This window comes from Papaver somniferum, chromosome 8, assembly GCF_003573695.1.
Source record: "Papaver somniferum cultivar HN1 chromosome 8, ASM357369v1, whole genome shotgun sequence".
NCBI lineage: Eukaryota > Viridiplantae > Streptophyta > Magnoliopsida > Ranunculales > Papaveraceae > Papaver > Papaver somniferum.
In genome coordinates, this window is record NC_039365.1 from 126535353 (window position 1) to 126598574 (window position 63222).

A 63222-nucleotide genomic window follows, 5' to 3' on the forward strand; every position below is an offset into this window, starting at 1 on the left:
GTTACACCGTCTACTGTAACTAATGGAGGATTATATCCATTAACAATACAAACCCATGATTGAAAATCTCGCGCTTGTATAAAAGCACCATAGCAGTTTTTCACCATAAATAGTTCGTGCCATCGAAGACTGACGGTACGTTTATAGAGATAGCACTTTTGTCCATAGAATCATACTGCTACAAACACAGACTTATGAAGTTTTAGCGTGTTTTCCTGCTCTGATACCAATTGAAAAAGCGGGGGTCTAACAACCACAACCAATATTTCGTTTGCTAATCTGAGAGGACTTATTCGAATATACTTTCATGAGAATCAACTAGACTGTCAGACTCAATCTTATAGGAAAGTATATCAAGGAGCTATATCTCTATTTCAACACAATCAGAGTTAAACAGAAACAAGTCCGTAAACCTGATTTTAGTGTGAAACTCATGAACCAAAATCTTTTCTGTTAATCACAACCTATTCAGTATCCACCGTGTATAAACCTCTTTAAGAAACAATCACTAAAGGAATATTTCAACACAGTGTCCACTTGAAATAGGGTTAGTCCAGACTGGTCTAACAATGTGAAAATAACAAAATCAATTGTTCAAGATCAATCAAGTCTTATCCAACAAACAAGGTCGGATTTAACACTATGATTGATTAACGTACAACCTTTATTATTTCAGTTATATAAATAAAATATAATGCGGAAAAGAAATAACACAGACACCAGAAATTTTTTTAACGAGGAAACTGCAAATGCAGAAAAACCCAGGGACCTAATCCAGAATAAACACTCACTGATTATAAGCTGTTACACCAATTTCCTACTACCTATTCGGACTAGATGTAATATCTGCTTCAGCACTAATAAAAATCCTAACAGAACACCATTTCTCTTTAGGAATTCTTCTCGTATAACTTCTAGAAGAACCGAAATTCTCTTTAGAAGTTATTCCCGAAAATCTTCTGGCAGAACAAAGTTCTCTTCAAAAGATACAACAACACGGTTGATATTTTTCGGTCTTTTGTTTTCACAAAACACCAAATCGATTTCCCTTTAGATGTAAATCAAGGTTTTGTAAATCTTGTGTTTGTTTCGGACAACTACCAAGTAAAAGTAGAGATACCGAAACAAACTTGTATATCAGGGTTTTAACCTAAAATCAGTATGGGTACACACAAGGAGTCTGTAAATCTGATTTTCGTAAGTGAACTTGGGTGATTCCAAAGATCAATTTCCAAGTTAAGAAAATCCTAATAATTCTACAACAAGAACAACTAGAATAAATCTAGAGATATCTTGTTTAAAACTTCATAAGGATTTTTACGAGATACCTTAATCGAAGTTTTCTTTCTAGCTTTCGATTTCGACTAACAAGTGTTGGTATACGATCGGAAACTGAAATCTATCAAAACCTAGGGTTTATGATCAACAACTCTTGAATGGTTTAATATCATAAGAGAAAACCTTAGAATAGACAGGAGGTGAAAAACCTAGATCACAAGTTGTATAATCAATCACGAAGATTAAACCCAACTCGGCTTTGTGATCCCCAAAATAAAGACTTTTATCTCAGTTTTGTTCATGAAGAACATAAGACATGGAAAACAACCTTATGAAGCTTACACCAATTTTCCAAAGGGGATGAAAAACTGGTAGCACTCATGAACCTTTTATTTATAGTGAAAGGTAACTTGGAAGCTACGCAAAGCTATTTTTCTTTTTCAAGACTCTCCTAATTTTGGGAGTCTTTCCTAAGTTACAAATCTTGCCAAAATAATTAAATAAATAATTAATTAGCAAATATCGTATTTATGTGAATAAATCACATTTTAACTTAGGAAGAAATCACAAACACTTTAATATGGTAATCAAATATGTTTGGATTAATAGCCAACTTGCCTAGATTAGGAAACATCATCAACTTGACCAAAAAAGACTTCTAGTCACGTAATTGGTCTCAAGTCCGTGAACCGTCACAAACAGTACATGGATTGTTCCCTACTAACGAACTGTAACAGTTTCAGCAACACTTAAAATTGTTACTTTAATAAATCAACTCATAACTTCATCGTTATAACTCGGAATTGCGTGATTCTTGGATCGTTGAATTCGTAAGCTCATTCACTATATCATGAGAACCTTTTCAGGGATAAAGGTTATTGTCAAAAAAGTCGTGTCTCAAATAACCTCAAGTATATATACGCTAGAAATAACTTGTGCCATAACGACACAATTTTAACCTGATATACGACTGATATAAGATTATTTTTCTCGACCTTTTAATCGTTTAATTCCGGGATAGTTCATTCTTATGTTTCAAGACAACATAATGCCCATGCATACATAATAAAATTAGTCATATAAAATTTGGAAAAGCCAATAACCGAATCATTCAAGTGATAGTGTGTATATATACGTCTCACTTTCCATCTGATTCACCTTATCACTGAAATCATACATCTACTCATTCTTCCATGATAGTTCATTGTACCAGTTAATGCTATAAAAATTTATTGTAATGTTTTTCACTTGCCACTGAATCATACATTTACTCATTCGTTCGTGATAGTGCATTATTCCAATTAATGCTCTAAAAAATTATTGTACTGTTTTTCTCTTTGAAATGTTGAATACAATGAGTAGATGTATGGTTAGGTATTCTAACCCCTCGTATAATTTTAGCATTTAATATTTGTCTTGATATCCGTTAGGGCACAAATTATAAAATATTTTTATGATTGTATCATCAATTCATCTAACAAATTTTTGCATTTTAATACTAATTCATTGTACTGATCTAACATTTTTCCTCTTCTTTTCTCCTCTCCCCTCTAAGAAAAAAAATAGAAAAAAAACTCTAGAACTTCTTCTTCTTCTTGCTCAGATTTAGTCCTTTTGGGCTAGATCTGAGCAAGGATTTTCTGTTTTTTATGAATAAAAGTAGTGTAATTTGTAGTTTCAGGTTTTGTTTTTGTTGTTTATGGTGTCTATGGACACATTTCTTCGCTATTTGGGCGATATTCTCTTCGTCTTTAGGACGATTTTATCTTCGCTCTAATAGCGATTCTCAAATCTCCATGGTGTTTCTTGGCTTGCTATTCTCGATTCATCAAGAACATCAATGATTCTGCTCGGATTCACTTTGGATTCATCTTCAACAAGAGGGATTTAGGGCAACCAGATTCGTTTGGATCTACAAGATTGATTTTGGGCAAATTACTCCATTTTATTTGGAGCATCTCTTATTGAAGAAGATAATTATTTCAAATGGTCGGAATTGATTCCGGTTCACACCATCATTCGTCAATACTACTGGTACAAAATTGGATATCTTTGCGGTGCATGGCTCTTTCTCTTCGCGATGTATTTGCAATTGGTGTCATCATTTGTATTTGGGTTTTGATTATCTTGTATTTTGGTGTTTTTGATAATCTTATAAGCAATCATGTAATCACTATTTTGGTTTGAATGAATTGAAATGTGATTTCCAAAAATAAAATAAAATACTAATTCATTGTACCAAATAAAAGAAACTATACAAATTGTTTTTATTGGGTTTACTTGATAAAGAATTCTTATGTGTATTTGATTTTATCTTCAAAAATAATTTTTTGATCCACCTCTGGTTTCTTGTTACTGACATATAAAATGAAGTAGGCTTGACATGATCAATAAAAAAAATTCTACAAACATACAAAAATATTTTTTTTTCCTCAATTCTTCTTGATTGATGAAGTTGTTAGTTTTTATAATATCTATACAAACATTGTAAAATTATCCATATACACCATCCAAAAACTATCATAATCATTTAAGTACTAATATGTGTATATACCTCACTTTTGAATCAAAAAAAAAGAATCCTCACTTCCCATTAGATTCACCTTGCCACCACTAAATGCAATTAATGCATACATGATATATTATGATTTCATTTAATATTTCTTTGAATATCTTGAGTTAAGAGGTGCTCCACTAATTAAAGATTAATAAATTTGGATTCATAATCAAAAGCGTTACAAAAACGATATTCGTTGGATGTCTTTGGCTGGGATGAGACTGAGATGGTCGGATGCAACGTATGTCTCTGAAAATGTTATCCGACCGTCCAAGGCTCAAAAACCTCTTCTGTTTTGTATTATAGATGGATGTACATTTACCGTCATAGGAATTGTTCCATAGAGTGAGCATTTGTTTCGATAAATTAGAAAGGTAGAATTTAACAAGAATCAAAATGAAATCAATTACCGTATACCTTTGTTGATGAAGTTCTTGTTGATGTCTTCTTGTAGTCTTCGAACTTCATCCTTCAAGGATAGCTTCGATTCTACTTCTTAGACTTAATCTAGTCTGAAACTATCTATAGTATACTAAATTAAGAATGCATTTTGGCAACTAAAATTGACAACTAACTTGAAATACCAACGCTAGTGGGTTCACGTACAAGTACAATTTACTTTAATTATTCTGAAATAATTATAATGCGGAATAATAAAGTAACAAGATTTTGTTAACGATGAACCTGCAAATGCAGAAAAAACCTGGGACCTGGTCCATTTTTTAATACTCTCAGAATTAAGCTGTTATACAAAATCTAATACCAACTTCGTATAGTTGAGACCAAGTAGACTATCCCTAGCTACTTAGTTTCCCCAGTATCCCTGCGCCTTCGACTTCTAGAGTCACGCACGTGAATCACCAATCCTTTAGATTGTATCCCAAACAGTAAAAGATAAATCTATTTGGTAACCGCTCTATTCAATCTTGGTAATAATATATTATGAGTCTTTGACAAAGGCTATTATAGTTAATTTAATAAACTCCTTTGTCTGGTTAGGTCAATCTATCTTTTGATTACCGAAATAATCGAAATCTAGATTTGCAATCAACCAATATAGATCTCAAAGAAAAACTATAAGGTAATGCCGATATCATGCAACTAATCAATCAAGTCTATCAAAAGATAAACACGATTCTAGTAGGATCCCAACTGATCAAGGTTTGTGCACACAATTCACAAGATAGCAAACTAATAAGAAAAACTTCATCGTCTTCAAATCCTCGTTTGTCTTCAATAACCTATAGAACACCACTTGAAACCTCTTGTGATCAATCAACACAGAGGGAGTCTGTTAATAATGGATTATCACAAAATATCATTCGATCCGAAAGATCCCGTCAATATCATTTGATCTAGTTTGAGTGAGCCTTGTTAGGGGAAAGCTCGGTTGAACTCACCAAGTGTTGGTATGTCAAGTTTGCTGGTCATGTTCTAGTATCAAAACTTATCTAGAGTCGCTTGATTAAATACTAGAGTCAACTTCCGTTAGGTTATACTAGAAAGTCTTGGAATGATAAAAATCCATATAAACCAGACTTCATTCCAGAAAATGAACTCCTGATAAAAAAACATATAAACCAGAATTCATTCCAGAAATGAACTCCTGATAAAAACCTATACAAACCAGAGTTCATTCCAGAAATGAACTCCTGATAAAAACCTACATAAACCAGAGTTCATTCCAGAAATGAACTCCTGATAAAAATAGAGTTCATTCGTAAAAATGAACTGCAACGTCATCAACTTCATCTTCTTCTTCGTCTTCAGCAGCAGCAGCAAAACATCATCGTCTTCAACAACAACAGAAATTCATCTTTAACACGAGCAGCAAACATCAGTAACAAAGATCTGCAACAACAAAATCAAGATCTTTAACATCAAAATCAAAATCATCGTCATCTTTATCATCGTCAATAACAAGATCTTTATCATCAAAATTAAGATCTCCATCATCTTCATTTGTTTGCATCATCATCTTCTAAAGAAAACCGAGTTCATATCAAGAATGAAGTTCATCAAATTCATCATCTTCAACAGTTTCAGCAGCAGTGACGAAGAAGAACATAAATCTTCGTCGTTTTCATCATCTTCATCGTGTTCATCATCATCTTCAACCACAACAGCATAAAAACTGGGAGAAAAACAGAGTTCATTTCAAGAATGAACTTCATCAAATTCATCATCTTCAACAGTAGCAGCAGCAGTGACGAAGAAGAACATAAATCTTCATCGTTTTCATCATCTTCAACCACAAACAACATCAAAACAGGGAGAAAACACAAAATCTTTGTCAAAAAATCGTCGTCTTGTTCATCATCTTGATATACTCATGACGTTTATCATCTCTGCAAATCGTATTCATCATCTCTGCAAAATCAAAACCCTATAACTCACACAATCTTCATTGCTTATGCAGCAATAGGAGAAGAAAAAAGAGGAGAGAGAAAGTAGATCTGAAAATATGGAAGTGAGAAAAAATAAATCTGAAAATAATATCTTCTCTCTTGATAATTGACTATGTATATCATATGTTGACGTCATGGATGATGTAATGGTCCCAAAAGGGTATTTCTGCCACTACAAGATGACATTTACATCATCCATGACATCACCCTAGGACCAAACTATAATTTTTAGGACCAAACTATAATTTATATTACCAAATAGGATCAAACAGAAAATTGACTAGGCCAATTAAATTAGACTCTTTCTAATTGGGGCTGTTTGGTAACCATTATTTTAATGGATTATCATCCCATAATCCATTATGCAGATTATAATGGATTCTATATGCGTTTGGTAATCATTATAATAATTGCTTATTTTAATCATAACTGAAAAAATCCATTATTTCCATAAACAGAAAAAAGTTGTTTAAAAATTATTATAATCAATTATTTTTTCTTAATAAAATTGAGTTGTGTTTATTCCTCTTATTTTCTATAAACTATCAAGAGAGGGTTAAAAAAACACTAGGGAACTTAAAAAAAAGTTCTAGATCATTATTTTTTCCACTACTTTTAGGGAGCATTTTTTAAAGATAATCAATTATTTGATAAACATGTTTGTGAAAATTTATTATAAAAATGATTATACTAAAATCATTTATCTATTTTTGATTATCTATAATCATATATTATTCTTAGGACCAATTGGTATTTCCTTCTTCTGTATCTCCATCCATATCCATTAAACCGCCAATTGATGACACTCTTAATTGATGACACTATTCCTTAACGCCTCAGAAACCATTGGATGCCTTTCCATTCCCTCTTCAACAACAAAAGGTATTCCCAATCCAAATTGAATTTTTGGAGACTTTACAGAAGTAAAACGCTCAGTCCAATCGAGAACAACATCCGTTCAACTTGAACATGCAAGTTTTATCTCTTTCCATTACATTTTTCGTCCATTGTGCTTTACTTTTCATTCATGGATTTTATTAATTTACATTTTCAATTGCTATGATAATGTTGTGCTCTGGGTTTTGATTTTCCCTTCATGATATCACTTTAGCCATCAATTGCTATAGATCAGATACTGTGATCCCATGGTTGTCCCCTTAATAAGTCCTTTTAACTCTCAGAATCTCAAACCCTACCGATAGAATCGTTCATCTTCTATTCATTAAACTTTTAGAAAATCAACTATATTCTCTTATTCCACCTTTATTCGTTTCATAATGATCGGACATGATTCTCTGAATTATTCAGCACATTGGAAAATCTCTGCAGCTAATTCATGGGATTTTGAGAGAATAGACAGTGTTAAATAAGGTATATCTCTCTACCCTGTTTCTTGGTGTTGAATGGTTAAATTAGGAAGTCTATTTTTTTAATGGGTTTGTTTCTCTAATTGTGGATTTGTTTCGATTTTTTATTTGGTGTTTCATATTTGTAGGAATTTCATCAACAGATTGTATGTGAAGCTCAAAACTCAAGTATATCTTGAAAGGCTTCCAACACTGTAAGGGACCTCTTTGATTCAAGGCATGAGTCTCTATCTCAATTAAAGGGTATCTTTTATCTTTTTGGTTCGACTCTGGCTCTGTGAATCTACAGATGTAAACCATTTAAACGTTTTGTGCCATTTATTCCCTTACGTCAGTGATTTATTTATTTTGTTTTGTTTTTTTGGAGTGTGGAGATTATCCTTGATTTGTTCCCCCACTTTCTGCATTTGGATTAATCAGGGGCAGCTAATTGGCAAGTGAATGCATTTATTTTTTACTCTTTTACTTATATTTTGATAAGAAATTATGGAGTCTGTCATCATCACTCCAATTCGATTTGACAGGTATGTTCGCCGTCTGCAAATTTTTATTTTTTTTTAAAAATTGCATGCTGACTCATTGATTTGTGCATTCAACATGAATCAGAAAGTAGCTACCAGCTACACCATCACCCAATTTGATCTCCATTCTGCCTATGTCTTACTCCAGCATCCACCAAATGTAAGGTTTGGGTGCGCAAGAAGAGTAGTCATTTTACCGTGGATGTACATTTCACTATTCTTAGTCTGTTTTCTTGGTGTTGATTCTTGGTGTTCAAGGAATTTTTAACTTTGCCTTTGATCATGACTTTCATATGTTTTTCATTCATCTTAAAGTAAATAGTGGTAGAAAACCAGCATGCATGATGAATCGTATCTTAGTTTCACTTCATATAGTATACGATGAACTGTATATTACTCTTTTTTGGTGTTGAAACCATGATTTTGTGTTGCAAGAGGATGCCAAATACACAATTTAGTTTTTGTACATTCATCCAGTCTCAATGAAACTATGATTTTTCCTAATCTTAGAATCTTACTTCAGGTATAATTAAGTTAACATTCACTTCGATGATACGTATTTCATTTTCCTTGCTAACGAAATTAACTAACCACTGATTTTGGCAAATTAGTTCACTCCCGTTGATCATGTTTTACACTTTGCTTAAACATTCCAAATGCAGGAAAAGAAGATGGAAACACAGATTACTGTCTCCTCAAAGAAGGAAAAAAAACATGATACAAGTCATCATCTACAGGCCTTTCAATGAAATTCGTGATAGGGAGGATATAACTCCGTGGACTACTGAGATGCAATTCTCCCAAGAGTGGGAAGAAGTAGACTTTGTGGTGAGAAATGAAGTCACAAGCCTGGAACACAACCTGGACGATTGCAGGAAGAAGGTATTCCTACCTTGCAAGTGATTCATTTCTCCTCCAAATTGTTAATGTAAATTTTGTAGGCTCTTCATGTTGTTTATGCATCGCCGCCTATTATTATACATACATAGAAACCACTACTTGATTTGGTAACTTTTTGTGATTTTTGAGTAACGATTTCTATAAAAATTTGAATGAGACCATGGCCATTTTTGCTTATACTCGAATCCAAAAAAAATTCAAACCTGTTAATTATTTTTTTTTGTTCTAATTTTATTGATATGAATTTTGTAGGATGACACTGCTTTTAGGGGCTGGGACCACCAACTTCTGGAAATCCTATAACATTCGGCGGAAAGCTTGATAAAGAACCTAAAGGTAATTAAATTGAAATTTTATAAGTGTATGTATTTACGTGAAGAATTCTCCAGAATCAAATACTAAAGTGTGTTTTCCTTTTTCTTTTTTTAAACTTTGGTAGTTTACCGTTTGTCAATCTGTATATGCGAGCAGATTGGTGCCATCTCCCATGTATTATTCGAGCTTAATGCATCAATATTACTCAACGATTAACAGGGCAAGTGGGCAGTCAAATAACTATATAACACATGATACTTTACACTCTATAAGTCAATATTGTTACAAGGGTACCAATTTTCATAGGGGTGTGTCTATTATAAAATTATTGTTGGTAAGTTATGTCAGTGATCCGTTTGTTATTTTCTGTTAATCGTAAATTGTCATCGTCGTTTTGTATCTTTTTCTTTTTACTTTATGCGTATAGTCCCCATATAGCACAGTAACTATATGTACACAACTAGAAGAAGAGAAAATGGATTATTTCACAAAATGAAGGATTCAAAACAATGTACACATGGACCTTACATGCGGTGTATTTGAGTTGTCGTAGAGGTAGATCATAAAACGTATTGTTTGACGCCATGTCATTAACATGATGTTCAACCAGGAACGGCATCGCAACTTGCAAGGTTTTCCTTCAAGATATTGATAACAAAGTTATTAGTATAGTTTTTTAGTAATTTTGCTTATGAAAATTCAGCTCAATTCAACGCTTACAATACTTTCGAGTTTCGAGATAGTTGTAACCTTAAATTTGGTCCAACTTACTTTGACTGAGTTCATATTTCTGGCTAAAAATTGGGTGATAAAGATGTGGGAGTCCCATGAAACCAGTGAATACATATTGCAATGCATGGTGTACAACATCCCAAGCTTATTAGCCTGGGAGCGGCACGGGTCATTCTCTAGTTTATTAATAAATAAGTTATTAAAAACTATATATATTGTCGATCAAGAATTTGGTGCTAACGAGTTTCGAACTCAGATAACTGGTATCATCACCCAATGACTTTATCACTGTACTACAGTGATCCCGGTTAAAAATTATATTAATAATTTTTAATGGTGGTAGTGAAAGAAGCAGCGGGTGGTGGAAACAATGGCGGGTATTTGTGAGTGGTGGACTTGGTAACATTACGGGTGGTGGAAAAAATATTGGGCGTGGCTGGTTTTTACGTACGGTGGTGGATGTTAGTGAGTAGTAGTGGACAATAATAGTTTTGTGTTTTTACAAAATGCGCAACATTTTATTGTGATAGATGTAGTTGGTTGTTTTTAGCACAACTGGTAAGGACAAAACACAAATATTTTGAGGAGGATACTAAATCATATAAGACAATATGATCATGACCGTTGGATCACCCAAATGGGATCCCGGCTATTTATAGTACCCGATCGAATAAATCACGGTTTTTAATATTAAAATAAAATTAATTACATTTCCAAAATACAAAATAAAATTTGGACAAGTTAGGTTAGATAAAGAACGATTAAATTTATACTTGCAGAACAAAAATCTACCGTTATAAATGATCACGTTTAATTAAAATTTAACAATAAATTTTCAATTGATCTTTCATAATAAATGTTTCTTTAACTAATCAAATGAATATATTTTTGTTGATACATAATAAATTTATTTAATATTATCCATTTCAGTAAGCATTAATAGTGGTTGTGATGGTGGGCAATGGTGGGGATAATGGTGATGGGTAATGGTGAGACTGGTGGAGTGGTGACGATAATGTGGTGATGGAAGAAGTAGTCGTAGTAGGGTGAGAAAAGGGGTCCTAAGATAGGTAAATTAAGCAGGTGGTATTGATGGTGGGTGGTAGTGGTGGATCGACGGTGGGGATAATGGTGGTGGATATTGGTTAGACTGATGGAGTGGTGATGATAATGTGGTGGTGGAAGAAGTAGTGGTAGTAGGGTGAGAAAAGGTGTCCTAAGATAGGTAAATTATTTAGTCACCCTTTGGTTAATTTTTCTTTGTTTTGTTTTAATTTGACAATTTTTAAAGGCCAGATTTTCCAAAAAAGATGTTGTGATTTTAAGATTTGTCGGGTAGGGGGCAGGAAGAAAAATGAAACCTATAAAAAATTGACCAAATAAAAGGCTGCACGCGAATTAATTGTAATCGGTTCAGTTTCTCACATCTCTCTTTATTCCCTTTTTTTGTCATGGTTTTTGTTTTTGTCATTATTTCTCCCGTACTTCATGGGATTATGCAAGGCTGCGTGGATTAATTGTGATCGATTCAGTTTCTCACATCTCACTTTATTTCCTTTTTTTTGTCATGACTTCTGTTTTTGTCATTTCTTCCCAACTTCGTGTAATTATGCATGCTTGAGAAATAGTTCATGATAATAGGTAAAGAGACAAGAATCAAATATTATTATAAATTTTAAGAGAACGAATAAACACAAATCTATGTAAATTGGGAACCCAACAATTTATATCAAAGAGAAAAATTAAATTCTAATGCTAACATATTTTGCAAGATTAATCTAATTGATTTTAAAGCAATTTTAGGTGTTTTTAGTTTTGTTACAAGTTTGGTGAATGACCTTTGATGATATTTTTTTGAAGTAGTGAACGAAGTAATGTTTTACTGCCCATAGGATTTGTTCTAACAATTAACTATGTTTGTCCCAAAGGGTTGTATGACTTAGATACACAATATTAAAAGATTCGAGGATGAGGACATGTTTATTAACCAACTCCTCAAAACATTTAGACCTGGATCGATTGGTTCGATTCTTCTCAGACAATTACGACATGTATGAATCTATGAATACATTTATAACACATATCCTTACATGACACGGTTTGAGACCTAGTTAGAATACAAAACAAAGTTTGGCTAGATAAAGAGCGGCCGCGATTTGTCTAGGAGGGATAAACCTACGGTCGTGGTTTTTTCAACTAACCATTATAAATACTTTATTAATTAGTATCCTATAAATTGATCATGATGAATGATTAATTAATTTTTCATGATAAATGTTCATTTAATGAATCTAATAAACACATATTTTTATTTCATGATAAATGTTCATTTAATGAATCTAATAAATACATATATTTATTAATAAATAAGTTTATTAAAAACTATATATATATATTGATCGGTAAAGGATTTGGTGCATGCGAGTTTCGAACTCGGATAACTGGTATCATCACCCAATGACTTTATCACTGTACTACAGTGACCCCTGTTAAAAATTATATTTATAATTTTTAATGGTGGTAGTGAAAGAAGCAGTGAGTGGTGGAAACTGTGGAGGGGATTTGTGAGCGGTGGAGGTGGTAACATTACTGGTGGTGGAAAAAATAGTGGGCGTGGATGGTTTTTACGTACGGTGGTGGATGTTAGTGAATAATAGTGGACAATAATAGTTTTATGTCTTTACAAAATGGGAAACACTTTATTATGATAGATGTAGTTGGTTGTTTTTAGCACAATTGGTAAGGACAAAACACAAATATTTTGAACATGATACTATATCATATAAGACAATATGATCATGACCGCTGGATCACCAAAATCAGATCCCGACTATTTATGGTACCCGAGCGAATAAATTACGGTTCTTAGTATTAAAATAAAATTGATTACATTTTTAAAATACAAAATAAAGTCCGGACAAGTTAGGCTAGATAAAGAACAATCAAATTTATACTTGCAGAACGTAAATCTACCGCTATAAATGATCACGTTTAATTAAAACTTAATAATAAATGTTCAATTGATATTTCATAATAAATGTTTCTTTAATTAATCAAATGAATATATTTTTGTTGATACATAATAAATTTATTTGACATTAACCATATCAGTAAGCATTAATGGTGGTTGTGATGGTGGACAGTGGTGGGGATAATGGTTGTGGGTATTAGTGAGACTGGTGGAGTGGTGACGATAATGTGGTGGTTGAAGAAGTAGTGGTAGTAGGGTGAGAAAATGGATCCTAAGATATGTAAATTAAGCACTAATGGTGGTTTTGACGGTGGGTGGTGGTGGTGGATCGGTGGTGGGGATAATGGTGGTGGGTATTGGTGAGACTGGTGGAGTGGTGATGATAATGTGGTGGTGGAAGAAGTAGTGGTAGTAGCGTGAGAAAGGTGTCCTAAGATATAACCATTGGTTAATTTTTCTTTGTTTTGTTTTAATTTAATTTTAGTTTTCAATTTACTTTTTTTTTTTTTGGTTTTCAATTTACTTTTTTTTTTTTTGAATTAGAACAATTTTTAAAGGACAATTTTTTTCAAAAAAGAAGATGTTGTGATTTTAAGATTTGTCGAGTAGGGGGCAGGAAGAAAAATGAAACCTATAAAAAGATTGACCAAACACAAGACTACACGCGAATTAATTGTAATTGGTTCAGTTTCTCACATCTCTCTTTATTCCCCTTTTTTGTCATGATTTCTGTTTTTGTCATTTCTCCCCAACTTCGTGTAATTATGCATGCTTGAGAAATAGTTCATGATAATAGGTAAAGAGAGAAGAAAAGAGATGGATCAAGAATTAAATATTATTATAAGTTATAGGAAAATGAATAAACACAAATCTATGTAAATTTGGAACCCAACAATTTATATCAAAGAGAAAAATTAAATTCTAATGCTAACATATTTTGCAAGATCAATCTAATTGATTTTAAAGTAATTTTAGATGTTTTTAGTTTTGTTACAAGTTTGGTGAATGACCTTTGATGATATCTTTTTGAAGTAGTGAACGAAGTAATGTTTTACTGCCCATAGGATTTGCTCTAACAATTAACTATGTTTGTCCCAAAGGGTTGTATGACTTAGATACACAATATTAAAAGATTCGAGGATGAGGACATGTTTATTAACCAGCTCCTCAAAACATTTAGACCTGGAACGATCGGTTCGATTCTTCTCAGATAATTACGACATGTATGAATCAATGGATACATTTGAAACAACGGCACGGGTTGAGACCTAGTAGCCTATATAATATAGTTTGTTTCAATCGTTCATGAGATACATTGTAAATCTAGTTGTAACCGATCACAAGCTATATTGGAATGCAAGTTGTAACCGTCCATAAATTACTTTGGGAACCAAGGTATAAACGGTCACAAGATGAATTGGAAGTTAGTTGTAATCAATCACAAGTTACCTTTGGGAAGCAAGGTGTAACCAAGCTAACTCAGGAAGTAAGGTGTAACCGATCACAAGTTGCCTCTGGGAAGCAAGATATAACCGGTCTCAACCTGGTTTGGGAAACATGGTATAACCGATCACAACTTACATTGTGAGGTTGGTACAACTGATCCCAAGAACAAAACCGAGTCTCCAATATTCACATATCTTTGTAAGTTTTGTGTGAAGCTTGGAATTAGGGTTTTCTAAGAAACTTATAGATGTTGACATTTTTTTTGAAGCATGTATTTTGTTAAAACTTAACGGGATGTCGACATATTTGAACATGTGGATAACTCATATCATTTATTGTTCAAAGATATTCCTTGATACTCAAGCTGATCCCTGGTACAAAAAAGTGAAAAACATTTAATTATGGTTTCATAATATATGTTTTAATTACCAACATTTAAAACATATCCTCTGGAAAAATTATTAGTTAATGTGCTAGACTAACAATAAGAGTTTTTCCATGAGAGTTTTCGGAAATATTGGTTAACGTTTATTGGGAATAGGAAAATCGAATTTAGGTACTTTAATACATGTCTTGAGAATATTTTCGGTTTTTGAATTTCCTTGTTGTCCAAACAACCTTGGTCTATAAATACTTGAGTTTGAAATTCTTGCAAACTATCCTAAAATCCAGGAAAACTTATGTTTTGTTGTTGTTTCTGGTGGAGCCGTCTATTCGGAGAGGAAAGTATCCTAATTAGGTGAAATCTCTTACGACCGCTCGTTTAAAGACTTCTATGGGATCAAGAAGCTCTACGAGTACCGTTGGTGGAAAACTAGATAATTGTAGTGTTATTGGTTTTCAATTATTGATTTGATTGACTATCGGTTGTTGAAACTTTGATTGCACCTAGTTTGTTTATTCTTGAGAATCTTCTCTTCTGATATAAGATTCACTCAGACTAGATCAAAGTATCGACGAGATATTTAGAACCATCTTCGTATCTAAAGACATCTTGTGATAATCCATTTTTAACAGATTCCGTTCTGTGTGTGATTGATCACAAGAGAATTCAAGTGTTGTTGTGTAGGTATTTGAAGGCAATAGAAGATTTGAAGACGGAGAAGATTTCTTATTAGTTTTCGTATCTTGTGGATTTAGTGCACAAACCTTGATCGGCTAGGATCCAACTAGAAACGGTTTATCTTTGATAGACTTGATTGATTAGTTGCGTGAGATCGACAACTCTCTATAGTTTCTCTTCGAGATCTATATCCATTGAGTACGAGTCTAAACTTGATTATTTCGGTAGTCAGAGGATAGATTGATCTAACCAGACAAATGAACTTATTAGATTAAACATATGAGCCTTTGTCAACGACTCATCAAATATCTTTAGCAAGATTGATTAGAGTGGTTACTAAATAGATTCTTCATTTGCTGTTTGGAACACGATCCAAATGACTTGTTATTCACGTGCGTGACTCTAGAAGTCGAAGAAGCAAGGATACTGAGGGAACTAAGTAGCTAGGGGTAATCTGCTTGGTCTCAACTATACGGAGTTGGAATTAGATTTTGTATAAATAGACACATTTTTGTGTCTAATTTGTCCTCAATGTCCGTATTTTTGGAACTCTATTTTTGTACTAATATTGTGTTTTTATGTATTTTTAGGAAATAAACATTTTTGGAAAATTCGGCTCGAAAAGTTGATTTTGGCACCCGAAGGACAAGTGTTATCCGGACTCTCGCTTTTGGATAAGGGGTAACCTAATTACTAAGGGGCACCCCCAGGTCACCCCCAAGGCAGCTGCTATTCGCACCCCTATTATGGATAGGGGGATACCAGTTTCTTCCCCATTTGAAACGATTTTGGCGGGAAATTTCTTAACAGTTCTGGCAGAATTTCGATCGTCAAAATGAAGGGGTTATGGGTCGATTCAATGGCTGAAATTTGGTATAGAGATGTGATATAGGTTAAGGAACATAGTATGGGTGACATGATCGATCAAATTTGGCTGGAATTTTCGGTATGATTCACACACCCAAAACAGAGCATGTGTATTGTAACATGAGCAAAATTGAAGTTCTTGTGTGCATGGGGGAGTTCTGCTGGCGTTGGAAGAGTGTTGAGGCGTGAATAAGTCGAATTGGAGCGTGTTGGACCAGAGAAAACGCGTGAAAAGCTAAAACAGGAAAAAAAATATCCGAAAATATTTTCTTTCACTGCTGAGGATTTGTGGAGTTATGGAGGAGATTCAATGCATGCTTCGGGTTTAAATAGAGTCCTTGGAGGTCAGAGAAAGGTTGTCGAGAGTTTTTGGAGCTAGGGAGAGCTAGAGAAGACGAAATAAGAGTTTAACAAAACTCTGCTACTGATGATGATGATGATGAAGAACACGAAGAACGGACCTGCCAGAGCAGTCGTTCTTCAACAGTGACAGCGACAGCGGAGTGTGGGTCGTAATTTATTACAGCAATTCATATGTATCGTTCTTGTGTGACGCTTCCTGTGGGTCGCACATTAGCTGTTTACACCATTTTCTCTTCTTCTCATCATTTGTAAACCATTTTTGAGCCATAATAAATTATTTTGAGAGCATTTTTACTATGATGAGCTAATTCCCTCGTAACCAATGAAATGGAGGAAGCTATTCACGCAACATAAATGGGTAACTATTTCATTTAATTATATAATTCACCTAATCGCTGCTTTTGCAGAGTTTTAAATTATTTGAATGATTGTATTAATTATTTGTTATTCAGTTTGATAGGTTATGCTTGGTTTAATCTCTTGATAATCTATGCTTAAGGTTTACAAATAATGTTTGAGAATCTGTATGATTGATAGTGAATTAAAGATAAAAGAGGACTTAAGAATTGAATAGAGTTTTGAAATATTTATCATTCAATTTTGCATAATAGTGGAATCTAGTGTCTTGGTTACCTCTCGCACCCATTGTTAATAATTTTGTATATAATTTTATTAAACTTTTAAATTTAATCTTCACAAGTACGAGAGTTTGAACCTCATTACTACAACCCCAGAAAAATCTTTAATCAGTATAGAGGCTTAATTTTGAGAGTATTCAAAACTGGATTATGTCTCGGGGTGCATTTGCGATTTCCTCGCTAACAAAATCTTGCCGTGTCTTTTACTTTGTTTTCCACATTATAATTGTTATTATAATTACACAAGTACATTAACTCCATAATACTTGATATTGATCCTATAGAGTTTCGGTAATTTCCGAACCTATTATCAAGTACACACTTTGTTGATCACATTCGGTATAGGACTTATAGGTGTATGTGGGTACCTTCGTCTTTTCAATTAGTATCAGAGCAGGCAAACGCGAAAAGATCTAAAAATCAGTGTTTGGTGTGATCCAACCTATAAGACATGAGTCGAAATAAAAAAAGTAAAGCTAAAATATAAAGGACTCGGTTAATTAGCATACATCAAGATGTTGATAACAATCTATCAAAAAGGATCAATGGAAATTGGTCTCGTAGTTCTTTCCTAAATTCAAGCACAAAGTCTATGAATAATAAACACTTGATTTAGAATCATGTTCATGATAAGAAAATAATGCATCCAAAACAAAAGGTACAAGTATCTGATTCAAAATTTGTTTTGGATTTGATTCCTATTACTGGTGGAAAATATTCTGTTTCAATCCCAGACGGTAAGAAAGATTTAAACCCACTACCCTGCCCTGATTCTGAGTTTATTACTGGATTGTAAAGTTTTTTTAATAAAGTCAAATCTTTTTCTGAAGCAGGAAAATCCATTTATTGTGTTAGAGCATTGCTCGGTTGAACTCGCATGCGTTGCTATCTCAAGCATGTTTGTCAATGTTAGTGATCAAAACTATAAAGTCTTGATTTCTAGTCTACTATAGCTAAGGTCTCGGACTAGGATAGAAAGTGTAGTTAAGCTCAAGAACTCCATGGCAATCGTCATACAAGACGAAGGACTACTCAAGGAACCGGTGGATCTTCATTAACTAAAAGGTATGTGGAGACTTGAACTTATCAATCACTCAAAAGTATATCTACTCTATCTCCTATCTTGAGATAAAAGTCGTTTTTCTATATAGACTTAGATTATACACATTTGATATTTCGAGCCGAGTTTATCTCACCTATCTATTTCTCAAAATATGTGTTGGTAAGCTTTCGCTTTAAACAAGTTCATCTTTACCCAGTGACGAAAGTCATGATATTTTTCAATCACTTTGAGAATTGCTCTGACGAAAAATGGTTTGTGAATAACAACTATATAACGTCATCTGAGAATGTTTCAATGATTGAAATGAGAGTTTAGATTATATAACCATTGATGGATATAAGCATTGTTGTGGAAACACATATATGTATAAGTCATATTCCTTGAACCAAAGTTTGCGAACTTTGTTGATCAAGAGAACCGGAATTGTTTGCACAGTCCGCGAACTCAGTACGCGAACTGGCGGAAGTTCTCATCGAGAATATCTAATGGAGTTTGAAAACTCACTCAGCAAGCTCAGTCCGCGAACTGGCGAAGTTCTCAAACCCGAGTTAATGAACCGATTCGAGTGAATCAAATCATCTTTGCTTCAATTGTGTCTTGTGTAGTACATAATATTTCCTTGCAATTGAACAACTCTCTAACTAGTTCATTTGAGTCATTTGAACTAGTTATGGTGAAGAAGAACATGGTTGATATGATATGCTCATATGGCTAACCTTTTGGTTAACTATTATTGAACCAACAAGTGCATACGTTTGGGTACGGTTAACAAACCTAGAAGCGTGCATTGTCAAGTGTGTGTAACAAGCTAAATTTTCGATCTAACGGTTGAGAAATATTAGCTTGAATCTAAATAAGATTTTCATCTAACGGTGAATATTGAATGTTTTGTTACTAAGGTAACATTGATTTCAAACCCTGATTTGAAAGACTATATAAAGGAGACATCTAGTATTGTGCAAAACTAATCCCCACACCTTACATGTGATACTAGTTTGCGTGCTAGAGTCGATTCTCCTTTAACCTCTGATTTTATTTTCTCAAACCGGGTTAAACGAATTAAAGACTTCATTGGGATTGTGAAGCCAGACCGATACTACTTTTATCGTAGTTTTGTAATCTGATCTTGCATCTTCTATCGTACGAGTACAATCAGATTGATTGGCTTGAGATTGATATCTATGATGGGCAAGATATAAAAAGTAATCACAAACACTTTGTCTCATCGTTTGTGATTCCACAACATCTTGTTTCGCTACCATATGATTAAGATTGTTGTGAGGTGATTGATTAATATAGGCGGTTCTTCGGGAATATAAGACCGGATTATCAATTGGTTCCTGTTCACCTTGATTATTATCAAAAGACAGAACAAATCCTTTAGAGTTTATCTGTGGGAGACAAATTGATCCTTTGATACACTTGTCTGTGTGAGACAGATTTGTTTATTGTCAAAACCTGCGATTTTGGATCGTAGTAACTCTTAATTGTGGGTGAGATCAGCTAAGGGAATCAAGTGCGCAGTATCCTGCTGGGATCATACGCGTAGGACCATAACTGTACCTTGGATCAGTGGGAGATTGAATGGGGTTCAACTACAGTCCAGTCCGAAGTTAGCTTAGAGTAGGCTAGTGTCTGTAGAGGCTTAATACAGTTATGTTCAATCTGGACTAGGTCCTTGGGTTTTTCTGCATTTGCGGTTTCCTCGTTAACAAAATTTCTGGTGTCTATGTTATTTCAATTTCCGCATTATATTGTTTTATCTTTATAATTGAAATAATACAGGTTGTGTGTTTGAATCAATCAATTGGAAATCGACCTTTGGTTGTTGATTGATATTGATTGATCCTTGGATATTGGTCTTTGGTACCATCCAAGTTATTCCTTGTATTTTATTAGAACTTGCAGTTCTTGCTTGAGTAAATCAAATCAAGAGATAGATATAAACTCGTTAATATACTTTTAATTGATTGAGTCTTGTTGATTCTCTTAAAAGTATATTCGAGTTAGTCCATACAGATTGCTAAGCGGAATATTGGGTGGTGTTGTTAGACCCTTGTTTTTTCAATTGGTATCAGAGCAGGCAAACACGTTCAAGACCTTACAAGTCAGTGTTTGTAGCGATTTGAATCTATGAACAGAGGTGATATCTCTATTAACGTACCACCAGTCTTATATGGATCTAATTACTCATGGTGGAAAATTTCTATGTGATCTTTTCTTCAAGCACGTGATTTTCAATCATGGGTATATGTTGTTAATGGCTATGATGCTCCCGTTGTGGCAGATGGAGATGTAAACGTTCCCAAGAATATTGGTGAATACAGTCCTGCCGAGATACTTGCTGCAAAGCAAAATTCCGACAGTTTGAATGCAATCATACATGCCATTACCCCAAATCTTCAGCACCATGTGTCAAATTGCACTAGGTCCAAAGATGCTTGGGATATCTTAGAAACCGTATTTGAAGGTAACTCCAATGAAAAGGAAGCTAGACTTCAAAATCTTAATTCTGATTGGGAGAACCTTCGTATGGCAGATGAAGATACATATGATGAGTTTAATTACAGAGTGTCTGAAATTGTTAATGCATCTTTTGCATTGGGTAAGACTATTCCTGAAAAGGACATTGTGATGAAAATTCTCAGATCGATGCCATCTAGATATGAGTCTAAGAAGCATGTCATCATTGAGGGAAATAACCTTGATAATCTTTCCAGAAATACATTGGTTGGAAAGATAAAGATCTTTGATCATGAGCAAACATCCAAAATCGGAAAGGATATTGCCTTTAAAGCACTAAAACATACTAAATTACTTGATAAAGGTAAAATGTTTATGTCTCTGAGGATGATCGGTATGAGGATGATTTTTCGGATGAAGATCTTGACAAATCAGTCTCCTTGATCACAAGACAGTTTAGGGATCTTCTATTGAAGAGATGTAAACGGTTTTAGAGAGACAAACCTAGGTCATCAGATAAACCTCACAATCGCGCTCCTCCTAAAAACATGGATTCTGATGAGGCTGATGATGAGGATATGCCACAGTGCTTTAAGTGTAAAGGTTTTGGTCATTTTGCAAACGAGTTCCCAAATCGTAGAAAATACACTGGGAACAAAGGTCTTGCTGTAACACTTGATGAGATGTCTGAGATCTATGATTCTGATGAAGACAGGAAATCAAGTATCGGTCTTCTATGTGAAAACATTGATTTTGATAATTGTAGCAATACATATATCAACCTTTATGATTTCGTTGAAGAGGAGAATCCAATCAAGCTGGAAGAATCAATTGACCCATCCTTGGGAACCTCTGGTTGTAATGTTTTAGGATCTACTATGTGTTTAGCTGCGTTCACACCACAGATGCCTGAATACTATCCAAGTTTGGCATGCTCGTTTTGTTCTCAGAAAGGTCATGAACTATCAAGATGTTACAAGTACAAAGATCAAGTGAGGCACGCCAACAAACTTCAACGAAGAGCAAAAAGATTGGCAGGAAAGCTTAAACTTGCTCAGAAGACTGCTGAGGTATGTAGGATTTTATCTTCGTCTAAGAAGTTGGTTTCCAAAGACAAAATAAGACCACTAGAGAAGAAGGTATGGTCAAATCACTTTGATAGACAGAAGTCTGAGGATTCAGGAAAATGGTGGACAAGTTGTTGTTCACCACAACACAAATTGATTGTGTTGTTTGGTAAATCTTGTCTCATGTGCCTGATCAAAAGAGATAAGATTGTGTTGTTTGGTAAATCTTGTCTCATGTGCCTGATCAAAAGAGATAAGATTGTGTACCGCTCAGGCTTTAGGAAAAGATTTTCTTTTAATTTGTCTATCAAATAAAGTAAAGGGTTATTGTCGACAATTCTACTCTTCGTAGGGTTTAGAGTTGGGCGTCCACGAACCTGTTTAAAGGTTGCGAACCCTACATTCCTTTTTCCTCTCTGATATCTTTTATATCTTAAGACTGCTTGATGAGATTGTGAATTCCACTCACAAAAAACCAATTGTTTATAATTTTTGTCTGAGCATCATGTCTTTGGATGGAAAAGATTTCAATATGATTGTTAAGCCATCAATCAAGGAAAAAGAAAAATCTCCAGTAACTCCTTCATTGAAAAGAAAAAGGAGGAATACAAGAAAGCCAAGGGCTGTCCCTTCTAACTCTCAGAAGTTTTTCGATGTTCTTGATGAGTCGAAGGAAGTAAGAAAGGATATTAGTGAAATAAATGCTTGCGTTTTAAGATCTTTGGAAATTCATAAGGCCCTGGTTCGACATCATGAGCCAAGACGGTACGGTGGTATTGACTCCTTCCTCCATGAACCTTATATTCCAACGGTTGTTGACGACAAGAAGTTCGGGAATGATAAGGAATTTCTCAAAGATATTGTTGCCTAGTATGTCTTCTTTTTGGTTTAGTTGGAAGAATAACTAGTGCTTGAATAACAATGATTGTGACTACACACAGCTATTATGTTTCATCTTCTTGTTTTTTTAGGTTTATTTGGTATTAAAATTCTAAAAATTTGGAGGATGATGTTTTTGCAGTATTAATCTTTATGATTTGATATATTGCAATTTGTTATGGGATATGTATGTCTGCGTCAGTGAACTTGAAGGTCCCATATTCTGTCAAAAGTAAAGTCATTTGTGATCGGTATTCACATACTGGTAAAAGAATGAATAGACTTTTGACAAATACAAAAGTTAAGCCTATATTGTCAAACATTTGATGGAAGATAGGTTAAAATCTTTTGTTTTTCAAGGATTATGTCTATTAATATCGTTATGCAAATATTGATTGAAGATAGAAAGAATCCTTGAGTATTCCGTAGTATTGATCATCCCTGATCCACATTCTTATGTATTACTGTGAGGCTCCGTAATGCATCTTATGTTGAGCACTAAACAACCAAGTTGATTTATTAGCTAAGTTGGTGTTACGTGAGATATGTTATGTCGAGCATTTTGAACTAAATTAATCATCTTGTTTGGTTATTTAGTTGTTGCTCCGTAAGTTTTCTTATGTCGAGCAAAACAAATGACAATTAAATTGATTACTTTTGTGATCAGTTTGGTTGTGTATTCCGATTAGATTAATTATGGGTTCTCTTGTAATTAGTCTAGTTTAGTATTTTTGTGTCTCCATAAGTTCTCTTATGTTGATCATGATCAATTGAATTGGTCACCTCGTGTGTTTAATTTGATTGCCTATTCCGATTAAATTAATCATGGGTTTACTTGTGATTAATTTGATTGATTTCTTGGATATAGAAAATCATTCTCATGGTTTTTGGTGTCCAATAAAATCCTTCTTTTCGTTTGAAACTAAGGTCTCTCTTGTTGTTCTTTCGGGAATGACATCAAATTGGGGGAGAGTTCTTTTGAACTTATGCTTAATGGTAATATCTTGAAGGGAATGCGACTGTGGAATATTAGAGGGGTTATCTTGTATCTTTAAACTCCTTGATGAATGCATTTAGCTTCGGCTTTATGATTACATCTAAATTAGTTGGTGTGTATTCTTTTTTTAATCTATGAAACGTTTCTTTCAGAAATTTCATTAGGATCCCGTTCTTGTACCTTTGCCAATTTTATTGACAAAAGGGGGGAGAATTAATATGTAGTTCATACTACAAATACATATGGTTTTCAGATCATTATGTAAGGGGGAGTGGTTTCCATGTGAGATGGAGTATTGACTAAGGGGGAGTGATACTATATCACCATAGTATTATTGTTAAAGTTGTGATACAATTGAACTTTGACACTGTGTAATAATACTTTGACACTGTGTAATAATACTATGACACTGTATAACAATGATCGAGACCGATGCTTTCTCATTGTTATAGCTACGGATCTTCAACAACATTGATACTAAACTTACAACCTTTGGGATCATTGGAGTACTTGGAAGTGACGAAGATTTCGAGGAATGTTGAATATTAGATATGTGGAATAGGAGATACTAAAGTTTCTTTATCTTTTTTGTATTCCATATGTATTGATAGTTTTGTCACTAAAATTGACAAAGGGGGAGATTGTTAGAGCATTGCTCGGTCAACCTCGCATGCGTTGCTATCTCAAGCATGTTTGTCAGTGTTAGTGATCAAAATTATAAGTCTTGATTTCTAGTCTATTATAGCTAAGTTTCGGACTAGGATAGAAAGTGTAGTTGAGCTCAAGGACTTCATAGCGATTCATTATACAATAAGAAGAACTACCCAAGGAACCAGTGTAACTTCTCGACAAAAAGGTATGTGAATACTTGAACTTATCTATCACTCAAAAATCTATCTACTCTATCTCCTACTCTTTGAGACAAGAAGTCGTATGCTATATATATAAACTTAGATTATACACATTTGGTATTTCGAGCCGAGTATATCTCGCCTATCTATATCTCGAAATATGCGTTGGTAAGATTTTCGCTTCGATCAAGTTTATCTTTACCTAGTGACGAAAGTCATGATATGTATCAATCACTTTTAAAATTGCTTTGACGAGAAATGATGTAACAACTATATAACGTCCTCTAAGAATGTTCCAATGATTGAAATGAGAGTTTAGATTACATAACCAATGGTGGACATAAACATTGTTGTGGAAACACATTTATGTATAAGTCCTATTCATTGAACCAAAGTTTGCGAACTTTGTTGATCAAGAGAAACCGGAGAATGGCATAAGCCAAGTCCGCAAAATGCCGAACTTCTCATCCCGAGAAATACTGCTGGAGTTGACAAACTAGACTAGTCCGCGAACCGGCGGAAGGTCTCTTGCCGAGATTTTCTGCTGAAGTTTGTAAACTCTGCCCGGTTTCTTAAGTCCGCGAACCTAGTCTGCGAACTTAAGAAGGTTATATATCTGAAGATGATTTCTGAACTTAAACTTATACATACTAAGGAATGCAATTTTCAAACCGTGGATATAAAAGTTCATGAACCGATTCGAGTGAATCAAATCATCTTTGCTTCAATTGTGTCTTATGTAGTACATAATATTTCCTTGCAATTGAACAACTCTCTAACTAGTTCATTTGATTCATTTGAACTAGTTATGGTGAAGAAGAACATGGTTGATATGAGATGATCATATGGCTAACCTTTTGGCTAACTATTATTGAACGAACAAGTGCATACGTTTGGGTACGGTTAACAAACCTAGAAGCGTGCATTGTCAAGTGTGTGTAACAAGATAAGTTTTCGATCTAACGGTTGAGAAATATTAGCTTGAATCTAAATCAGGTTTTCATCTAACATTGAATATTGAATGCTTTGTTACTAAGCTAACATTGATTGCAATCCCTGATTTGAAAGACTATATAAAGGAGACATCTAGTATTGTGCAAAACTAATCCCCACACCTTACATGTGATACTAGTTTGCGTGCTAGAGTCGATTCTCCTTTAACCTATGGTTTTCTTTTCTCAAACCGGGTTAAACAACTTAAAGACTTCATTGGGATTGTGAAGCCAGACCGATACTACTTTCTTGTAGTTGTGTGATCTGATCTTGCTATTTCTATCGTACAAGTACAATTGAAATAATTGGCTTGAGATTTCTATCTCCGATAGGCAAGATAAAAAGTAATCACAAACATCTTCGTCTCATCGTTTGTGATTCCGAAATAACTTGTTTCGCTAGTCGATTAAGTTTATCGTGAGGTGATTGATAATTCTAAGTTGTTCTTCGGGAATATAAGTCCGGGTTATCGATTGGTTCCTGTTCACCTTGATTTTATCAAAAGACGGAACAAAACTCATAGGTATATTCGTGGGAGACGGATTTATGATAATCTATGCTCAATGAAAAGAATCAAGATTACTGAAATGACAAATAATTGGTGCTTGATAGACACATTTATGTGTCTAATATATCTCATTTGTATATATTATTAGTGCTCGATTTTGTACTTATTATGGTCTTTTATGCTTTTGTAGGTGTTTTTGGATAAATAAGGCTTTGCGGCAAAAATTGGCTAAAAATGTGGCCCTTGGATTGTCGTTGATAGTGTACCGGAAATGCCCCAGAAGTGTACCGGAAATACCCCGGAGGAATCCTGAAAAAGTGCGGAAAACATCCCAGAAGAATTGCTAAAGGAACCCCTAATTTGGATAGCGGCACCCCATTTCAGGGCATGTACTAAAGGGACACCGGAACTGGATAGGGGGAGGTCATCTTCAAAATTCAAAACAGAAATTGGCGGGAAGAATTGGCTGCAGCGACAACAGTTTTGGAGTTGAATTCTTAGCGAGTTCTGAGGAGATTAAACAGGTGTATTTGGTACCTACGGACTCTAGAAGACATAACAGGCCTAATGCAATCGTCTAGACCCATCCAATTGGGCTGGATAAGTCGGAATAATTGATCAAAGTCCCAACAGGATACAGCTTCTCTGTTTATGGTTTGAGATTAGTTTGAGAGATTTAAGGGATTGTCTTGCGTGGGATATACTTCAAATAAGTTGAGTTCAAGTCCTAGAAGATATTTGAGATGATAGAATAGCTAACAAAACAGTGGAACGCAACAAAAAGGGAATTATTTTCCCAACTGCCCGTAAAGAGTAATGGGCATTTTCAACGATTTCGATCGAGTTTCTAGGGTATTTAAAGCCTATAAATAGTTGTATTTATATCATAGAAGGGTTGGAAACCATGAGGGGAGAGTTGAGAGGTCTGCAAAGAAGGGAGAATCGAGTTACAGAGAGTTACAGTGCTGCTGCTGCTGCTCGAGGAGGAAGAAGAAGACGAAGAACAGACTACTAAGGCAGTCGTTCTTCAACAGTCTTAAAAGTGGAAAGCAGTGTCGTTGTTTTACAGCACTTGAGTTGTATCGTTGATTTTCAGCCCTTTCCCTTTTGTAACAGTGGCGCTGTAACACCATTACAGCGTTGCAAATTTCTGTTTCATCATATATTCATCAATAAAAACACCTATTTTAGCCATGAATTTATCTTGTGAGTGTGTTTTTGGGATGAGGAGCTAAACCCAATCCCAGGGGTGATGGAGGAAGCCATTCTTCCAAAAGTTATGTGGTAAAATTCATTTAAATTTATGTATGCAATCCTTTTATGATTAATTGCACCGAATGAAAATTGAATAGATGATTTTTATTAATTAATTGTGTTTTCTCTTGATGAAATATGCTTGGTTTATTGCTTTTGATATTTCATGCTTGCGATTAACAATAGATGTTTTGAAAATATGATTTAGGCAATGATTAGAATCACAATTACTTTTGATTGGAATTATAATGTCTAGAATTGCATGATAAGAATTATCATTGAATCACATGAATTTTGGTGTATGGTGAAATCCTGAACCCTGGTCTTTCCATAATATTTACTTCACCTTTGAATTTAATTTGTTTTATCTTTATTTTTATTAAGTCTAAAAATTATTTCCTTCACAAGTCTGAAAAGAACCCAGTTTTTACCACAACTACAACATCATTTGAAAATCCATCAAATTTTTGGCGTCGCCGATGCGGATTTGTGTTTAGGTAGCATTTTTTTTAGATTTATTATTTATTATTTTTTTTGTTTATTTTTATTTGTTCCTTTTTACGTTTCTTTTTGTCTTTGATTTACAGGTTTGAAGTGAACACTAAGGACTTGGAAAAAAAAAAAAGCTTAAAGCGTAAAGAGAAGACAAAAAGAAGAATTTTTTTTTTTAGGATTTAGTTTTATTATTATTATTATTTAGAATTGTATTAGGAAATATTTTGTAATTTACTTTTTGTTTTTGCACTTTATTTTTGTGGACTGTGGACTTTAAACTTTGGACATTTTTATTTTTATTTTATACCCTACGGAAGGGTAGTTTAAATACAAATTGTTTGCAGGGAAGGACGACGATTACGATATCGTCTCGGCCCCTCGGGTTCACACACTGGCAACGGAGTCAGTGGCCCGAGTCGACTTTAACGGTTCATCGCCCGTCTGGTACGGGAGGTAAGTCCAATCGAAACACTCGCGAATCTCCTGCAAGCGGGTTACTGTATTCCTTAAGGTGATAATTGTTTGAGGACGAACCGGACTGTTTTTATATTCCTAGTAAAGGGAAAGGCCTGGCCTAAACAAGATAAGGGTTCGGATTTCATCACCGCTCCCTTCTTGCCCGCCTTAGGAAAACGAAACCTAAAGCGAACCTAAGCCTAAAATTTGGACTAGAAAGAGACCTATAGGGTATCGTGCTTAACAGAACAATCATTCGAAAAATATTGGTTACTCTTTTAAGCACACCTCGAAGTTCTTGACGGTTTATGAGAGTTGAATGCGTGACTGCGCCGCATTGGATCGGTGAGGTTTTGGGTATCAAAGTTCCACTGATCTTCCCTCGCCTCGATTCAACTTGCTTTAACTCGGATTGATTCCAGAGGGGTTTGCTTAAATTGTAATGAATTCCCTTTCGAAGGATTAGAAGCTGGTCTAGAAACAATCTAAGTGGAGCCATCATGCTTGTTGTTTGCTAGAAATCTTTAGGTTTGCTGTGGTAAAGTCGAGTCAGCCTGTTGTGTGATTGCTAGAACCTTCCTGTTAGGATTTTTATTTCTTTTTGAATTCTTTTTAGTGTATTCCCGATTTTGTTAATAGGCTTGGAAAAGAGATACTCTAGGTCGATTGATTAGCTAAAAACCCAGTAGTTCTTCTGATTTAAGCAGGGAGCTCGAAGACTCCTCTTTGGAGAGCCCTGTTTTTGGAAACTTCAGTTTTGAGAATTTATCTCTGAGTGATAAAAGTACCCCTAGTACTCCAGTTGTGCCAACGATGGCAACTTTGAAAGATTACATGTTCCCAACTAGGACCAACCGAGCTTCATGCATTAAATTGCCAGCCACTACGGCTAATTTTGAGATAAAACCTAGTATTCTTCAGATGATCCCTATATTCTTAGGAAAAGATGATGAGAACTCTTATTTCCATATTAGGGACTTTGAGGAAATCTGTGGGATAATTAGAATAAAAGACCTTACTGATGAAGTCTTGAAACTTAAGATGTTTCCCTTTTCCTTGAGAGATAAAGCCAAGACCTGGCTGAACAACCTACCATCTGAATCCATTGAAACATGGCAGGAACTTATTGCTGCTTTCTATATGAAATTCTACCCTAAGCATAAAACTGCAGCTGTTAGGCAGAACATTAGTACTAGTGTGCAACAAGAGGGAGAGTCTCTTTATAGATTTTTAGAGAGATTCAATGATCTCCTATCTCAGTGTCCTCACCATGGATTTGATAATATGAAACTCGTACAGATTATTTATGATGGTTTAGACTATTCGACCAAAGCCATGGTTGAGTCTATGTGCGCTGGTGAGTTCACTAGTAAAAATGTTGATGATGCTTTTACCTTCTTAGGAGCTATCGCTGAAAAATCCCAACAGTGGGAATCTTGTGTTGAACCCCCTAAAAGACTCTTGGTCAATAGAAGTAGCACCAATATGGTAGATACGAGTTTTGCGTCAGATGCTAAGTTTGCTGCTTTGTCCAGAAGGTTAGAAGCTTTGGAAATGGGTCAGTCTAAAAATAGTTCCCTTGTTGAACCTAATAGAGCCTCTCAAGTCTCTAGTTGTGGAATAGAGCCCGATAACTCATTTTGGGAAGGTCAGGTTAGTGAAGAACAAGCCCATGCTGTCTATAACAATGCTAGGTTTGAAAACCGTTAGAAGTTTGACCCCTACTCAGAGACCTACAACCCTGGTTGGAGAAACCATCCTAATTTCTCTTGGTCTAAGGGCCAGAATCAAGGCCAGTCTAGTAATTCTCAGCCTCCCCCAGGTTTTGGTTATACTAAGAACTCTTCAGGTCAGACCCAGAACCCATCTGAGAATAGAATAGCTAGCTTAGAGGAAACCCTTAGTATATTAAGGAAGAGCCAGGAGATGCTATCACAAAGCCAGGAAATGTTAGTAAAAAGCCAGGGTAATTTTCAAGAGGAAACCAAACAGAATTTTAAGAATAGTGCCCAGTCTTTTGCTAAATTAGAGCTTCAAGTCGGCCAAATAGCTAAGTTTATCAATGAGAGAGAAGAAGGAAGGTTCCCTAGTCATACTGATCCTAACCCTAGAGGAGAGAAATCGTACAATCATGTGAACTCTGTTACAACCCTTAGCAGTGGAAAGAAAGTTGATAATAAGGTCGACATACCTGAAAGTGAACATGCTGTAGTTCACCCTTATGAGCCAGAAAATGAGGAGACTGATAGAGTCTCTAAAGAGACCAATGAGGGTCATGTTAAGCCCGGCTTTGTTCCCAGAGCCCCGTTCCCCAGCTGTTAGTTCCGACTAAGAGGGAGTCCAACTTCAATGATATATTGGAGGTTTTTAAGCAGGTTAATATCAACCTTCCATTATTAGATGCAATTAGGCAGATTCCCTCTTATGCCAAGTTCCTTAAGACTTGTGTACGCGAAAGCGTAAGCTCAGTGTCCAGAGGAAAGCTTTCATAGCTAGTCATGTGAGTTCTATTATTCAGAATACCACTACTCCTAAGTATAAAGACCCAGGGTCCCCGACCATTTCTTGCACAATAGGTAAATAACGTGTTGAGAAAGCGTTGCTTGACTTAGGAGCCAGTGTGAACTTAATTTCATACCATGTGTACCTTAAGCTAGGACTTGGTGAGATGAAACCTACCCAGATAACACTTCAGTTAGCTGATAGGTCCGTTAAAGTTACTTGTGGTGTGATCGAGGATGTTCTCATAGAGGTTGAAAAGTTTATTTGTCCAGTGGATTTTATTATCCTAGATACCCAACCTGTCCCTGACTCAGAGAACCAAATACCAGTGATTTTAGGTCGCCCGTTTTTAGCCACGTCTAATGCGATCATAAATTGTCGAAATGGTATTATGAATCTATCTTTTGGTAATATGACTACTGAGTTGAATATTTTTAATGTCAATAAGATACATTCTGAGCTAGATGACACGTTCATTGAAGAGGTCAACATGATAGGAACCTTAGTTCCGAAGTCTGTACCAAACACCGAATCGGAAGATCCATTAGAGAGTTGTCTAGCCCGTTTTAGCATGGATTTTGACGATGATAGCAACATTGAACAGGTAAATGCTCTGTTGGATTCTATTCCTATGTTAGATACCGATAGATGGAAATGTAGGTTTGAACCATTACTAGCTACCGAATCTACCTTAAGCCCTTATTTCGAAGAGCCTAAAGATCCTCCTAAGTTGGACCCCAATTATGCATTTGTAGGCCCATCTGAGATTTTGCCTATAACTTCCGATTTGGATAGTGATCATGAGATTAGGCCAGTAATTGTGCTTCAACACAATAAGGAAACTCTAGGGATGACCATAGAGGATATGAAACATATAAGTCCTATAGCTAGTATACCTCAAAAGAATTTAGAGGATGAACCACCTGATTATAACTCAGAGAAAGCAATTGACCTTTTTCAGGAACCGGATGGTCTAGAAATTAGGAATATTGTGAATAGTTTATCTAGAGACACCCAAAACTCTAAGTTTGGGGGTAGTGAACTAGAAGAAGCTTTAGAGTATTTTAAATACTCTCCGGATCCGGAAATTCAAGCCATAGTTAAAGGTCTTACGTAGAATAGTGATTACCCTAAATTTGGGGGTAGAGATTGTCAATTATCCCAGTAGAAGTCCCTAACTTGGGACTCAAGCCTAGTGCATCTGAGGTATTGCTTGAGTCTATTCAGACTCCACAACCTGATCCGCCTGATACTGTCCAGGAAAAAAACCATATGTTAGAGACCCGTTTTTCGGATGAATCTGTTTGCCGAGACACTCATATGAAGCCCAAGTGGGCACCTTAGATAAATCCAGTTGTCTTGAGAGAACTTTAGATCAGGTTGTGCTCTATCTGCTCATTTTTATGATCTTGAGCATTTGTCTCATATTCGTGGCAGTTCTATTTGGTCTTATGGACCCACAATTGTTTCGACTATTGGTATACGACTTTGGAAGGTGACAATTCTTTTAGAGGTATTTGATGTCTAGCTAATGACTATAAATTTAGCATTTACTGGGAGGCTCCCGCGTTCATGTGATACGGTAATATTCTTCCTTATTTCTTTTCCCTCCAGTGGTAATAGTTTTTCCTTGTTCATGCTTTTAATTTCATCTTTAGAACATTGAGGACAATGTTAGATTTAAGTTTGGGGGTGGGGAAGAAACGCTTTTTGTCACCTTTTTGCAATAAATAAACTCCAGAGCCTAGAAATTTATGCGTATTTAGGATGGCACTAACCAATCTAAGTGGATGGAAACATTTTGGTTTTAGGAGTTGAGGAACCAATCTGATTAAATGGAAACATCTAGAAGAGTCTATTCATAAAAGCACATAGCTCAGGTGTTAGAAATAACATGATAGTTTCACCATATCTCGTTGAGTCCTTTTCACTTCTATTTTTATTTTATTTTATTTTGTTTTTAAACCATGTTTCTCTAAGTGATAGGTGGGGCCCACGATTCAAGTTGTTACCAATGCTAGGATGAATTAGAGTGATTGAGTTACAAAAAAAAAAAAAATTATGAAAAAAAAAAGTTGAAAAAAAAAGAGAAAAAAAGAAGAATTGAGACCGGACCATTTGACCAAAAGGAATAAATTCAATAAAGTCGACCACTGGTACCCTTGTATATGCCAGTTGTGTTGACCTAGAGTTAGGTTATCGACCACTGGTACCCTTTTATATGCCAGTGTGTTGATATTAGTCAGACTAGTATCTCAATCCATTAGGATATGTTCATTTTGGCGGAGGCCTTCAGACAGATATGGGAAACGCCTTTCACTTGGTAAACATCAAAACCATATATGTTTTTTTATTTCCATCTTCTTGATCTATCCATGTGATTAGTTTTGACTCCGAATATGATGTCCATAGTGCAACTATCTGAGTAGAGCTCTGTCACTTTATATGAATTTTAGTATGCTTGAGTGAAAACTCGTGTACAGCAATTGGAATTTCGCATCAGGGTACTTCTTCCTGTATTCAATAAGTATGCCAACCAAGGAGATTCTTTAGTGCCTTCCAAGGTTCTGCGTAGATAGCTAAGGTCTGGAGTACAGGTTTTGTGGGTATATCTCTTGTAAGCCCTCCCGAGACTATAACTCGTCCACTAGGGACACCTAGGAGTTTAAAGGCTTATTGTATACGCTAAATGCAATTGACGATGCCTGCGACAGTGAGTTAGGATTTTATTTTGTAGTTTTGATTTGCTCGGGACTAGCAAATAATAAGTTTGGGGGTATTTGATAGACACATTTATGTGTCTAATATATCTCATTTGTATATATTATTAGTGCTCGATTTTGTACTTATTATGGTCTTTTATGCTTTTGTAGGTGTTTTTGGATAAATAAGGCTTTGCGGCAAAAATTGGCTAAAAATGTGGCCCTTGGATTGTCGTTGATAGTGTACCGGAAATTCCCGAGAAGTGTACCGGAAATACCCCGGAGGAACCCTGAAAAAGTGCGGAAAACATCCCAGAAGAATTGCTAAAGGAACCCCTAATTTGGATAGGGGCACCCTATTTCAGGGCATGTACTAAAGGGACACCGGAACTAGATAGGGGGAGGTCATCTTCAAAATTCAAAACAGAAATTGGCGGGAAGAATTGGCTGCAGCGACAACAGTTTTGGAGTTGAATTCTTAGCGAGTTCTGAGGAGATTAAACGGGTGTATTTGGTACCTACGGACTCTAGAAGACATAACAGGCCTAATGCAATCGTCTAGACCCATCCAATTGGGCTGGATAAGTCGGAATAATTGATCGAAGTCCCAACAGGATACGGCTTCTCTGTTTAGGGTTTGAGGTTAGTTTGAGAGATTTAAGGGATTGTCTTGCGTGGGATATACTTCAAATAAGTTGAGTTCAAGTCCTAGAAGATATTTGAGACGATAGAATAGCTAACAAAACAGTGGAACGCAACAAAAAGGGAATTATTTTCCCAACTGCCCGTAAAGAGTATTGGGAATTTTCAACGATTTCGATCGAGTTTCTAGGGGATTTAAAGCCTATAAATAGTTGTATTTATATCATAGAAGGGTTGGAAACCATAATATGGTTCCAACCCAATCAGGGTGGAGGCAAGCAAGAAGGGAAAACATCTCAAAATCAATGTGCAATAAAACTCACTTCCAAAATTTGCAGTTTCGCCAATCAAGATCAAAATTTCGTGTAAAATTCGTTATGCGATGGAATTCAGCAAACTTAGTATCATTAGAAAGATGGGAAAGCCTCTACAACATGAAAATGAAAAACAGAATAAATCTAGCACATAGCTGAGTCAAAATGTCTTAAAAAACAAGACAGAGACGAACGTTTTCAGATAAAATTTAGTTTTTATAGCCTACATTCAAAATTTCGTGTAAAATTCATTACACGACGGAATTTAGCAAACTTGGTCTTTTTAGAAATCTGAGAAAGTCCTCCTAAATAGAAAAATAAAAGTGGAAGGTGTCAAGGTCTATATCTGTGTCGAAGATCCACAAAACAGGACAGGGAAACAAGTTCAGAATTTACAGTTTCGATAGTCTCTATTAGAAAATTCCATGGCTGTGGTGAAAGCTATACATATATATATCATGGATTTGAATTTTTTAATCCCAACCCAAAATCAACGGAAAATCGATAAAACAAACCGTCTCATAATAAATTTAACGCTCAAATCATCAAAACCGAAAAGAAATCAATCAAGTACACGGCGCCGGAAAACAAATAAGTCCAAGACTCGCAGTTCCACGTGAATTGGAACTGCTCTGATACCAACTATAACGAACCAGAAAATTTTGCTTCTAATAGGTTAATTTTTCAACTCAAATAGCAAGGCCAAACCCCTGGCACGTCACTCGAAAGTAAAAGATTGATAAAAAGAAAAGTTAAATACAGTAAGGAAAGCCATAAAATAAAGGAGATAACTTAAAACTCTTGTTAAATATAATTATATAAACTTCAGTACAAGAGCTATCAAGGACGCTTACTTCATAATTATAAGGAGAAGTCTTTTTGAGCACAAGAACCTTTAAGAAGAAAAGAGAACCCTGAAGACGTTTATATAAGACAAACAGAAAATATATGAACTGAAATACTTTCATTAATAAAATATGTGTTTAACATTCATTTAAAATGCATTTAAGTACTATACAATGGAAAATTTAAACAAATCAAACATGAACAGCATCTCCAAAACAATCTCAAATTCATCTATTAATCATGCCATGATATATATACATATATGTAAAGACGACAAAGTGAATACCAACTTTGTGTCTCCAGCTTCGCTGCCGCAAGCTTCTTGTAGCTCACTCTCCCATGCTAAATTCTAACTCTGTGGGGAAAAAAAAACAAAACAGGGTAAGCCCACAGCCCAGTAGGAGGTATAATGGTAATCTAGTAATGCCACAAAATAAGTACAACAGTAAGGCAATAAACAAAAAGCCTGAAATCCAGAAATGAATGTAAAGCATTCGTTATTTAACATTTGTACATTTGTAAGCTGCCATTCTTTAAATTCAGATAAAAATTCACTCTACTATTTACAAGGCCAGAGCCAACGTCAAGGTAGTCCGGTACCAGTCACCGTTATCAAACAAACGGTCTTTCGGGTTGCCACCCGTAGGTGGGATGCCAATTAAGGCACGACGGTCCTATAGTGGAGTTCTCTAATTTCCGATCAGATTCACCGCAAAGGAAACATCCATAAGATATGAAAACCCTCGTAAACTCATACGGAAAATCTGATATGAAAACAACATTGGCAGCATTCCCATAATTAAAAAATAAGCTCTTACCAAAGACAACTACTCATCATGAGAACGGAAATTACTTATCTTAAATTATGATAATCTATGCTCAATGAAAAGAATCAAGATTATTGAAATGACAAATAATTGGTGCTACTAGTCACTGCAAAATGAGCGAACTCAGCGAGCCATTCGTTATAAGTTTCATAAACCACAGAACAAACTTTTTAGTGTTTTAAAATATAACAAACTAACCCATGATTGGCTTCCAAATAGAGTTAAGGAATGGAGAATATAAAATGGTTCCAAACCAATCAGGGTGGAGGCAAGCAATAAGGGAAAACAACTCAAAATCAATGTGCAATAAAACTCATTTCCAGAATTTGCAGTTTCGTCAATCAAGATCAAAATTTCGTGCAAAATTCGTTATGTGATGGAATTCAGCAAACTTAGTGTAATTAAAAAGATGGGAAAGCCCTCTACTGCATGAAAATGAAAAACAGAAGAAATCTAGTACATAACTGAGTCAAAATGTCTCAAACAAACAGGACAGAGACGAACGTTTTCAGATAAAATTCAGTTTCGGTAGCCTGTATTCAAAAATTCGTGTCAAATTCATTACACAATGGAATTTAGCAAACTTGGTTTTGTTATAAATCTGAGAGAGTCCTCCTAAACAGAAAAATAAAAGTGGAAGGTGTCAAGGTTTATATATTCGTATCGAAGAGTCTCCACAAAACAGGACAAGGAAACAGGTTCAGAATTTATAGTTTCGATAGTCTCTATTAGAAAATTCATTGTCTTACGAAATTTAGTAAATTTGGTGTCTTTGGAAAGCTGAGGAGACCCTCTTTAACTTAAAAATGATAAGAAAATATAAAGAGTTTCATGGCTATGTAACTCCTATACCAAACAGGATAAAAATCACGTTTTCAAGAATTTCAGGTTCTTTTCACAAACATGGGATGGCTATCTTTGAAACTCAATTGGGGACTTGAGTTTTTGGTGAAAATCAGAACAAATGAAGTTAGAACATATTGGAGACAATATGCTTAATCATTTGGTGGAAACAAGTCGCAAGTTTGACACAAACATTAAATCAATGGTTGATATCCAAATCAGGTTGTATCATGTTGTAATCAAGGAAAACTGAACATATTAAGGAAATTAAAATTTCAATTTCAGTTTATAAGAACAATTTCCTTAGAAAGCACGAGATCAATACACTAAGATTCCATAAAAATTAGTTAGAAAACACCAAATTCTACTCCCTCTGGCAGATTCAAGCAGGGTTATGAATATAATCAAATTTTAATATTCTGAGCTGATAAATCACAAGACCAAGATGATTATACATACCCATTAAGGGAATTTTAGAAATCATACGAAAACATGGAAGAATTACATCGATTTATCTATCAAAATCAGTTTGATGAGCACAAGTAAAAACAAGAAAATAACGAAAGCATAAAAACACCCCTACCTCAAACGTGATTCCACAGCAAGACCACCCATTTGCAACCTTGTTGAAATTTCAAATCATTGATTAAGATACCGTGGAACCATTGTGGTAAAAAAAATAAGGAATTATAATTCGAAATTAAGAAAATAGTTCCTTACCTCTATACTAATTCACTTCAAGGATCTGAAACAACAATTGATTAATGATTATCTTTGCTTGACTCACTCATTCGCTTGGGTTTTGGAGTTCAGGGAAAATAAGAAATTCAGAGAAAAATGATGAAAACCAAGAATGAAAAGAAAATTAGATTCTTTTATTATAGAACGCCCTTGACATGTGTCTAGATGCATGGAGAATTATAAGGAAACTTTTGACACGTGGCTAAACTGCATGAAGAGATATTAAGGCATCCTGGTTTAGGATTGGAGCTGCAGATGTATTAGAGACACCCAACCCAAACTTATGCTCCAAGCTGCAAGAAAATTGATAAAGGCACTCCACAACTACTATGGGTATCTGATACTAGGACTCAAACACCCGAATATCCAAATATGTTAGGATCGCGGCTAAAGCACTAGGGAAATTTTTTAGAATGTTACACCCTTTAGCATAAAGCACCAGGAATTTTTTTTTAGAATGTTACACTATTACCCACTAAAAAGAAGAATTTCTTCCTTGGAATTCAAAACAAAATTAAGAGTTAGAAAAAGAGAGGGAAAGAAAATTATCTCAGCTTACTCATGGCATATCGGATTGGTCCCAATTCGCTTCTTAGATGTTGTATGTCGCGATATCACTCTCCCCATTTTTGTGGCGTCTCCTGAAGAACTTGATTCTTTTAGGTAATAACGTGCAATGCCATTTCATCGTAAGTAACATTATTGCTCGTCTTCCAAGTCTTGTCACTCTCGTAATTAATGTGGTAGTTGTATTGTAGAATCCTGAAGACATGAAACGCATAAGAACACAACAGTTCCCTCGCCGGAAAACTTCAAGTTATCAAAGAAAATTTATTTCCTCGTGCACAGGCTTTATCCTTACACTTGAAACTCCAAAATCCTCTCTTCAGGTATGCGTAGGTCATTTCAAATTAAGGTTCTCGGACGAACCTGAACTTTGTAGTCATCTCTGGAATCAACACTGGACTTACACCACTTCTTTTGCTAAAGCCTGCCCAACAAGATGGCATACCACGTGGTATACCGCATAAAACTTCGTATGTCGTCAACCTACCACTGGATTGGTGGATGTCATCGTACACAAACTCAACGAATGGTAGTTTCTCTTTTATGTTGGACGTGAACTGTTTAGATGAGTGACAATCTAACAAACAAAACACCAGGTTGTACTTAAGTAAACACTAAACCTTGTTTCTCCATTTCATCAAAGCATTCATATACAATCTACAACAATAAAAATAGGCCCATTGGCTAGTTAAAGAAAGAAAACAAAAAGTGAACCAATTCATGCAAAGCAATATAACACATCAAAATAGGGACCCATTGGATAGTTAAAGAAAGAAAATAAAAAGTGAATCAATTCATGCAAAGCAATATAACACATTATTGTTTTGAAACGAAGTCGCCAATATAAATGAAAATATTATTTATAAATCCAAGTATACACCGTATGATAGGAATTGCAACTTTCCTCTTGAAAGGACATGATTAAAAACAAAGTTAAACTTCATGAAATTAGTGTTATTAAAAGTCATTGAGAAACAATTTAATTAAAGGAAAACTATGCTAGTACCGTTGGTCTAAACACGAAATACACCGCGCATTTAAATCTATGAAAATTAGAATACAATTTAAGATGACAAAGTTGCACTGTCGCAAAAGCTCTGGTTAACAAAAATGTTGTGGCGTCAAAGAACTAAAGCACTCTAGGTAAATGAGAGAGTTCTAATATTTAACAAGAAAATTTGTGATATAGACACATTGATGCTTAAATTAAGATTGTCAGAACTTATACAAAGATGTCAAACCTTATCCAAAATTTAGATTTAAATTAAAGTCATTTCGATACCATATATTTCACTAGTAGTTCAAAAAATCCGTAACTCAGACAAAACCAAGATAATTCTCACAGTTTCTCAATGTCGAAAGCACGAAATGAAACACTCATATACCAATAAAAGTATGCAAAAGAGGTTGAAATGCATTTTTCGTAAACCAACAGCTCATAAGGATCATGTATCGTGGCACCGTACTGATAACCGAAAACATTATGTAAGTCCTTTACCATTACTGCGAACAACATTTTAAGTTAATAGTTAATTAAGGACATCTTGTTACACCGACACTACAACCACAGTTCAATCAAAGTTGGAGCGCACACAGTAAGCACCTATAGAAGTTCAAGCATATAACAGTGTGGTAAATTAAGTTTTGGATATGAGCAAGGGGATTAAGATGTTCTATCAAGCTCATTTGATCTAGCATTATGACCTCAAGAATATATGAATCTAAAAGACTATATGAAATGAGGATTTACGATAACCAACTTAGCCGATACAAGTTTCTGACAACAAACTCACCAGTATACAAAACAACACCTACATTCAATTTTAAAAGTTGAAAACTTGGTCTAATACATATGTAAAGATATTTTAGACCGAATTTGAAAGGATGACACGACTCATTATTACGCATATACCAATCTAAAAGGGATGGTGACATTTAAGAGAAGAACATGCAATGTTATCAAAATACTCTGACATGCTAAGATATATTTAAATTGTGTCGATAAATCTTCCCTGATCTAAGATATCTTATTTCAAAAAATGTTTGGTAGCGTAGATACGATTCCAACTCCACGGGAAGTGCATTCCTTCCTTACTTCAAGTTTATCACCATGCACTTTGTCTTAGTACTAAAAACCTTTGACTTTCTAGCTAATGTAATTTCCAATTTTGTACTACGACACACCTTATAATACAAGCATACTCATTAGGGTTGTTAGAGCATTGCTCGGTCGAACTCGCATGTGTTGCTATCTCAAGCATGTTTGCCAATGTTAGTGATCAAAACTATAAGTCTTGATTTCTAGTATATTGTATCTAAGTCTCGGACTAGGATAGAAAGTGTAGTTGAGATCAAGGACTTCATAGCGATTCATCATACAAGTAGAAGAACTACTCAAGGAACCGATGGAACTTCTCGACAAAAAGGTATGTGAAAACTTGAACTTATCTATCACTCAAAAGTCTATCTACTCTATCTCCTACTCTTTGAGACAAGAAGTCGTATGCTATATATATACACTTGGATTATACACATTTGGTATTTCGAGTCGAGTATACCTCGCCTATCTATATCTCGAAATATGAGTTGGTAAGATTTTCACTTTAACCAAGTTTATCTTTACCATGTGACGAAAGTCATGATATGTTTCAATCATCTTGAAAATTTCTTTGACGAGAAATGGTATAACAACTATAGAACGTCCTCTAAGAATGTCTCAATGATTGAAATGAGAGTTTAGATTACATAACCAATGGTGGACATAGGTATTGTTGTGGAAACACATTTATGTATAAGTCCTATTCCTTGAACCAAAGTTTGCGAACTTTGTTGATCAAGAGAGCGGGAAGAATGGTGTGAGCCAAGTCCGCGAACTTCCGAAGTTCTCAAAACCCGAGAATTTCTGCGTGAAGCTAAGTCCGCGAACCGGCGAAGTTCTCATACCCAAGAATTTATTCTGGAGTTTGTAAAAAATCTACCCGGTAACTTAAGTCCGCGAAACTAGTCTGCGAACTTGAGAAGGTTATATATCTGAAGATTATTTCTGAACTTAAACTTAAAAAGACAATGAAGTTTGAAAATCGTGGCTATAAAAGTTCATGAACCGATTCGAGTGAATCAAATCATCTTTGCTTCAATTGTGTCTTGTGTAGTACATAATATTTCTTTGTAATTGAACAACTTTTTAACTAGTTCATTTGAAGTCATCTGAACTAGTTATGGTGAAGAAGAACATGGTTGATATGAAATGCTCATATGGCTAACCTTTTGGTTAAATATTGTTAAACCAACAAGTGCATATGTTTGGGTACGGTTAAAAAACCTAGAAGCGTGCATTGTCAAGTGTGTGTAACAAGCTAAGTTTTCGATCTAACGGTTGAGAAATATTAGCTTGAATCTAAATCAGGTTTTCATCTAACGGTGAATGTTGAATGCTTTGTTACTGAGCTAACATTGATTGCAAACCCTGATTTGAAAGACTATATAAAGGAGACATCTAGTATTGTGCAAAACTATTCCCCACACCTTACGTGTGATACTAGTTTGCGTACTAGAGTCGATTCTCCTTTAACCTTTGGTTTTCTTCTTCTAAAACCAGTTTAACAACTTAAAGACTTCATTGGGATTGTGAAGCCAGACCGATACTACTTTTATAATAATTGTGTGATCTGATCTTGCATCTTCAATCATACGAGTACAATCAGATTGATTGGCTTGAGATTGATATCTCTAATAGGCAAGATATAAAAAGTAATCACAAACATCTCTGTCTCATTGTTTGTGATTCTACAACATCTTGTTTCGCTACCATACGATTAAGATTGTTGTGAGGTGATTGATAACTCTAGTCTATTCTTTGGAAATATAAGACCGAATTATCAATTGGTTCCTGTTCACCTTGATTATTATCAAAATACGGAACAAAACCTTTAGGGTTTATCTGTGGGAGACAGATTGATCCTTTGATAGACTTTTCTGTGTGAGACAGATTTGTTTATTGTTAAAGCCTGCGATTTTGGGTCGTAGCAACTATTAGTTGTGGGTGCGATCAGCTAAGGGAATCAAGTGCGCAGTATCCTACTGGGCTCAGAGGCGTAGGAGCATAGTTGTACCTTGGATCAGTGGGAGATCGATTGGGGTTCAACTACAGTCCAGTGCGAAGTTAGCTTGGAGTAGGCTAGTGTCTGTATCGGCTTAATACAATGTGTGTTCAATCTGGACTAGATCCCGGGGTTTTTCTGCATTTGCGGTTTCCTCGTTAACAAAATTTCTGGTGTCTGTGTTATTTCAATTTCCGCATTATATTATTTTATCTTTATAATTAAAATAATACAGGTTGTGCGTTAGATCATCAATTAAAGTAATCCAAACTTTGGTTGTTGATTTTCATTGATTGATCCTTGGATATTGGTCTTTGATACCATCCAAGTTATTCCTTGTATTTGATTAGAACTCGCAGTTCCTGCTTGAGTAAATCAAATCAAGAGAGAGATATAAACTCGTTGATATACTTTTAATTGATTGAGTCTTGTTGATTCTTTTAAAAGTATATTTGAGTTTGTCCATACAGATTGCTAAGAGAAATATTGGGTGCTGTTGTTAGACCCCCGCTTTTTCAAGGGTTACATCCTATAATTAGCAACGCTAACTAAACTAAGAGTAATATTCACAGCAAGCTATACATATATATATCATGGCTTTGAACTTTTTAATCCCAACCCCAAAGCAACCGAAAATCGATAAAACAAACCGTCTCATAATAAATTTAACGCTCAAATTATCAAAACTGAAAAGAAATCGATCAAGTACACGTCACCGGAAAACAAGTAAGTCCAAAACTCACAGTTCCACGTGAACCGGAACTGCTATGATACCAACTGTAACGGTCCAAAAATTTTTTCCTTCTAATGGGTTAATTTTTCAACCCAAATAGCAAGGCCAAACCCCCTGACACGTCACTCGAGAGCAAAAGATTGATAAAAAGAAAAGTTAAATACAGTAAGGAAAGACATAAAATAAGGGAGATAACTTAAAACTCTTGTTAAATATAATTATATCAACTTCAGTACAAGAGCTATCAAGGATGCTTGCTTCATAATTATAAGGAAAAGTCTGTTTGAGCACAAGAACCTTTAAGAAGAAAAGAGAACCCTGAAGACGTTTATATAAGACAAACAGAAAATATATGAACTGAAATACTTTCATTAATAAAATATGTGTTTAACATTCATTTAAAATGCATATAAGTACTATACAATGGAAAATTTAAACAAATCAAACATGAACAACGTCTCCAAAACAATCTCAAGTTCACCTATTAATCATGCCATGATATATATACATATATATAAAGACGACAAAGCGAATACCAATTTTGTGTCTCCGGATTCGCTGCCGCAAGATTCTTGTAGCTCACTGTCCCAGGCTAAATTCTAACTTTGTGGGGAAAAAAAAAACAAAAACAAAAAAACAGGGTAAGCCCACAACCCAGTAGGAGGTATAACGGTAATCTAGTAATGCCACAAAATAAGTGCAACAGTAAGGCAATAAACAAAAAGCCTGAAATCCAGAAATGAATGTAAAGCATTCGTTATTTAACATTTGTACATTTGTAAGCTGCCATTCTTAAAATTCAGATAAAAATTCACTCTATTATTTATAAGGCCAGATCCAACGTCGGGGTAGTCCGATACCAGACACCGTTATCAAACAAACGGTCTTCCGGGTTGCCACCCATAGGTGGGATGCCAATTAAGGCCTGATGGTCCTATAGTAGAGTTCTCTAATTTCCGATCAGATTCACCTCAAAGGAAACATCCATAAGATATGAAAACCCTCGTAAACTCATAGCGAAAAGCTAATATGAAAACAACATTGGCAGCATTCCCATAATTAGAAAATAAGCTCTTACCAAAGACAACTACTCATCATGAGAACGAAAATCACTTATCTTAAATTATGATAATCTATGCTCAATGAAAAGAATCAAGATTACTGAAATGACAAATAATTGGTGCTACTAGTCACTGCAAAATGAGCGAACTCAGCAAGCCATTCATTATAAGTTTCATAAACCACACAACTAATCTCATACTTTTTAGTGTTTGAAAATATGAAAAACTAACCCATGCTTGGCTGCAAAAGAGAGTCACGGAATGGAGAATATAAAACGGTTCCAAACCAATCAGGGTAGAGGCAAGCAAGAAGGGAAAACAACTCAAAATCAATGTGCAATAAAACTCATTTCCAGAATTTGCAGTTTCGCCAATCAAGATCAAAATTTCGTGCAAAATTCGTTATGTGATGGAATTCAGAAAACTTAGTGTCATTAGAAATGTGGGAAATCCCTCTACAACATGAAAATGAAAAACTGAAGAAATCTAGTACATAGCTCAGTCAAAATGTCTCAAACAAACAGGACAGAGACGAACGTTTTCAGATAAAATTCAGTTTCGATAGCCTACATTCAAAAATTCGAGTAAAATTCATTACACAATGGAATTTAGAAAACTTGGTCTTGTTAGAAAGCCGAGAGAGTCCTCTTAAACATAAAAATAAAAGTGGAAGGTGTCAAGGTATATATCTGTGTCGAAGAGTCTCCACAAAACAGGACATGGAAACAGGTTCAGAATTTACAGTTTCGATAGTCACTATTAGAAAATTCATAGAAAATTCATTGTCCGACGATATTTAGCAAATTTTTTGTCTTTGGAAAGCTGAGGAGACCCTCTTTAACTTAAAAATGATAAGAAAATATAAAGAGTTTCATGGCTGTGTTGAAACTCCTATACCAAACAGGACAGAAATCACGTTTTCAAGAATTTCAGATTCTTTCACAAACATGGGATGGGCTATTTTTGAAACTCAATTGGGGACTTGAGTTTTTGGTGACAATTGGGGACATGAGTTTTTGGTGAAAATCAGAACAAATGAAGTTAAAACATATTGGAGACAGTATGCTTAATCATTTGGTGGAAACAAGTCGCAAGTTTGACACAAACATTAAATCAATCTTTGATATCCAAATCAGGTTGTATCATGTTGTAACAAGGAAAGCTACACATATTCAGGAAATTAAAATTTCAATTTCAGTTTATAAGAACAATGCCTTCACAAAGCACGAGATCAATACACTAAGATTCCATAAAAATTAATTAGAAAACACCAAATTCTACTCCCTCTAGCAGATTCAAGCAAGGTTATGAATATAATCAAATTTTAATATTATGAGCTGATAAATCACAAGACCAAGATGATTATACATACCCATTAAGGGAATTTCAGAAATCATACAAAAACATGGAAGAATTACATCGATTTATCTATCAAAATCAGTTTGATGAGCACAAGTAAAAATAAGAAAATAACGAAAGCATAAAAACACCCATACCTCAAATGTGATTCCACAGCAAGACCACACATTTGCAACCTTGTTGAAATTTCAAATCGTTGATTAAGATACCGTGGAACCATTGTGGTAAAAGAATACGGAATTATAATTCGAAATTAAGGAAATAGTTCCTTACCTCCATACTAATTTACTTCAAGGATCTGAAACAACAATTGATTAAAGATTATCTTTGCTTGACTCACTCATTCACTTGGGTTTTGGAGTTCAGGGAAAACAAGAAATTCAGAGAACAGGGACGAACACAAAGAATGAAAAGAAAATTAGATTATTTTATTATGGAACACCCTTGACATGTGTTTAGATGCACGGAGAATTATAAGGCAACTTTTGACACGTGGCTAAACTGCATGAAGAGATATTAAGGCATCCTGGTTTAGGATTGGAGTTGCCAGATGTATTAGAGACACCCAACCCAAACTTATGCTCTAAGGTGCAAGAAAATTGATAAAGGCACTCCTCCACTACTATGGGTATCTGATACTTGGACTCAAAAACCCGAATATCCGAATATGTTAGGATCGCGGCTAAAGCACTAGGGAAAATTTTTAGAATGTTACACCCTTTAGCCTAAAGCACCAGGGGAAATTTTTAGAATGTTACATGCTTGGTAACTAACGTTTCAATGACGTAATTAAATGTCGGCATGCTCGATAGAAATCTATCAATGCCGATAGTCAAGTGAAAAAAATTCAATTTTCTGGTTACTTTACATCATGTGCCATCAAAGAAAATTTAAGCAACATACTATGTCGTTAGCAGTACCGGCATGTTCGAGAATTAACTGACTGTGCCGGCAGTGGACTGATGAACACCAGAAAAATTTCAATACGAAATAGGTTTTGAATTTCAAAACGGAATAGGTCGAACACAGCCGGGAGGGGCTATGCCCCTCGGACCCTCCGGATAGCGGTAGGTAAAAAGCAACTTTTGTACTGGAATAGTTTTTTTGTTGAATACTGCCAGCTTGAATTTCAAAATGAGGGATATCGAGCGGACGACATGGCCGTAGTATAAAAACCATGTCGATATGGCTGCTTCCGGCATTGTATTCATACCACGTCCATGCCGGCACCGAGATTTTTCAGCTGCAAAAATGGTGGATTCAAAGAAAAAAAAACAAATTTTCAACCTCTTAGCAGCTTTACCTGAGTATTGGGGATGCTTATATGTTGTGCTAGTTTACTTTCTTGTGTAGGTTCTTCAAAAAACTCTCCATACTCGTAAAAATCATCATTCAAGGGTGTTGTTTCAACAAAGAATTGCAATTGTGAATTGTTGTCATTAGTTGAAGATTCAAGATATGCTCCTTGTTGTAGTTGAGCTAAAGATTCAGCAGCAGCAATTCTCTCTTCACAATCATCCTCCATTTTCACCAAAAAAAATTCCCTCTCAAATATTTTTTTCCCTCCTTTTACTCTCTCCCCACTCACCCAAATACAAATAAAAATACACACTAATCATTTAACAAATACTTAAGATTTTTCCTAATTAAACACTAAATCTGATTAGTGAGGGGTAGATTAGGAATTATATAAAATACTTAGATAAGGGGTGACCGTGATTTGATATTTAAATCCAATTTTTGTCCTTTTCCTCTATCCCCAATTAGTTTTAGTATCCCAAATCGCGCGTTCATAATTAATATACACATAAATATAACTATCAAATTATACAAAAATAAAACGGGCTGCGAGTTATAACCCCAAAGGTGTCATTATCCATGCACAAAAACTCCAACAAAACAAATTGTTCACAAAAACCCCATTTAACATAATATCTCTATATTACCCTTTTTGTAGTTTAAATCACCCCAACAAAAATAAAAATCAACCCCACCTTTCAATTTTACTATATTATCACCACCAACAAACAACCCACCACCAACTACACTAGCAGCACCACCACCACCGCGCCACCACCACTGACCACCACCACCACCGCCCACTGCCGCCGTCTACCGTCAACCACCACCGCCTCCAACCACCACCACCACTGACCGCCGCCGCCACCTAGTTTCATTGATCAATATTCAACAAAATGAGAAAAACAATAATGAAACCAAACAGAAAAAATGATGAAACCAAAATTGGTTTCACTAAAATTAGATGCATCATGAAAGAAAGGAGAAGGAAGAAAAAAGAAAAAAAATGAAACACAATAAGATGATTGTGAACTGCACCGCCGCCGCCACCTACCACCACCGTCAACTGCACCACCCCCATCGCCGCCACAACCACCATCACCACAACCACCACTACCATCACCTCCTCAACTAAAACTAGTTTCAACAAAAAAATATCCACCTATGTGTCACCATCAAAAATTGGTTTCATAGAGAACAATATTCAACAAAAATGAAAAAATACGATGAAACCTAATTAGGTTTCAGCATTTTTCCACGTAGTCATTTCACCAAACACAACTTTAATGATGAAATCAAACACACCGACTTCCAAGTCAGTTCGAATAAAATAGGAAAAAATCAAGTGAAACCAAAATTTGGTTTCATCATAAAGAAAAGGAGAAGGAAGAAAAATGAAAAAAATGAAGGGTTATTTAGTGTTTGGTACCCAGCAAATGTCCAACACCTAGTTTTGGTGCCCAATATTTAAAATATTAAGGGTTGGTACCTTGACCCGTCAAAGACTGTCAAGTCAAACAGTGGACTTGACTTTATTATACATTCCGTTTCAGAACTTATGTTATTACCTATTTGCCGTATGAATGCTAACAATGACCAAAACTGTCCTAACGTCTGGTTAGATACATAACGGGTGCACCACCACCTTCTGGAACTGCTGCTTCTTCACCGTAACCATGAGCAGAACTCCACCACCAGTCGAAACTACCAACTACCGCCACGTTCTTTTCTTCTTATTGTATTATTCTTCTTTTTCTTCCTTCTCTTTTTACTTTTTTTAACAAGCATCAAGAAGTATAACCATCAACAGATTCAACACGACTATTTTCAGTTGAGAAGAAGATTTTCGATCAAAATCACGTCAAATCGTTGACTACAAAAGTATGTTAAATCATTTTATTTTCATGTTCTTCTTTAATTTAATAATATGTGTTCGATTTTTTTTTCAATTTTGAAAGTTAGGTTAACTTTGATATTATTCCTTTTTCTGATTATATTGTTTAATTAGTGTGATTATAGTTAATGGATGGACAGATTTGGATGATTGAAGTGAATAAAAAATTGGGTATATTGCAGTTCGTGCTAGATTACAATTCTAGTGTGCGTAAAGAATTGACAGTGCATGAAATTGATGTTGCTGCCGTAAATGTGGACTGAAAGAGATTTTGGGTTAGTGTTTGTTCCAAAGGGGTTAATAGGAGTTTGATAGTTCTGAATCTTCCGATGGGTTTAGGAGACTTTGGTTTCTTATCTAAAGAAATCATCGAAAGATGGGACCGGTTGTTTATACTAAAACTCGTAGCGGTGAAGATTTTGGTTGGATATTTATGTGATGGTAAACCAATTAAAGTAGATGAACAAATTTTTTGTATTCCATAGGTTTTGATACGGAATATTTTTGGTTCTGTATCTATACAATCTCCAAGTGCATTACGAACTCCGTGAAAATCAATAATTGCATCAATATGGATAATGTGAGAAGAAGAAAGCTTTTTATAAGGATGATAAGGATAGTGATAAATTGAATTGCAGTTTGATGAAATTGGTAATGGAGATTTTAAGATTTTGATTGAATGACCGTGAATAAGAAGATGATGAAATAACTGAAGAACAGTGGAACTAGGTATTTACGTTAGTTTTTATGGATGAATGCCTATGATTGTTGAGTGTTTTAGATTCACGGTATGATTATGAAACTTGGGTTCTTATTAGAACTCAAATTTGTATGTGGAGGAAGATATTAAAGGGGTTACAAATACAGCAATAAAGTCACATTTTCATCACCAGCAGAAGCATAGTAGGTGTTCGCCAAAAGTCTTGAATGAGTAGAACACCTCGATTCAAGTCACATTGGAACCGTTTGATCAATTTATTTGTAGCCATAAAATTAAATTTCATTTTTCTTAACATCACGTGCTAACGGTGTTAATGCACCGTTAAGTAATTAATGTTTATTAATAATTGAACTATTTAAGTAACACAAGGTTAAGTCAACAGTTTGACTTGACAGTCTCTGACTAGTCAAGGTACCAACCCTTGATATTTCAAATATTGGGTACCAAAGCTGGGTGTTGGACATTTGCTGGGTACCAAACGTTAAATAGCCCAAAAATGAAACAAAATAAGATGATACCTACCACCACCGTCAACTTCACCACCTCCATCGCTGCCACAACCACCACTACCATTACCTCCTCACTAAAACTAGTTTCAACAAAAAACAATCCACCCGTGTCTCACCATTGAAAATTGGTTTCATAGAGATCACTATTCAACAAAATGAAAAACAAGACGATGAAACCTAATTAGGTTTCATCATTTTCAGGCATATCGTCATTCACCAATATAACTTCAACGATGAAACCAAACACGCCGTCTTCCAAGTCAGGCCGAATAAATTAGGCAAAAATCAGGTGAAACCAAAATTTGGTTTCATCATAAACTTAATTTTCATCATTAAAATATTTGGTTACATGATAGAAAATAGGCAAGTTTATGATGAAACCAAATTTGGTTTCATCATAAACTTACTGTTTTTCACCAACCAAAACTGTCAGAATTTGATGAAATCAATTTTGGTTCAACATAAATCTGTCATTTCCCCAACACAAATATTGATTTCGACGATAAAAATGAATCATCATTTGCTGGTGATGATACATCAGAAGCTGGTGGTGTTGGTGGTTGTAGAGGATTGAATGCGGTCGGATCTGCAAGTACTGTGTTGATTGTAGAGGATAAAAGGAGGATGAGGTGTTGGTGGCGGATTTGAAGGTATTGGTAGTTTTAGATGATAGAAGGAGGAGGCTGAAGTAGTGATGATGGTGTTAATGGAGGAGGCGGAGTTATTGGTTGCGGATCTGGACATGACAGGTGGTTTGGTGGTGGCGGAGCTACTGTTGGTGATAAATCTGAACAAAAAACTAGAAGCAAAGAGAAGGAGGTGTTCGTGGATGAAATAGAGGTGTTGTTGGTGACAGATCTGGACATAGCGGCTGGTTTGGTAGTGGCGGAGCTACTGTTGGTGATAGATCTGAAAATAAAACAATAGAAAAGAGACCGAGGTGTTCGAGGAGGAGAACGGAGGTGTTCGTGGAGGAGACGGAAGTATTCGTGAAGGTGACGGAGGTGTTGTTGCTGGTGTTCGTGGAGATCTGTTGTTGCTGCTGGTGGTAATGGTGGTGGGGAGAAGGAGACATAAGAAAAAAGAAAAAAGAAAGGAGAGAAGAAGAAGAAGAAGAAAAGCTAAAAAAAGGTATGTTTGACTTTTTCTTTAAGTAACAAAAACTAAATTTGCTCATTATTATTTGACCTGGGGTTTTTGTGCCACTTTTTAATGAAACTGTTTTAATTTATTAAAAATAATATGACTGGATTTTTTATACCACAAAGTTGGTCACCTAGGTCTTTTGCTACTAGTTTTGAAAAATAAAATGACAGTAATTCGTCAAAAAGACATTATTCAAGACATTACCTTATTTAACGAACGTGCGATTGGGGATATAAATTACTTCCCCCAACCAATAGTGTTTGTTAAGGGGTGTTTTTTGGAGCGAAAATTCGAAACTACCCTTTAAAACAATAAAATCTAAATCAAACATAAAAATACCCTACTCCCTTTTAAATTCGAAACATTTCTCACTCCCTTTCAAATTCCCTTCTCCTTCTCTGCCGGCTCCTCACTTTGATTTTTTATATTATTTTTACATTCGGTAGTGATGAAGACCATGACGGTACTGAGTGCCGACATGGTTATTTAGGATGAAGACCATGCCGATACTGGGTTCCTCAGTAACGACATGGTTATTTAGGATGACGACCATGCCGATACTGAGTTCCGGCATGGTTATTCATCATGAATACCATGCCGATACTTGCTATTTCAGACAAAGTTTTTCTGTATGTTTTTGTCCTCAAACCGGCATGGTTCAGTTGGGAATCGACCATGCCGGCACCACTACCGGCATGCTCGATAATACTTTTATCATGTCGGTACTGAGTTTTTCAGGCGTAACAATGGCGGATTCAATGAAAAAAAATCAAATTTCAATACATTAATACATATACATCGGTAAATGGAGTACTTGTATGTTCAGCTTCTTTACTTTCCTGAGTTAGTTCTTCACCTAAAGCTTCATGATCATAAATATCTTGATTTAATGTTGTTGCATCAACAAATTCAACGTTAATGATTTATACTAATCATCATCAAACGAACCTATTAACTTAACTAATTATAATTAACCATTAAACATGATTAATGAGGGACATATTAGGAATTAGTTAAAATACATGGATAGGGGGTGACATTGCTTTACTATTTAATTCTTGTTTTTGTCTTTTTTCTGATTCCCCAATTGCACGTTCTATTTAGCCTTCTTTTTTTAAGCATATTACCTTATTCAATGATAAGTAGGTACTAGATTTTGCGCCCGTGCTACGCACCGGGCGGACCTGTAAACCATCCACTATCAATATTTTAACTTTTAACTGTATTTTTGGTTTGGTGTGATGTGGCTTTGCCTCGTCCAGTCGTGCATTTTGGTTTGGTGTCGCGGGACTTTGCCCCGCCCTGTCGCGATGCAACTTTTATTTGGTGTGTGATTCGGGTTCGCCTCGCCCCGTTACTTAGGATTTTTGATTTGGTGTGGCTCGGGTTCACCTTATCGCTTAAGATTTTTGGTTTGGTGTGGCTAGACTTCTCCTAAACCCGTCACGATGCATGGTTAGAATTTTTGATTTGGTTTAGCTCCGCTTCGCCTCGCCCGTCCCAATACATTTTTGATTGGGTTTGATTTGGTGGCCGAGCTAATAGGTAGCTGCTTCCTATAGCTCAAGATCGGGTGCCACTATCATTGGCCTTACAAAACTTGATCAGTTTCGCCTGTTGCCAAATCGGGTTCGGCTCCACCTACAGCAAACCATTACGGATTTATAAGTTTTTTCTTTTTTTTTTTTTTTTTTTGACACATTACGGATTTATAAGTTGGCCTTCAGTAATTGGGAATGCCCGGAATGAAGAAGTCAAACCTGATTAACAGCCGGATGGATGTTGGCAATGGCCAATAAATCTTGAAGCCTCCTGGAAGACAAACTACTGACACCTATTAATTTGTTGAGACCAAGTTTCTGCACAAAATTGAGTCGCTAAAGTCATCGGTACGATTAGCAGTCAACTTAACGGCCTGAATTGTCTGGTAGGTCTCAATGACTGAGTTGACCCGGCAGAACATTGATTCATACTAAAAGTTCTTCTCCCCATATATAAGCAACCAATTAAATTCAAGTTTGATTACTACTAAAAGAGTACATTTATGCAGCTTAATGAGATAGAGCAACCAACCTCACAGTAGGTAGGAGTAAGATTTCAAACAATCGTGTAACACTAACATGCAATGCAAATGAAACTTACCTCAGCAGATACTGATTTCACTGACAATCGTTGCATACACACTCCTGAGAAACCTGTTTCGAGAATCATAGAAGCCATGGGGCAAGCACAAAAGTTTGCGAAGATGAAGGGCCTTTTTATTAGAAGATATTACGCCGAATGCAATTGCAAGCCTCACTGTGATCAAGAAATGGAAATTTTAAGAGCAATATAGCAGATTCCACAAATTACAATGCTATCTGTGGGAGTCGAACCCACAACTGCATGGTTGAGAACCATGAGCTCTTCCATTTGAGCTAAGACAGCAAATATCATTTGCTAATGTAAGTCTGGTTATATAATGAACAGTTAAACCTCAAATGGTTCATAAGCATAAAGGGATAGCAAGAAAGAGTTCATCTTATCTCCTCTCCTGCGTTATGCACACATATCATCCCGACAACATAATCCCAAGTCTATATAGTACATATATAGAGAACAGTAGTCCACTTTATTACATTCCAAATAACTCCATCTCTAGAATTGCAGATGGAAATCCATGGTAGAAATAATTATTTGAAAACGTGGAGATTACTGAGAAAAATAGTAAAGCTCCGAATTAAAAGATCGATGCCGGTGCATGCCAAACTCGAGTAAGCTTTCATTTTGCATTAATTGACGGAAGGCCAATAGATTAAGGCAGAAAAGTTCATCAGTGAAATCCAGGAAAGTGCACTAAGAACCTGTATATGGTACTGTTGTAGAAATTTGAATCTATACAGACGCAGATAATCAATACCTTAATGTCCATCTGACACTGTACGGATTTAAATTATTTTTCGTATCAGTTAGGAGTGATGCTAATATATTCATATAAAGAATTAAAGCAATAACAAAACCACAAACCTGCATGCAAGTGAGTGGCAACACCAACTATGAGCTATTAAACTTGCACCACCTACTCCAGTTTCAATGAAGAACACTGAGATTGTCTCACCAAACCAAAAAAACCTCTTTAACTTCAATCCAAATTTCTTATTCTACTGTTAATGTTCATGATATCTTTGGTGGTCATTGCTTAGGTGCAATTGGTTTCTGCGATACAACAATCATCGAAATTAATCAATTATAACCAAGATTGACAGACCAAATCAACCGACGCCATATATGAAAGTGAATTATCAAACTTTTTAGTTGTCAACAACATACAGGAAAAATATAGTTATGAGTGGATAACCAAATAAGCTGCCATATCTTCATCCTTATCAAGTGGCGCATCTTTGTTAAACTGTCTTGTTCCCCATCTTGCTCTTATCCCACCTTCAAAAGCTGCAGAATACAATGCTTTCAGAAAAATAATTAGACTCCTTATGAAGACTTTATATTAAAATATTGACAACCAATCGAATTTACAGAATTTGCCTCCCAATGTCCGTCAATTCTGCAACAATCTTATCGCCATCATGCACAAACTCCAAAATCTGCGAATAAGACAATACATGCAAGTATCTCAAAACCAAAATATGATTGGGAAAAAGAAAATTCAGATAGGAAATGGAGTTAGCTACTTCAGATAAGCAGAAATTAAAATAGAAAATAGTAGACATAAGAGCAAATTTGGAACTCTCAGATGAAACAGTCCATACATTACTTGCCGCTGCTTACAATTTTTAGAATCCATCATTATATCACTGGTATGCAACTGAAACATGCACCGGCAAGACATTTTTGGTGTTGACCACCTAAATAATTAGATACGAATCCCCAAGGTGGAGGCTCTAGGCAGTGGATATCGCATTGAATTCATCTGCATAAGCTGCATTCAATTAAGCAAAGGAACTACATGCAACAATAATACTGTAATGACATTAGCACAGATCAAACAAAAATCATTCACCAACATTTTAAAAGTTGGTCGCATACCATGGGTCATGCCTAATACAATAGGTCAGCTGTCAAATTAAGTTTGCTCAACCTCGTGTCGATAAAGCATATTATAAACATTTAAGAGTAAAGAATTTGTCATGCAGATCCAGGTTAGGTTAATTTAGTGGAACAATAAAAATCAGATAAAAAATGTTCCTATAAACCGAGTTGATGTGAATATAATATTAACTCCAACATTGATTTTTTTTTTTAATAAATCAAGTCAGCTACCAAGTAACTAAACAATATAATGACCTCATCAGTGATTCAGTACACACTCAACTATCTGTCGAAACTTTAAGTTCTGCCGTAAATGAAAAATGGCTTTTGAGGCTGGCAAACAGATTTTTTTTTGTTTAAAGTATGCTGCTCCAAGCCTCCAATATAGTCATTTTTGTTCTTAGCCAAGAGCCGATACCATTCTGAGATGAAAATCTATGTTGTCGATATATCCATGTATACATACAAAAATGTGGTTTTTCCGAGTCTTAATTATGGTGGATTAATATTTCTTTGATGCTAAAGAGGTATAAATTTCAGATAATATTACAAATCATAAAGTTTAAAATGTACTGCAGATTTTATTTTTATTTTGCAAAACTGCACATGGAATCATTAACTATCTAGAGTATGAAATATCAAACAAACCTCAGCTAATGCAAAATTTACTTAACAGAGTTGAACGGCTAAGAACTAAGTCATACTAAAACTGTTCCCCATATCCCAGTAACATAATCAGAAAGATATATATATATATACATATGAAGTTAAAGAAACTTATATTAATATATAAAATGGTGGTTGTATACTGCACTCACATATCTAAAAGGTGTCTCCTTTAAACGAAATCCCATTGTGACAAAAACAAACCCGGTCTTTTATTGCTAGGACTTGATCCCATATTTCTTCAGTGCTCAAGCATGATATTTGCCGTTATTACTTCTTTTATTCTTGAGACCGACCCTTGCCAGCAAAATCAAAATGCAAAGAAAGATCAAATTAAGAAATTACCTTAGTTAACCGAACTAAGAGATCATTATAAACAGACGGCTTCACTACAGCTTATATCGAACAACTCACCAATTTCATCTTCTGTCCTAAGATGTATGTCCTTCTCCATCATACAATTTTTATGCTCTTCGCATCCACTACGGCTTCACTACGGATAAATCATGTAAACCACTCTTGAGACTACTACAGATAGCAAAATCGATTTGTATACCCTAACTCAGATGTGAAATGCAAAATAAAAAAAAAATAAAAAAAAAACTCTTCGTGGTGAAGAAGCCTAATTACTTTTAGAGAACACAGTCAATGGTGTTGAGGATCAATACTCCACCTAAAAACCATATAATTATTCTTATAAACTAAAGCCAATTATGTGTTATGGATAATACTGCAATGAAAACAGCAACCTAACTTACTTTTTAGAGCCTCCTCAAAAGTAAACTGGAATCAGAAATTCTCACTGCGCAATGAAAAACAATAGCATAAATTTCTGATCTTTACACTTAACAGCTTACTTTTATTATGAGGGTTTTGGTGTTCACCAACCTGGTCTCAATTTTGAGCATCTCAGCTCTATTAGTGTCGTAACCACGGGCTTTGCTCAATTCTGGGAGCAAAAAATTTCACAACAAAGATACGATGAAACATAAATTTTTACCTGATATAGCTCCTGCTCTTCAGACCACTCCAGATCCATTTCCTCTCAAATTCGCTAGACAATCCAAACTCATTGCAAACATGGTGGAACTAAACTGGTAGTTCAGGCCTTTTGTTGAACACCTTATTTGCAACCTGATGGTTTTGCTGTTAATGAAAAAACCCTTTTCAATGCAAACCTTATTTGACAACCATGAATCGATGGCACTCCCACCGATTTGAATCGAACCCAGAAATCCCCAATTACAGCACAACATCGAACCCCAAACATCCCCAGATTTTTTGTTAACTGTCATCTTCATCCCCCTCAACATGAACCCATTCTGCAATTGATCTGCGTCTTCAAACTCCACCAGCAATACCATTCAACATGAACCCTTGCTCTTCTCGCTGGTTTCTACAGCCGTTTTTTCACTCAAAACAAACCAAAATCATCACGATCCTGCACCATCACCAATTAGAATTGCAGATAGACTGATTACTGCATGTGAAACCCTTGTAATGAAAGCGTGAATCGGCCATTCAGGATTTAGCTTCGGTTAATGAAATGGTCGGTCGAAAGATTATGCAGAGAAGATGTAATGGTGAGGATCTCAGTTTCGTAAGGATATAGGAAGTTCGCAAGTAGGGAAGGAGGAAAGCCTAATATGTTAGATTTCTTACGGGTGTGTTGTACACTTAACGGACGTCAGTAGCGTACCGTTAAGTTTTTTGTATAAGCCAAGTGTAAGTTATTAGTTAGCTGTAAATACTCACATAAGTGTTGTATACCCACATTTTCGCTAATAGTGTTATAAACGGCCAGTTAAATACAGGGTGTAAACAGAGTGTTGTTCATGCCTTAATGTCTCGACCTATAGAGTCTCGCCACTTGTCCTCACCAGGATTGCTTTCCTCAAAGCTTTTATCTAATTTAATTTGAGGAGGATGTCACACTCACCGTGGGACATGGAAGCTTATATGACTTATAGGGTGTTTGATAGAAGTACTTCTGCTTCTGAACTTGTAGAAGTTATTTCTGAGAAGTCGAAAAGTTGAAAAGTAAGTTTGATAACCGGCTAACTTTTAAGTTGAAAAGCAAATAAGTAAGTTTGGCAAATTAACCTAGTTAGAAGTCAAAATATCATTATCTTATTATTATATTAGCATCGAAGATGATTAATTTTATCAAATTAACAATTTTGATCCGACAGCCAAAAGCACTTAGAACGCATAAGCATAACTAGTGTCCATTTTTTTTTGTCTTGTGAACATATTTTTGTTACGGGCACCTAGATGTCCACTTGTCTAAAATGCAAGACCATTACATTAACGTGTCTTCCAATTAGGCTTTAGTTGTCTTCCTCGGAGATATTAACGATTCTGTTATAAGAAAATGGAGAGGGTGAGAACAAGGAAAAAAGAGAGTAAAAAAAAGAACATGAAATGATCTTTAGCATTTTTCTGAAATTAGATTATGGATTTATCAAATCTACAAGTCATGGAATCCGTTTGTTGTTCAGTTAAGTCAAATAGTAACTATATGTACTTGTGTTTTAGTTCGAGTTTTGAAGAAACATTGTCTGTTAGCTTACAGCGATGGTGGTTTATGATAATTAATTGATGTGAGTTAGAGTTTTCTAGACTGGGTATATGTAGGATCTGACAAGAAGATAAAACAAAAAGAAAGAAAAACACACAAAGAATTTTTGCTAAACAAGAATCTATTAAAACCGATAAATCCTTTTCATGCACATACAAAACTACCAAACCATATACCCTATTTATACTAATTCAAAGGCAATCAGAGTTCCAAAAAAAAAAAAAAAAAACTTCCTAGACAATCAAACTACTAAATAAAATATCAAACGTAGCTTCCAAATATAGCTTGGTAAACTTCTAGAATATTCATGACAGACTCTTAAACGTAACAACCAAGTAAACTTGGTTTCCAAAAACTTGTTGCAGCTTCAATAGTCTCGGTTGAATCTAACTTCCAACAGCCTCCCTCAAGCCGAGACTATGTTGTCCCATCATTCCCAGTTTTCTTCTTAAGTACACAAATGTGTCACCTTTCAAAGGTTTTGTAAATATGTCAGCTACTTGCCCATTGCTTTGGCAGTACTCAACAGTAATCTCTTCATTGTTGACCAATTCTCGAATATAATGATATTTGATGTCGATATGCTTACTTCTCCCATGGAAAACAAGATTTTTTGTAAGAGCAATAGTTGACTTATTGTCACACACAATTTGAGTAGGAGTCTTTTGTTCATTGAAAAGAGATTTCAATATTCTTCTTAACCAAACTGCATGTGCAGCACATGATGCTGCAGATATGTATTCTGCTTCTGTTGTTGATAGAGCAACTACTTGTTGTTTCTTGGATGACCATGAAAAATACCCAGACCCTATATGAAAAGCATATCCCGAGGTGCTTTTTCTTTCTTCAATATCTCCGGCCCAATCACTGTCAGTGTATCCAACTAAATTCATAGTTTCTGTCGAGTTATATAAAATACCATAATCAATTGTTCCACAGATATACCTTAAAATCCTTTTTGCAGCTTGCAGATGAGATTGCTTTGGAGATTCCATAAACCGGCTGATCAACCCTACTCCAAAAACAATATCTGGTCTTGTGGAAGTTAAGTAACATAAACTTCCCACCAAACACTTATAATCTGTTGGATTTACAAGTTCATCAGTTCCTTCTTTTGTAAGTTTTAACCTACTTTCAACAGGAGTTAAAATAGGTTTGCAATCATTCATTTTAAAATCGCCTCAGAGTCTCCTTTGCATATCTTTGTTGTGAGACAAATATACCATTTTTTGTTTGAAGAATTTCAAGTCCAAAAAAGTAAGACATGATACCTAGATCAGTCATCTCAAATTCTCTTATCATGGCCTCCCTAAACTCCTTGATCATATCCATGTTGTTGCCCATGATGATAAGATCATCAACATATAGACACACAATGATCATATTATTTTGAGAATCAGTCTTCATGTAAAGTGTATGTTCATAAGTGCACTTTTCAAAACCTGATGAAGTAAGTATCAATCCTTGTATACCAAGCACGTGGTGCTTGCTTCAATCCATACAAGGCTTTGTGTAGCTTGTATACACAATTTTTTTGACCTTCTTTTATATAACCATCAGGTTGTTCAACATACACCTCCTCTTCAAGTATACCATTCAGGAAGGCAGATTTCACATCCATCTGATATATTTTGAATTTTTGTTGTGCAGCTATTGCAATTAGTAAACGTACTGTGTCAAGTCTTGCAACAAGAGCAAATACTTCAAAGTAATCAATCCCAGGTTTTTGTTTGTAACCCTTAAGAACCAATCTAGCTTTGAGACGATCAATTTCACCATTTGGTTTATACTTTGTCTTGTAAACCCATTTAACCCCAATAACCTTTTTACCATGCGGAAGTGTAGTGAGTTTCCAAGTTTTATTTCTTTTAATTGCATGAATTTCATTATTCATTGCTTCTATCCATATTTTATTTTGAGTAGCTTCTTCAAAATTGATTGGATCACTGTCTCCAAATAAAGCAAAGTGAATAAGATCTTCATCTTCATTCTCATCGTCTCTTGTCACCACGTAGTCTTCTAGTCGTCTTGGTGCAACACGATTACGCACAGGTCGTGTTGTTACTTCTCCTTCTTGTTGTGCAGTTTCCATAGCAGTAGGAGTAGTATCTTCTGTAACAGTATCTTGCAAAGTTACAATTTCTCGTTCATCAGAAACAATATTTTCTTTTGTTGATTTCCAGTTCCACTGACTTGATTCATCAAAAATAACATCTCGACTGATGATCATCTTTCTTGGCTCAGGATTATATAGCTTATATCCCTTTGTAGCGACATTGTATCCAAGGAAAATACATTTTTCACTCTTGTTGTATAGTTTCTTTCGAATTTCTGTTGGTATGTGTGCATATGCTATGCACCCAAATACCTTGAGATGTCTAACACTAGGTTTTCTCCCTGTCAGTTCTTCTTCTGGAGTTTTGTCTAGTAGACATCTGGTAGGACATCTATTTAACAAATAAACTGCACATGATACAGCTTCTCCCCAGAACTCCTTTGGCAGATTTTTAGCTCTTCTCATTGTACGGATCATCTCTATTACAGTTCTATTCTTTCTTTCTGCTACACCGTTTTGTTTTGGAGTGTATCTTGCTGTCATTTGATGTTGAATACCACAGTCTTCTAAAAACTTATCATTCACAGTGTACTCAGTTCCTCTATCAGTACGTGAAATTTTGATTTTCTTTTCGCTTTGTTTTTCAACAAATGCTTTAAAATTCTTAAAAGCATTAGCAACTTCACTTTTTTGTTTTAGTAGATAAACCCATGCTTTTCTACTAAAATCATCAATGAATGTGATGAAATATCTATTTCCTCCACGTGAAATTTCTTCCATAGGACCACAAAGATCAGAATGAACTAACTCCAGAGGTTGTCTTGCTATTCTTGCTTTTCCCACGGGAAAAGGTTCTCTGTGTTGTTTACCAAATATGCAACTTTCACACTTCTTCTCAGGATAGTTTATAGCTGGTAAACCTGAAACCATTTCCTTTATTGATAATAATTGCAAACTGTTAAAATTGACATGTCCTAACCTCATATGCCATATCCAAGTATCATCCTGTGTTGATGAACTTTCTTGTATTGCTGCTGAATTTTCTGGTACTTCTGCTGAAATTTCTTGTACTTCTGAATTATAGCATATCTCCTTTTGATATTGTATATTCAAAGGAAATAACATATTCTTGGTCATATTCACCTTTGCAATCAGTTTCCTATTTTTATCACGTATTGAGCAAACTCCATAAGAGAGATTTATAATATAACCTATTTCTACTAATTGCCCAACACTAAGTAGATTTTGATGTAGACCAGGAACATAATAAACATCTAAGATATATGAGTAAGCTCCATTCTTGAGAATAATACCAATCTTCCCTTTTCCCACTACAGGAACTGTCTCATTGTTCCCAAATTTAACACTTGTGGATACTGATTCATCTAAATCCACAAATAGCTATTTTACTCCACACATGTGATTACTACACCCCGTATCAAGATACCACTTATTTTTATTGTGTTCTTGAGCTGTAAAACATGCCAGTAAAAGAACTTCAGAATCCTCTTGTTCTTTCTCAACAAAGTTTGCATTATTCTGTTTTTCAACTTTCTTTTCAGGACACTCTCTTCTAAAGTGACCTAAATTATTGCAATTAAAACAGCGTACCTTGCTTATTTCAAAGTTGTTCTTTGGTTTTCTATATGAGTTTGATGATTGACCATTACTCCAGTTAATCTGACTTTGAAGTGCTTCCTCAGCTGGTTTCTTAAGCAAATTTTCTGTCTTCCTCTGTTCATAGGCTTGCAATGAACCTAATATTTCATCTAAACTGATGGTTGTTGCTGAATTGCATTCTTCTATTGTTGTTACTTTTGCTTCAAAAGTTTCTGGCAAACTTCGTATAATCTTCTCCACAATTGCAGCATCTTCTATAGTGTCTCCATTAGATTTCATCTCATTAACTACACTTAATGTTCTTGAGAAGAAATCTGATATTTTTTTTTGATGATTCCATCTGTAATAACTCATATTTTCTTCTTAGGGTTTGTAGTCGTACCTTCTTTACTTTATCAGACCTCTTGTAATATGTTTTCAGAGCATCCCATGCCTTCTTTTCTTCACTGATGTACACAATTCTATCAAAGAGAGATTCATGTACTCCTTGATGAAGAATATAGGTAGCTTTCGCATTCTTTTTCCTATTTTCTTGTAAAACTGTTGTTTGCTCAGGAGTTGAAGTTGCATTAGCTTCAGGTTCAACATAACCGGTGTCAACAATATCCCATACCTCTTGGTATTTGTATATGTTCTCCATCTGTATTCTCCAATGCTCAAAATTCTTCCCTTCAAATACTGGAACCTTTATTGAGCTTGAACTGGATGCCATCTTCCCTGCAATTTCTTTCTCACAGTCCTAGGATCTTGTAGCTCTTGATGTCAGATGTAGGATCTGACAAGAAGATAAAACTAAAAGAAAGAAGAACACACAAAGAACTTTTGCTAAACAAGAGTCTATTAAAACCGATAAACCTTTCTGATGCACATACAAAACTACCAAGTCATATAGCCTATTTATACTAGTTCAAAAGCAATCAGATTTCTAAAAATAAAAAAAAAACTTCGTAGACAATCAAACTACTAAATAAAAGGCCAAACGTAGCTTCCAAGTATAGCTTGGTAAACTTCTAGA

At 35.2% G+C, this 63222-nt stretch overlaps 1 protein-coding gene, 4 long non-coding RNA genes and 1 other non-coding gene across 16 annotated transcripts; 2 read left to right on the forward strand and 4 right to left on the reverse strand.

The window, feature by feature from the left end:
• Nucleotides 1-6959: 6959 nt before the first annotated feature.
• LOC113302956 lies at nt 6960-9745 on the forward strand. Of its 6 annotated transcripts, none has more exons than XR_003337237.1 (5): nt 6960-7614; nt 7739-7853; nt 7978-9013; nt 9284-9367; nt 9471-9745. XR_003337237.1 is itself a non-coding variant. In XM_026551929.1 (4 exons), the coding sequence occupies exons 2-4, from the start codon at nt 8097-8099 to the stop codon at nt 9332-9334; spliced, it is 309 nt and encodes a 102-aa protein (XP_026407714.1). In that variant the 5' UTR covers nt 6969-7614; nt 7739-8096; the 3' UTR covers nt 9335-9649. The 6 variants fall into 6 exon arrangements, 1 of the variants encoding a protein (XP_026407714.1); XR_003337238.1 differs by having other exon boundaries at nt 8031-9013; XR_003337235.1 differs by having other exon boundaries at nt 6962-7614; nt 7739-8291; nt 8794-9013.
• A 25812-nt stretch (nt 9746-35557) lies between these two features.
• On the reverse strand, nt 35558-38007 carry LOC113305148. The gene is made up of 3 exons (XR_003338487.1): nt 37849-38007; nt 37712-37750; nt 35558-35813 (listed from the first exon to the last, which is right to left on the reverse strand). It is a non-coding gene; the product is annotated as an uncharacterized LOC113305148 (long non-coding RNA).
• Nucleotides 38008-43618: 5611 nt separating this feature from the next.
• On the reverse strand, nt 43619-46120 carry LOC113306671. The gene is made up of 3 exons (XR_003338777.1): nt 45963-46120; nt 45827-45865; nt 43619-43868 (listed from the first exon to the last, which is right to left on the reverse strand). It is a non-coding gene; the product is annotated as an uncharacterized LOC113306671 (long non-coding RNA).
• A 2537-nt stretch (nt 46121-48657) lies between these two features.
• LOC113306977 lies at nt 48658-49966 on the forward strand. The gene is made up of 2 exons (XR_003338957.1): nt 48658-48869; nt 48997-49966. It is a non-coding gene; the product is annotated as an uncharacterized LOC113306977 (long non-coding RNA).
• A 3646-nt stretch (nt 49967-53612) lies between these two features.
• Nucleotides 53613-53685, reverse strand: TRNAE-CUC. The gene has a single exon. It is a non-coding gene; the product is annotated as a tRNA-Glu (tRNA).
• Nucleotides 53686-53698: 13 nt separating this feature from the next.
• On the reverse strand, nt 53699-57540 carry LOC113304829. Of its 6 annotated transcripts, none has more exons than XR_003338434.1 (8): nt 56951-57540; nt 56709-56752; nt 56365-56443; nt 56103-56247; nt 55005-55165; nt 54568-54839; nt 54265-54453; nt 53699-54175 (listed from the first exon to the last, which is right to left on the reverse strand). It is a non-coding gene; the product is annotated as an uncharacterized LOC113304829 (long non-coding RNA). The 6 variants fall into 6 exon arrangements; XR_003338433.1 differs by having other exon boundaries at nt 54568-54687; nt 54772-54839; nt 55024-55165; nt 56103-56443; XR_003338432.1 differs by having other exon boundaries at nt 54568-54687; nt 54772-54839; nt 56103-56443.
• Between the last annotated feature and the right edge of the window lie 5682 nt (nt 57541-63222).

Excerpts from the sequence above, each read along its gene's own strand:
- LOC113302956 (XM_026551929.1), top strand. The coding sequence starts at position 8,097 with ATGGAGTCTGTCATCATCACTCCAATTCGATTTGACAG. Across the intron at positions 8,135-8,793 it reads ACTCCAATTCGATTTGACAG|GAAAAGAAGATGGAAACACA; the intron begins GTATGTTCGCCG and ends TTCCAAATGCAG. Across the intron at positions 9,014-9,283 it reads TGGACGATTGCAGGAAGAAG|GATGACACTGCTTTTAGGGG; the intron begins GTATTCCTACCT and ends TGAATTTTGTAG.